The sequence below is a fragment of the Phyllostomus hastatus genome, unplaced genomic scaffold (genome assembly GCF_019186645.2).
Source record: "Phyllostomus hastatus isolate PE091 unplaced genomic scaffold, TTU_PhHast_1.1 phas_contig_40, whole genome shotgun sequence".
In the NCBI taxonomy this organism is placed as follows: domain Eukaryota; kingdom Metazoa; phylum Chordata; class Mammalia; order Chiroptera; family Phyllostomidae; genus Phyllostomus; species Phyllostomus hastatus.
In genome coordinates this window covers 56052454-56105009 of record NW_025333872.1, presented here as the reverse complement: position 1 = coordinate 56105009, position 52556 = coordinate 56052454, and the positions used below count along the sequence as shown (strand labels likewise).

At 48.5% G+C, this 52556-nt stretch overlaps 1 protein-coding gene across 2 annotated transcripts; it reads left to right on the top strand.

Annotated features, from left to right (window-relative positions):
• Nucleotides 1-8887: 8887 nt before the first annotated feature.
• Nucleotides 8888-50278, top strand: BEND3 (BEN domain containing 3). 2 transcript variants are annotated; one of them, XM_045842693.1, is made up of 5 exons: nucleotides 8888-9155; nucleotides 19779-19875; nucleotides 23523-23571; nucleotides 24042-24244; nucleotides 44511-50278. In XM_045842693.1, the coding sequence occupies exons 3-5, from the start codon at nucleotides 23535-23537 to the stop codon at nucleotides 46755-46757; spliced, it is 2487 nt and encodes an 828-aa protein (XP_045698649.1). In that variant the 5' UTR covers nucleotides 8888-9155; nucleotides 19779-19875; nucleotides 23523-23534; the 3' UTR covers nucleotides 46758-50278. The 2 variants fall into 2 exon arrangements, with proteins under 2 accessions (XP_045698649.1, XP_045698648.1); XM_045842692.1 differs by lacking the exon at nucleotides 19779-19875.
• Nucleotides 50279-52556: the final 2278 nt, after the last annotated feature.

Sequence of the window (52556 nt, the reverse complement as noted above, 5' to 3'; positions counted from 1 at the left end):
AAAAACTTGAACAGCTTCCTAAGATCTGGTGCTTAATCCAGGCTGAAGCCTGGATTCCAGTCCAGGTCTGTCAGGCTCATAAGGCCTGCACTCTCCAGTCAGCAGGCCCAACGGCACTTATCACCTCCTGCTGCCTGCAGGACGACGACGGCAGGTGGATGGGGGGTGGGGGGAGCCTGAATGCAATAGGCCGAATCCCCAAAGAGCAGCAAAATCAAATGAGACACGTTTTTTAGGAAAACAGGAAAGGCAGATTCCTGCAGTGACAGCGGCTTTTGCAAGCGTCCTTGGAGTTGCTCTGGACTACAAGGAGCCACCCCTGCAGCGGACCACCCCTCGGGGACCCAGTGTTTCTGGGGTACCAGGGTGGAGTCCAAGGGAGCGTGAGACTCTTTTTCCCAACTACTGCAATGAGTTGAATTGTGTGTCCCCCCACCCAAACCACATGGAAGACCTCGCCCCAGACCCTGGGAATGTGACATTATTTGGAAACAGATTCTTTGCAGGTGATTATGTTAAGATGAGGTCATCTTAGAGGATTAGACGGCCATCTGAGAGGATCATAGAGGATTAGAACACCCTCTGATCCCACGTGACTGGTGCCCTTATAAAAAAGGAGAAATTTGGACACAGAAACAGACGTGTACAGAGGACATATGATGGGAAGACGCAGGGAGAGTGCCATCTATGAGCCAGCGAACACCGCAGCCACCAGTAGCTACGAGAAAGGTCTGGGACAGATCCTCCCTCACAGCCCTCAGAAGGAGCCAACCCAGGCAAAACACCTTCATCTTGCGTTTGTAGCCTCCAGAACTGTGAGACAATTAAGCTCTGATATTCTAAGCCACCCAATTTGTGGTGCTTTGCTACAGAAACCGCAGGAAAGGCAAATACCACCCAACAGGCACACTTCTCTGTTTTAAGAGAAGACTTGGCTGTGCGGGTTTGCCAGCACCCACCTCAGAGTCTTCCCACGGAGCAGGGCCGGCACCACCAGTGCAGGCGTGAACCACCACCCACGTTCCAAGCCCCCACCCCCAGGTTAGTCCGCTGGAGGGCCCAGTGCACGCGCCACAGGCACAGCAGGGAAGAGCCCCCTGAGAAACTGCAGAAGGCCACAGGGGGGACGGTGCACGCTGAGGCTTTGGGGAGCCCAGTGCGAGCGCACCTGGAAGGCACAAATGAACAGCACGACCTAGTGATGCTTGTTAGGCCGAGAGAAGGTGTCCCTGTCATGGAGATGTGAGTAGAGCGTGTGGGAACGACATAGACCTGGGTGCTGTGACCTCTGGTGGGGAGGGGCATGGTAAACAGCTCACAACAGAGACTGGGCTTTGAAGGATGAATAGGAGTGACAAGGGGACTATAGCCACATCGCGAGCAAAGGTGGGGAAGTCGACATGCCCCGCCTGAGCAGGAAGGGGTGTGTGAGTGCCCCTCCGCATCTTGAAGTACAGTTGAATTTTATGAAACGAAAAGATTCAATTCCATTCTGGTCAACACGGCTGATGTTTCAAACAATTAAACTGGGCAACCATTAGACTTAATTGGGAAGCAGCAGAAGAATTCAGACCTGGGGGCAACGTAGGTCATGGCGATTGCCAGTCACGTGCCTGGAGCCTGGCACATGTTCGCCCGGCAGCACTTACTTGTTAAGTGAAGGTGTGAATTACAAACCACGTAGTGACTCCGGACATGATCTTCATCAGTTTAAAAAGGGGTTGGTTTGGTGTGGGGAGGTCCCACCTCTCTCAGATCTGTGATCCAGGGCAAACGGGATAATGGAATATGAAAACCCTATTGTTCTGGACTAAATGTCTATGTTCCGCCCAAATTCACAGGTTGAAGCCCTGACCTGAGATGTAATGGTATCTGGAGGTGGGGCCTCTGGGAGGCAATTCAGGTTGGAGAGGTCAGGACAGTGGGACCCTCACAATGGGATTAGCACTCTCCTAAGCAGCGGTACCTCGAGCTCTCTCCGCTGCGCAAGGACACCGCAACAGGTGGCTGCAAACCAGGAAGACAGCTGTCGCCAGAACCCAGCTATGCTGGCACCCTGATCTTGGACTTCCAGCCTCCAGAAAAGTGAGAAAATAACTTTCTGTTGTTTAAGCCACCCAGTCTATGGTATTTTGTTATGGCAGCCTGAGGTGACTAAGACAACTGAGGGAAGAACTTGATAGCTGGGCAATGTAATTTCGGAGTTGGGGCACTATGGTGGATGTAGCCCTAGGATGGGGGTGGGGGTTGGGGGGGGTTCTGGCCTGTAGCCCAGATCCCGCCATGGGTTAGCTGTCTTTGGGATATTCCTTCAGAACAGCGTAGGTGTTGCAGGGACGATCTAGGAGATACCATTCATACAGACTAGGGACAGTCCTGCTCCTCACCTTTGACCCTTTGTTTCTTCATCTGTAAAATGGAAGGGGAATGGAACATACAGTATCTGACAATGACTCATTTATTATTCCACCAAACATTTGTTGAGAATTGGCTCTGTCTCAGGTACTTGGAGACAGAGTGTTTGAAAACGGTCTTGTTCTCTAAGAGACGTTCTAGCTGGGGAGACAGACAAATACAAGGGCAGTCATCACTCTGCGTTAGCAGGGTCTTTGTGTTCGCCAGCTGGAGCAGCCACAGCAAAGTACCGCAGACTGGGTGGCTTCAACGACAGACATCTCTTTTCTCACAGCTCTGGAGGCTGGAAGTTCAAGATCAAGGTGCCAGCAGCAAGGGTGGTTGTCTGAGGCCTCTCCCGTCGGCTTGCAGACGGCCGCCCTGTCTCTGTGTCATTTTCTCTGTACCTGCAATCCCTGGTGTCTCCCCCTTTTCTTATAAGGACACCATTCACATTGGATTGAAGCCCATCTTATGACCTCACTTAACCTTAATTGCCTCCTGTCCCCAAATACTGTCACATTCTGAGGTACACTGAGGGCAGAACCTTCACACATGAATTTTTGGGGGCCACGATTCAGTCCATAACAGTTCCTATGACGGGAAAGAGCGAGGTGCCCCGGAAGCGCAGGGCGGGGGGCTCTGCCCGGCCAGGGACTCCGGAGGCCCCGGAGAAAGAGGTCTAAGCGGCTGGGGACTGAGAGAGGAGGCTGGAGGCAGGGCCGCCAATTGGAGCGAATACAACTCTGTGAGGCACGGACCTTCCATGCTTCAGTCTTCGATGAAATCTGATTTTCTATTTATTATTTTTTAATGTTTGGCCTTTGGCAGAAATAACACATAAAGAGGAGCCCCAAAACATTCCTTCCAAGGCCAGTGTGACTTGGGCAAGCCACTCCTCCTTTTGCCTCAGTTTCCTTGTGGTAGAATCAGGCAGTTGGCATCTGTAATCTCTCAGGCCCTAACGCATCCGTCATGATTCCAGGGAAATCCTCAAACTGGTTCACAGGTCCATCTCTGAATTACTGTGTTGGCACTTCAGCAGCTTTGGGAAAGGGAGCTGTGGATTCTGGAGCCAAATGCCATGTTTACTGTTGGAGCACTAATTACTAAGATTTCCTTCCTCCCTTCCTCCTTTCCTTCCTTCCTCCTTTCCTTTCCTTCCCCATCCCTCCCTCCCCCTCCCTCCACTGTTAAAACCATAGAATATGGAGACAAAGGGGGGACTGGTGACAGGACTAAGCCTAGGCTCTCACACCAGCTCGGCATGACTTAGCTACCCCGAGTAGCTACCACCTACTCGGGCCGTGGTGGTGACTCTGTTTTTCACCTGTGGGAGCAGGACAGGGTTACAAAAAGCAGTGGATGCCCATTGTGGAGAAAAAAGAAAATCAAGCACTACACAAAAGTATAGTCTGAAAGAGTGAAAGTCCCTTTACCATCTTATAGCTCAGTTGCCTCTGTTTCCCATACCTTTTCTATTCACACCCACATATATGTACATACTGTTTTTACCAAATGGGGTTACACTATATATAGATCTTAATAGTCCTCTTTTACTCAGTGTATCACAGATATTTTTCTCAATCTGTAAAAGAGTACCTTTCTCCCCCTTAAGCCTGCACAGCATACCGTAGCATATAGCATTCGTTTAACTAGTTCCCAAGTTCCTTCCAAGTTTCTTGCTATAGTGAACGACCCTGCAGGGAGCATCTCTGTAGACGCAGCCTTGGTTGGGTCTTTTTCGGGACACATTCCTAGAAATGGAACCACTGGATCTCGAGTTTATTTCAATGAGGTGTTTTATGTTACAGAAAGGATTTTAGGCAAGTCAAATAAGACCAAACATATATATATACACACACACTTATACATATATACACACACATATACACGTATACCCTTTCATTTACCATCTTTCGACTCACAGCATAACTTTTTTTAATACCAGACAATAACTAGAGCAGGATGTGCATCCTTTTCCTCTTTTTTAATGGGGTCTGGCTGGTTCGGGAACCAGCCTCCCCTGCCTCCCTGCTTCCCACCTGTCTCTGCAGCTTTGTGATCAGCGTGGAGACTCCTGACGGCAGGCCCTGGGCGCCCCTCTAGGCGAGGGGGCCCTGGTGGCTGCAGTGCCTCCAGTCAGCACGCAGGGCTCAGGATGAGCTACCGTTCAGGCTGAATTTTTTTTCTCAAGGGCTTGAAATGGAGAGTGGGACTGCTGTAGTTTCCCCTCTCCCCTTGTACCCTATTGTGCAAGCCAGATATTCGGCTAAAACCAGATCCTAATGGCTGTGCTGGGTGCTCCACATCTCAAGCCGCTATCAATTATTAAATAGCTCTACAGGTAAGGAAAACTGCCCAGCACAAATTCTCTCCCAAGTTCATTCAAAATCTACTTTTTTTCCACTTTGTGTCACGGTGTGTCACTTACCTGTTCCTGATCTCACTGAGGTACCTGTTCCCCGCAACCCCGCAGCGCACAGCAGGGTTAAATTCAACTCCTTGGGCCCAGCTCCCAACCAAGTCAGCTTTGCAAGTTATTTAGCAAGGTGTGTCTCTCTATAAGTTCTCTTTAATAAATTGAATGTGATCCTCTACCCCTTCTCTTTTTCCCACTCACTTTTCTGTTGTGAGTGTTCATAGAATCTGGATCTGCCCGATACTTCTGTTTGAAGTTGAAGACTTGGCAAAATCACACACCCAGCAGGCAAGAAGTAAAGTGGAAGTGTCTCAGAAGTAACAGTGAAATCTGTTGCGTTGTTTTAAGATTTAACTAATAAAAAAAAAGCCCTACTAAATATTGTCTTGGCAACTATAAATATATTTTAGCAATGACACAGCCTTTAGAGTAACAGCTAACAGACACCTGAAACCTAATATCTGTCTGTCTGCCACTCCTAATTACATGCATTCACATTATACGTATTTATCCCATTCTTCATTGAACACTGTGTAATTTTCCATTTGAATTTTACAGTTAGTGTTTTATGAGTCCTTTATATGGCCAAGCAGCCAATTTCCCCCCTGCTGAGTTTTACTTATAAAATTGGAAATGAGTTCATTAGATCACTTGCAGCAGCTCTAATTTGAAATCTTGAAAAATGCCTTTCTAATTTAAAAATTTCCCATCAAGCGGACTTCTACAGCTCGGGTTATTCTTCCAGGTGTTTGTGCGCATCCTTCCAGACCAGGAGCAGTCCTGAAGACTTCTGCGGGCTGGACTGGGCAGCAGTTGTGTTTTTCATCCCTCATTTCTCTCATCTTACTCCATATTTATTCATTTATTTTTATTTTTAGACAGAGGGGAAAGGAGGAAGAGAGGGAGAGAAACACTGATGTGTGGTTGCCTCTCACACGCCCCCCACTGGGGACCTGGCTAGCAGCCCAGGCCTGTGCCCTGACTGGGAATCAAACTGTGACCCTTCAGGTCACAGACTGGCACTCAACCCACTGAGCCACAACAGCCAGAGCTATTTTTTTTTTTTTCCCCATAAGGCATTACTTTTATCTGATAGCATTTTCAGAACTATAATTTTTTAAAGATTTTGAAAGAATTTATTTTTAGGGAGAGAGGAAAAGAGGAAGAGAGGGGGGAAACACTGACATGTTAGAGAAAGGTTGATCTGTTGCTCCCAACTGCTCCCAGCCCACTGGGCCCCACCAGTCAGGGCTGGGACTATTCTTTTTTAAGGGCTCCAACATACAACTGGATTACAACTATTCCAATGTAGTCGGTTTCACCTTTATGTACTATTTTCCCTTCTTCCTTTTAAAGAGAAAACTACAGGCCCAAAATGGTGTCCCTCATGCTAAAAGCCCATGATATTAAACCTAGATTTAATATCTGATCTAATTACAGTTTCAGCCAAACTCTCCCAGAAAAGTCAACTTAAACAACTAGCCGGGAGTTCTCCGGTCCAGCACCAGTAAGGTCGCCTGTCACGTGGGCCCTCTCATTCCCCACCCCCAATAGGAAGAAGAGGCAATCTGCATGATAAAAACCATGTCGTTTGCTTCCCTCCCCTAAGGAAGACGTCCCGGCCTACAGATAATCCTTTCTCTTTCTTTTTTTTTAATAGCTGCCTAACCCCATCCTTCTTTTAGGTGGGATGCTGCCTGATTCATGAATTGCTTAATAAGCAACTAGATCTTCAGTTTATTCAGTTGAATTTTTTATAACACATTAAAAAAACAAAACCTCATATAAATACACAAAACCATTTGAGGATAGTTTTCTTCCCTAGAGAGCAATGATTTTCATTTCTATTAATAACTTATTTGGAATAAACAGCTTACTTTGAGTAGGTTGATCCACATATGCAAATTAAGACACATATTTACAATAATTCCCAAGGTCACTTTGTAGATAAAGGGATATGCTTTGAAAAGTCAACTGTGTCAGTGAATTGTGTTGCTTATCTTAGATGCTATTTTTTTACTATTCTATTTGACAGTCTGTGGTTTCAAACAATATGAACAAAGAAATGTTAATTTCTATTTTACTTCTATTGTTTTGTGTTATGTATCTTTAAATACCTGACTTGATACAGTGAGTGACTAAAGATATATTCTTCATAACACACTCCATCTAATCCCCTTTGTAAAAATTTTACATTTTTAAACCACTTTGCAGGCCACTTAAAACTGCAAAGTGAACTTAAATGCTAGTCTTAAATCTTTCTAACTCTCCTACTGGGAAATCCTAGAAAATTGAACTAATGAAATACAGTTCATACTTTTAAAATTCTAATTATGACTGTCACATTAAACCGAAGGTGAGACTAAAACTGCTGCATCTGTTAACTAAGTCAAGCAATGTACTACGTCATATGTGTTACTTAGTACGAGTGTAAAAGTCAAGTCCTAGGCAGAAATCGAAGCACCTCCATTCTGTCTTCTGGGAACGTATAAATTAACTATTCTCCCCAACGGCCCTCCCCCCACCCTCCCTCCGCCCTATTTTACATGTAGATAGGGCGACTCAAGTCTTTTGAATTTGAAGGGCTGCTATCTCGACTCCATTCTTTTCATCATCCTGTTTTGAATGACACTGAGAACGTATGGATTCTTTTTTAAAACCACCCCCTGGATGCTGAGCTCCGTTCTCCTGGCAGCCAGCTAATTTTGCATAGCAATTAGTACCGACTTCTTAAAATGGGCCATCCAAATGTAGTTCGAGGATGTCTCTTGCAGTTCCTCAGTGGTCTCGGATAATCCTGTTGTTTTGTTTTTCCAAACCCGAAGAGGAGGAAATTACAGAATTACTAAATTCTCACTTGGAGTGGTGTGAAGAAGGATACCGTAATCGAAAACTATACGGTTAATTCAACCCCTTCCCGGGACAAGGCAGCAAGGATCCAGCATATGTCTTATTTTAAAATCTATTCTACCTATTCACTGACCGCGCCGGGCTGGGCCACATGGCCCTCCTCTCTAGCAGCCAGTCAGCTGGGAGCAGCAGATGGGCTCATTTGCATTTTCCTTCTTACACTTCGATAGGCAAATTAAAGGATTTTTTTTAAAATTTACATTTTCGCTGTTAGCCTGAAATGTAAACGTGGTTTAACTGTTGGATTGGGCTTCTCCGACCCTCACCCACCACACCCACCCCTTAAAGTCACTGAGACTTGAGAAAATACCCGAGTGGTAGGTTGTGTATTTATCAGGTTGAAATCTCCAGTTCGGAGTTACAGGAGTCTCAAGAATCAGCCTTTATTCAGATGGTGACACGTGTTTTTCTATTTTAAGCGCTGGGTGCAGCTATCCCGTGGGTTTGTGTGTGGTATGTGGGTCTGTGAGCCCGCGCACTTCTGAATCTCTCACTTTGCAGCCTCAAAACTTCGGATTACAAGTAGAAGGCAGATTTTTAGCTCTCGAGCTCACAACAGAGGGCGGCTACTGCGCTGGGGGAGTGGCCAGAGCCAGCGTTTCCCAGCGCTCCGGTCGCTCTCCAACAGCCCTCGACTTCATGCCGGCTCTCAGGGCCACTGGGGTCCCTGCGCCCCTATGTCTTTGTGCCCAGGCTCGGCGCGGGAACACCCGCCTGGGGGCCTAAGGAACCACGGAAATGCCAAGAATTCGGGAGAGGCGCGGGCGATAGGGGAGGAAACGCCCCCGCACAGTTGCCGTCCCGCGAAGAAAAAAAAGTAAAAAAAGAGGCTTTTCAAGTCAAACTCCTGGGGTCTGAGAAACCACGTTTTAGATAGATAACTCGCGGAGGAGAGAATACACTGTGTGCAGGGATCAGTCATTGTTAGCCAGCGCTGCCCTGGAGCGCCGTGGGTGCGCGGCCTCCGCCCCACGCCCGGGCAACCGGCGCGGGCCCACGTGGAGCAGCGCGGCACCCGCCAAGCGCGCGGGGCCGCCTGGGTCCCCGGATTGCGCGCCCCAGCTCCCCGCCGCGGCCGTTCACGCCCGAGCGCCGCCGCTGGTCCCGCGTGTGCCCCGCTGAGGGGGAGGGGCGGGCCAGGGGTGGGGGCGGAGGGGTTGTGGTTCCAATGCGGCGGGGGCTCCTGTGTCCTTGTGCGGAAATGACACACGGAGTCCCGTCACGTCACGCGAGAGCGCAGCGCACGGACACACACAAAGAGAGGGGAAAATACACGGCGCCCGCCCGCCGCCCCCAGGAACTCCCCGGGCCGCCCCGGCCAGGCCGTCGCGCGAGTCCCCAGCTCCCCGGACCTGCGCTACCCCGCACCCCACGTGGCGCCCAAACTCGGCGCGGGCCCGCTCTGCAAAGTACAGAACTCGTGTCCCAGGTAAGCGCGGGGCGGACCAAGCTGGCTGCGCGGCGGCGGCAGCTCCAGGGCAGACGGACTAGAGAGTGGTGCAACATCCATGCCGGGGTGGGGGCGGGAGCAGGGGAGGGGACGCAAAGGGGGGCTGCCCTGAGCGCGCCCGGCGGGAGGAGCGCCTACCCCCGCGCAGGGACGTGCGGCCGAGCAAACGCCCGGCGCCCACGGGCTCGCCGCGCCCATTGTGCTGCGCACCCCTTTGTGCCGCTCGGAACGCGGCAGCTCCATGGCGTCCCCGGGAGCACGCTCGCCGCGCGGGGGTGGGGGAGGCGCGGAGTGGAAGAGTCCGTGCTGCCGCCGCTGCTTACTCCACTCGCGCCGTGCGCCGGCCCCGCTCCCCTGCCTGGCGCCGCGATGCAGCAGCCGGGCCCGCCGGAAGGCTCTGCGGAGATCGCGGGGACTCGGTGCCCGCGCTCGGCCGGGCTGCGGCCGGGGACGTTTCGGCGTGAAGAAGGGGGTGTCTGAGCGGAACAGGGGGGCGGGGACTGTGGAGAGATGCCGAGCGGGGCGCGGGAGGCCAGAGGAGCCGGCGCTCGGAGGGACGCTACCTCCGGGGTCTGCAAATGGAGTGAGGCCGGCTCGCGGCGGTTGCCGCCGGGAGCGGACGGAGACGGGCCCCGCCGCCAGGGGGCGTAGCGCTCCCTCCCGGTCGTCCACGGCGCAGTTCGCGGTTCCCGCTGTCCGGGAGCTGGACGGGGCCCGGTTCCTTTGGGTGTGCACCCTGGCTGTCCACAGGCCTTCACGGGCGGCCGCGACTGGAGCTTGGGGCTTTCGCCGCTGCCCCTGACCTCTCACTTTTGCTATTTTTGCAAACGTGATTACCCACGCAGACTTTGCCCTCTCCTTATCGGTGAGTTGTGCAGCAAACCCTATGAAGACCTGTCTACCTAGACATACTTTTTTTTTTAACCAGGTGTTTTCACAGAGGTAAAACGATTCCTCAGGTGGCCTATCGGAAAGAATTTTACGCACCAAAGGTAACCAGACAAGGGTGCGTGGAATAGTGCTCAACGCTTCAGAGTCGGAAATGTTCAATTTCTCTTTTTTTAAAAAGTAACTTTGGAGTGTTTAACGCACACGGGGCAATGTGTAGGGTGTCACAAAGTTAATGTTGCAGGAAATGGAGCTCTGGGCCTGATTTGGTATATAAAGAGGGACAGAGGAAGCTCTTTTGCTTTCCACACCCCCAACCCTACTCCGCCCTTTTTTAAAAACAATGACCCCTACCTAGTTTGTGGGATTTTATCACCGTACAGGACCCTGTTAGTTCCCTCACTCTCAATAATGAGATTTGCTCAAGATTTTGTATTTTAAGTTTTCCACCCCTAGCCACCGCCTCAGGGTTTGATAACTTAGTAGGTGCTCAATAAACATTTGCTAAATGAATGAAGAGCTTCTTGGATTCCATTCCAAGATGGAAGGTGGGAGTCAGCGCAGCCTGTTACTGCTAGTGGGTTAACCTATCTGCACATGGCCCTTGAAGTGAAATTCATGGAGCCTTTAAAATTTGTCAGGTAAAAACTCCTGCCACTGAATGTGGATTTTACCAGAGGCACCATCTCCTTGTTGAAGTAATTTAAGAGAGAAGTTTTATGTCCTCACCACCACCACATACAAAGCACTAATAATAGCAATAGGCCAGTTAGGACCTAGCAGACAAGGTAGTCAACATGCCAATCTATTGAAGGGTATCACATCGACACACTTAATTAACACTTTCCCTTTTGGTGTCACTTCTAAGTTACTAAGCGGTTCCCGCTGTCCGGGAGCTGGAGGGGGCCCGGTTCCTTTGGGTTATCCCAAAGGAATAACAGAATTGTCTAATAATCAGGGAGAAGAAAATTGGAATCAACCATGGTAGAGGTTTGATTGGGTGATAATGTCCCACAGGAAAGAATGGCTTACCTGCCACTCTTCAGAGCTGTCCAGGAAGCCCCTGACGCACCGAGGAAAGAAACAACATGCATCTCAAATTTTATAATGTAGAAACACATGAAGGTTGCCGGCCAACAAAAACAGCATGGTGGCAGTGTACGAGAAGCTGGGGTGCAGTGTTTTGTTTCTGGCACTTAATTTTGATGACAAGTGGAGAATTATGGTTGCCACCCTTATTGTTCATTGTGCCCATTTTCTACTAACGTAAGTTTGGAGGAATTATTTGTAGAATTCATCTTTGGGGTGATGGAACTTTTTTGTGTCCTCTCATTGGTGCTTATAAGGAGGTATACCTGTGCCTTTTCACAGAACTGTACACCCTTCCCTCCAGAGAGTTAATTTGACTATATGGTAATTTTTTTAAAATCCCATTTAAAGTCGCATATAATGCATATGCCAGAAACAAGGGTGTTTTAATGCGCTTTACGCATAGCGAGTCGCTCCTGCTGTTTCCTGCTCCTCCAGACAGGATAGTTGCTCTTCTCGCCCTTCTGATGCTCCAGTATCTCCTGCAACATTATTCTTTAAGCCCAAAGCTCTTGTGGTTTCTGGAACTAGCTGCCACATGTGACCCGCTCATGCCAAGCTAAGAGAGCTCTCCATGCTGGCATCAGGCCTTCTGTGTGTCACAGAGGAGAGGTGCTTTTCACTCGGGGTGGCGGTTCTGTTCGTCACCCAACGGCCAGACTTTTACAAACTGTTGTTTCAGAGCTGAGTTGTTCTCAGCAGCTTACCTGGTAACATGCCTTTCCTCCACTTTAATCCGACTTGCAACACGTACAAAGTCAGCCCTCTTAGTAGTACAGTGTTTTGTTTAGAACCAATGGCCACTTTTCCTCTTCTCTGGCCTGATCTTCCATTACTATTGGCCAGTGAAGCACAGTTGCATCAGTATCTAAAGGGCATTGATTGCTCAGTTGAATAAATCACTTACTGATCTTATGTGCAGGGGGTTGATGGTTTGAGTATAAAGCTAGTAGATCAAAGGATGGAGGTTTGAGGGTGGGGTGGGCGTTAGTTTACACCACATTGTGCGCCGACTCTAATTAGCTTGTGTGGTCACAAGACAACAGACTTGAAAAAGTGGGAAGTACAGAGGAAACCCAGCTTACACCTCCTAGGAAAATTAGTCACCATTGTCCAGTCAGTCACATGGGTGGCTGCTGGGATGTGCTGGCCCTCTTTTCCTCCTTGACCCCCAGCTTCTGGGTGCCAAGGTTAAAGTTACAAGCAAAGTCTTATGCCTCCTACCATTGACACCTAAGGAGGTTGCCCTTCATGAGCCCAGGGAGTGCTTAAATTGAGTAGAATCCGTTTGCTGAGGCAGACATCAGATCTAGTCACTTTCCAAAGACACAGTGTCGGAAGGGTGAGACGCCAAGTCCCAGGCAGGCAGGGCTGTGTGGTTGCACTTTGCTGCCTGTGGAAAGATGAGGCTGTGCTCTGACTGAATAAGGAAGGCAGTGACAATTACAGCTTTGGAGAGACTCAGGGTAAATTGCCCTGGTTTTGTGAGGTCTGGCGTTTTTCAAACAGCATGTGCAGATGTGTCTAAAAATAAAAACAAATTGCGAACATGTCCTGCGAGTCCCATGGGCAGGGTGCCACTGCTGAGAGGGCCGGGCTCTGAGAGCCCCAAGGCTCCCGGCTGTTCCTGGAGACCCAGAGACCGGTGCGAGAGAGCGTGGCCTGGGAACATTCTTCCTGTCCTTGGGGAGAGCGTTCTATGTGATGTCATCCTTCAGTTTCTTTGTTTCTTTCATTCGAAAGACAAGTCATACAAACCTTTCCAAAAGCTTTAAGTCATTTAATTTTAAGTTTTAAAAAGTAGTCACTATTAAGATGCACTTCATACATCTTTTTTCTTTAAAAAAGGCTTTATAATATATAACATTTACTGAGTGCTGTGTGCCAAGGTACTTTCTCCTCGGTAGTTTTGACTAAAACTCTGAATGAGGTGGTGTGTGCAGCATCATTTTGCAGAAAAACCAAGGTTTGGGTGGGTAAGGAACTTACCCAGTGTTAGAAGTTAATTGGAGGTGGAACTAGGGTTTGAACCCTGTTCTGCCTGACCTTAAAGTTTAGTAGGGAATCCCATTTTCTGTGAGATCAGCCGCTCTAGCTTCTCCCTTGGTGGTCTGGGGCCCATGCGGCCAGTTGACTTCCTCCTGCATCGGAGCCCGGCCTCCAGTGGGTGCTCAGCAGGAAAGGGCGGCCATGCCCCGCTGTGCCCCAGCTCTTGGAAGGCTGGAACGAGCCCATCAGGCCGAAGGGCACCACACTGCTTTCCCTCTCCTAGCTTTCTGCGGCGCCCTCCTCCAAGGGAGGCCCAGATTGCTTGGCCCCTGGTTCTCTCTCCGCAGAATGAGTGGGCCCTCGTGAGGACTGTGTGGGCTAAAGTGTGAAACCGGTAGAGCGTGGGGCCAGTGTTCCATGCATGTCAGCTGCTGTCCTCCTTTTCTTTGTTTCATTTTCAAAAATCAGCATGACCTGCTGGAGACGGGTGTCAGGAAGTCACATCATGTGTGACCGTTGAGCCCTAGCTGACTGGCTCAGTTGGTTAGAGCGCCATCCCAATACGACAAGGCTGTGGGTTCAGTCCCCAGTCAGGGCACATACCAGAAGCAACCAACGAATGCATAAATCAATAGAACAAAGCAACCTTTCTCCCTCCCTTCCCTCCTTTCCCTCCCTTCCTCTCTCTGAAGTCAATTTTAAAAAATTACAAATCATGAAACAATTGAGCAAAGGATGAAGTAAGGTTTAATTAGTTCCTAGCGGGACTTTTAAATCCCTGAGTGTGTTGATAGTGACCTTTCAGATGGTTGGAGCATATTCTCTCTGCTGTACCTCTGTATGTGGCAGTGCTTCACAGCCACTATCCCCCTGGTCTCAGGTTCCAATCACATTCATCTTCTCGGGCTCACATTCCCAAAGAGACCTCCGTTCCCGGTGAGAGTTTGCTTCACTGTATATCTGGAAACGTGACTTGGAGGCGAGGATTTGCCGCCGAGTGTCCTGAGTTCAGGGCTGCCGGGCAGGGACCAGCGTTCCTGGACCTGCACCGCAGCCCAGCGGCAAGTCCCAAGTGCAGTGGACGTTTCTGATTTAATGGGGCGCAGTCCTGAGTCAGCTGGCTGGGATTTGAACCTTGGGGTTTCAGGAAGCCCAAGTACTTCCCATTTCTGGGCCTGCTGTTTGTCCTGTGTGACACTGGGCCAGCCACAAGCCTCTGGCGCCTCTGATTAGCCTGGTGCTGCTGCTTGCAGCGGAGGCCTGGTCTGGCTGATCCCCTGAGCGGCCGGCTCTACGAGAACTTGGGAGAGGGGCACCCCAGGGCAGTCCCACCCTTATGGGCAGTGCTAGGGAGCATTTTCCTTTGGAAACCTAAGGGACATTTAGGGAAGAGACCAGTGACCCTTTGCCAGGGAATCACCATGCCAGGTGTCCCCTGCTCACCTTGCTGTGGCCTTGCACCCAGCTTTTAACACGGAAAGTTACCCCACAGCCGACAACTGCGTGACTCCTTCCTACCCACTTTTAACCAGTGACCTCACTACGCCCCTTCCTTTTTCTGTGCCCTGGCCACTTCTCTGCTCCCCAGACCTCCTCACCTTCTCTCTGCCCCCACTGCTGCCTGCTGCTTCACCCTGGCTGGAGCCGGGGCCCCTGGAGCACACCTCCGATGGCCCAGTTTGGTCCACTTTCTAGGTGGCGTGGGAGGAGGGGGTCAGAACATCTCCCAGGGTGCTCAGTCACAAGAGAACCCTGAAGAGGGGACCGCATGTTACAGCCGTCTGCCGTCCAGAATGCAGAAACCCAGCAGGGCAGGCATCAGGCCCCGGTCAGCCATGGAGCTGCTCTCCACTCCACGCAGCCTCCGACGGCCTGGCTGTCGGCACCCAGCTAGGACCGTGTGCACACCTGGGTTCTCGATCCCCCTCTCCACACACTGAGGGGCTTCGTACACCTTCGGAGGCAGTCATTCAGGACCAGTTAGGGAGTGAAAGGTCTTCAGTAGTTTGTCAGTTGTCGAAATGTAATGATTTGATTTTATATTCTCGCTCATTCCTGTTTTGTGGGTGGAACTTAGAATGTGACCTGACAAATAAAGATTACTGTACTTCTTTTTTCATTTAAAAATTGCTTTTTTGCCCTGACTGGTGTGGCTCAGTGGGTTGGGCATCGTCCTGTGAAGCAGAAGGTCACCGGTTCCGTCCTGGTTGGTGCGCGTGTCTGGGTCGCAGCCAGGTCCCCACTGCGGGTGCGGGGAGACAGCTGGCCCAGGACGTTTCTCTTGCTCATCGATGTCTCTCTCCCTTTCTCCCTCCCTTCCGCTCTATCTAAAAATAAATACATAAAATCTTTAAAAATTAAAAAAGAAAAAATCATCCATAATCCTCCTAATTGGAAGTAATTAGCATTCTTTGGGCATATTTCCTTTCAGCTGCTTTATGCCATTTTTAATTATGTAGCTGAGACACCCCCATTGCTCTAGGACGTATGTTGTTATTGACTGGATAGCCCTGCAATGAACAATTGATTTTGAATCTTTACACATAATTTAATGCTCAGCTCTTTCTGTCAGAAGTTTCTGAGTCACGTGATGAGAAAATGTGTAGAGGTTGACTTCCTAACTTTTATAATAGAAACAGCAGGGGTGACCAATGGTGGTCTTGGTCCAGGTCACATTCAGTGCGCTGTCCCTTCCATTTTCTCTGCAACTTTTTGTGGAATTTGTCAGTCATCATGGCAGGTGGTTTGGAGGGCTCCCTCCGCACCAGGAGGAGTGTGACCCTGGACTTCCGCCCGTGCTTCACCTGAGAACAGCCGTGAGATGAAAGGCCTCCTGGCCCAGGCTCTTGGCTTTGCCCTTGTGGCCGTGGCTCATTATGGTGACAACATATCATATTTGTCAAGTGTGTGAGGCTGTGTAAGTGGCGGAAAGATTTGATCTTAGGTCTTTATAAACTGAAGGTTGTGAGGAAGATCAAGATGTGCCCAGTTGAACACTAAGAAAGTTATTTTTGAAGTAGACCTCTTCCCTAGAATTATCTTGGATTAACATTTCTCCCCTGCAAAGGAAAAAAGTCTTGTAGGTATCTGTTAAAGTTTAAAATTACTTGTATCTAGAGCACCACATCGGAAGCATGGGTGGTCTTCTGCACAGCTGTGGCACGCAGGCTGTGTTTACTAGATGTGAGTGCGTTGTTATAGAAACCCTGGTGTAGTGTCTTCTAACCTGGGGGTTCTGACTGCTCTTTCCTTCCTGTCACTTTTATCTTCTGGTATTTACGCGTCCTCCCCTCTGACAGAAGTTCCCAGAGACCCGTCTTCATCCTCCAGGTCCTCCCAGGTGTTGGCCGTGATCCCTGTAGATAAGTGGTACGTTCGGTGGATTCCCCGCCCTGCGGGGCTCGGGGCCACCAGAGCACCAGGCGGGAAGACAAGAAGCCATTCCTGACAGTGTGATTGTCAGCGTGTTCCTACCCTTCCTGAGCCCCCGGCCCCTTGCCTATAAAACAAGATGGTCTCTGAGGTCCCTTTGGCTCTAAAATTGTGCTTCAGTTTCCTCACTTGTAAGATGAGACAAACAAGAGTTTCTACCTTGCAGGATGATTAGGTTAAGTTCATGGTGAAGCTCGTAGCGCAGCACCTTGCGCCCGGTGTAGGATGCAGTGTGGTGAGCAGCTGGAAGGAAAGGCCACAGCAGGGCTTCTGCCTTCAGGAGCTTGCCCCCCCCCCCCCCCCCGGGGGCTGGGACAGCCCTGTGCTCCCGGAGCCCCTGCAGCCTTCAGCGCGGCCTGCAGCAGGGGCGTCCCCTGCCCCCACGAATGTGCCCCTTACAGGGTTTTAGCCCTGCTCTCTCTTCCCAAAGAAACGGCTCCAAATCCTTGTCTCAAAATTTGCCTCTAGGGGAACTCAAACTAAAAAAAGACATAAAATTTCCATGATACATTAAGTGGGGGGAAAAAAAGCAAGGAATGAGGATCTTAAACCTTTTATTCTCAGGATCGCTTTATACTCTTAAGATTTGTCGAGGACCCCAAAGAGCATTTATTAATATGAGTTATATCTGTCAGTATTTACTGTGTTAGAAATTAAAACAGAAATATTTATTAATTTGTTTAATAATAACCATAATAAATTCAGTACAAGTTAATGTCAGTAACATTTTTTATGAAAATTACGTATTGGCCCCCCCCCCAAATCTTAGTGAAATGAATGGTATCATTTACATTTTTGCTGATCTCTTTCATCTCTGACTTAATAGAAGACAGCTGAGTTTTCAGATCTGCCTTTGTGTTCAGTCTTCTGCAAACTTGTATATCATGTAGCTTCAGGAAAATTCTGCTAAACCTAGGTGAGAAAAGGGGCAATGGCACTTCAATGTTGTTATGAAAATAGTTTTGGCCCTGATTGGTGTGGGCCAGTTCTGCAAACTGAGAGGTCACCGGTTCCATTCCTGTGGGAGAGGCGACCGGTCGATATCTCTCACATCGACGTTTTTCTCTTTCTCCTCCCTCCCTTCCCCTCCCTCAAAATAAATAAATAAAATCTTTTTTTTTTAATTATTTGCCCACTTCCTTTTTTTAAAAGATTTTATTTATTTATTTTTAGAGAGGGAAGGGAGAGAGAGAGAGAGAGAGAGAGAGAGAGAGAGAGAGAGAGAAACATCAATGTGTGGTTGCTGGGGGCCATGGCCTGCAACCCAGGCATGTGCCCTGACTGGGAATCGAACCTGCGATGCCTGGTTCGCAGCCCACACTCAATCCACTGAGCTATGCCAGCCAGGGCAATCTCTTTTTTTTTTAATGAAAATAATTTTGATCTTGTGGACCTCTCTGAAAGGGTCTTGGATGTACTAGTAAACTTGCTCTCCAAAAAGAAAGAAAAAAATGCCCTGGTTGTAAAAGTGTCAATTTCCGTGGTGTAAAATACTCCCACTATGGCCACTTTCAAGCTACCAACTTGACCCTACTGGTGGCAGGGTTGGGGGGAGAGACTATGTAAACCGCCAGTGGTGAACCACGGTGCACGAGCACACTGTGAGAACCACGGACACAGAATGTCTTCGGCAGGACACGTGGGAAAAATAACATGGGCGCTTCCAAGAGAGTGGCCTGGTGACTGGAGGACAGTGGACTTCTTAACCAAATATTCTTTTATAGCTTTTGAATATTGTTTTCACGTGTGTGTGTCACCTAGCCAAAAAGGGAAAAAAAGATTTTGTGTCTTGTCTTCTCTTCCTAAATTAACTCTAGAAATATGAATATAAAAATATGACCTGTAATTGTCAATCTTTCCAGATTTTCCATTGCCTCATGGCATCTCTTAGAATTGGTCGTTTCTAAGCACCAGTAAATAGTTCTCACTTCTCTGCCTTCTCCTCTTCTTTCTTCTCAGATGTCTTCCCTCGTCAGCCCCACTTCCTGCCCCAAGCCAGGGGCACGCTGACGTTCTTGGGGATGTTCAGGGTTCAGATCTAGCCTCATCTCAGCATGAGGCCTGGGGGCAGCCCGGCCAGTTGTGGCATGTATGCAGCCAGTTTAAGCAACTTAGCCTTTGTAATTTGATATTTGAGTGGCTAAAGCATTTTACTTATGAACATTTGGGATTACTTTCTTACCTTCTCTTTTGTGCTTTTTGTAAACTGGAGACTTTTCTGGTGATGGTCTGATCACCCCTCAGCCACAAACAAGATTACACCCGTGCACGGAAGGCCAAATGTTGACGGTCTCACTCTTGCTGAAGGATAGCGACTGGGGAACATCATACATACTCCTGCAAGCTCTGCGCCCTTGAAAACCTTTCTGTAACTATGGCAGTCACTTCACCTGAGGCTTCCTGAGCTCTTTGTTTGTTGTTTAAAAGGATTTCACTGAGATTAGCCCTATTTGAGAGTTATCTTCCATAGGTCATTGATGTCTCGGAACCTGTGCTGGTTTAGCTGGCTGGAGGCAGCAGCAAGCCACACAGGTCTCATTGACCTGTGTTCCCGTCGTCCTTGGTTTTGGTCGGGGGTTTGGTCAGGGTTTCTTTTATAGCTTTTGAATATTGTTTTCATGTGCGTGTGTCACCTAGTCAAAAAGGGAAAAAAAAGATTTTGTGTCTTGTCTTCTTTTCCATGCAACAGCTGCCCCACAAAAGCTGATTTTCAGGAACCTGAAAACCTACATTTTTGCTAATCTCTGTAATCTCTGGTCGCACAGGTTGTCTCAGTCTGAGATGCGTGGCGAGAGGAGGAAGGTTTGGCAAAGGAGAGAATGTTAGAATGGGGAATTCTAGGAGGCCCGGCAGGCAGGGGGATTGCAGTGCTCCGGTCCTGGGAAGGCGGGGGCTGTGCTGGCTGGAGGCTCCCACGTAACCTGTAGTTAAGTAGCGGAAGGAATTTCTGAGGCATGCTTGGCATCCGGATCCTCGGTATCCACCCAGGAGAAGCAACCCTGCGACCTTCAGGGTGCAGATCACCAGGAAGTGGAGATAGCAGGCAGCACGTGGGTCCCCTTCCCACTCAGCCCTGACGTGGTTGGTGAGCTGTCGCTGCGCTGGCTCAGGATGCCTGGAAGGGACCCACACATCCCTCTGGTAGAAACTTCTGTACTCTGGGCTGGAATCTATTTATAAGCACGGGGCACACTGGTTTTCCAGGTAGCTCCATGGAGATAAAAGGAGATTTGGATGCTCCAGCTGCTGTTGGAATGAGAACTCCAAGGCTGAAGAACCTCAACGGAAGATGGAGGATTCTGTTAGTATTGCTCTCCTGGTGGCTGGTGGGAGGGGTTCGCAGACTCGGTTTCAGCCCTAGTCCTCCCTCTTACAGCTGTGTGACCCTGGCAAGTGACCTGCCCTCTGTCTCCCCTTCCAATATTCAAATATTTTATTTCCTTAGTCAAAATGTAATATTTTCCAGCTTCAAGGACATGTAAACATTGTGTATATTTAAGGTATATGTGCTCAGTTTCCTTGTTGGTAGAACTGGGATTAAAACAGTGCAGGGTGAGCTGGAGGCGCAGGCTAAGCGGCCAGTGGTGTCCGCTCCGGGGCTGCAGATGTTAGTGGGGTCCCTCCCCCACTCAGGCCCCACGGAGTAGTCGTGGGTTTTCCAGGCCTTGCAAATAGGAAATTCCCCAGTTTCCCAAAGAGCACGGCTTCTTGACTGGCTGGGAGGGAAGCGGCCCACCGTTCTGTGTTCTGGGTCACTCCTGGGCTGGTCTAACATCTGTCGCTGGTCTATAAATGAACACAGGAATGTTTTCTCAGGCAGATGCACCCTGGGCACCCTGAGGCCTGTAAAGCTGCCCCCACCCCGCCCCACTCCTCCTGAGAGCCTTCCCAGCTCCTCCTGCTTCTCCTCGCACCACAGGTGGCCCCGATGTGTGCTCCTCCGGGATTTTCTGATACAACAACCATAGGAGCTCAGAATTCTGGTGCTGAGTCGCTTGCCGTCGTGTCACATGTGGTTCAGAAAATACCCTTCCTGCTCACTGCGTCACACCCAGGCAGCGACCACGCCTGGCCCCGGACTGCAGCCCCACGCTGTCTGCCTCCTGGGCGGATGTAATGTTAGATGACCACACCGTCTTTGCTCAGCACTTGTGGTTCTCTCTCCTGTTTTTGCATCAACTCCTAGTTTATTTTCTTCTTGGATTCACTTTTTTATAATGCTTTTCTACTTAGCCAGAGTCTTTGTGGTTTTCTTTCACTATGACCCATTTCCCCCCCAAATAAATCATCCTCCACCTCTTCCCCTTCCCACCTTTTCTCTCCAGAATGTGCTGTTTCGTGCACTGCACCACTGTCTCCACCAGCTGTCTTCTCACGCTGCTGCTCTCACCTCTGCCCTGGATCTGAGGGGTAGGGTCATGTGACCCTGTGGCAGGTTTCCAAGGGGAGTTGCCACACTTGGGCCTTCGGGTGAGGCCTGAAGTGCCTCTGCTTGAGAGGTCCCTGACTGGGCTGGGAATCAGGACACCTGAATTTCTGGCAAAGGTCGGTCATCCCCCCACCTTCTGAAATGCAGTCGTGGGCTTGACCTGTAAATGAGAAAGTCCCACCTACCTACCTGTGCCCCCCACCCCAATCCCCCAGAGACACCCAGATCGGGGATGTCATCAAACGTGAGGTTTCTTTGCCCGGGACACAGTGGAAGCTGCATTTGCTAGAACTCGCCTCTGGTAAGACGGCTCTCGGACTGCGGACACTCACCTGTTTATCTTCCCTCAGCATCACCTTCCGTGTTACCTTTTCTGGGTAGGAGGTCGTTTACTAAGTAGGAATTATTTTTAGTGCTAATTTTGGTCTCAAATAAGTCTTACATTTTCTTATTCATTCCTCTGAAAATTAGTGACACAGGGATGAGAGAAATTGTACCTGTGCCAAAGTTAACGGGACACGCGGGGAACCGTGTGTCACGCCGTAAGGCCTGTGTAAGTGCTGCTGCTGTGAGTGCGTTCTGAAGTTACTCCGTGCCTGGGCCACCTGTGTGCACTCTCTCTGTCTTGCCCCGTCCCCAGCGTCCCTGTGCTCGCTGGCGCAAGCGGACCACAGACCAGTTCGAGGCTACTCCGCGAACAGTTTACTGAACTCTGTAGATGGCATCCCTCTTCCGTATTGAAATTTCTTTTTTGAACAAAATTTATGTATGTATGTATTTATTTTCTTAAGATAGAGAGAGGACGGGAGGGGGAGAGGGGAGGAGAGAAAGAGAGAGAAACGTTGATGTGTTGTTCCACTTACTGTGCATTCATTGGTTGATTCCTGTGTGTGCCTTGACTGGGGATGGGACCTGCAACCTTGGTGTATCAGGATGATGCTCTAACCAATTGAGCTACCTGGCCAGGGCTAGAAATTTCTTTCTTTTTTTCTAGAAACATTTTAAATTCTTATGACTGGGGGTGGGAGTGGGGTACCAATGGCCCCATGCATCAAGTAGCAGGATGCTGCTAAACACACAGGACAGGGACCCACAACAGAGGACTACCTGGCCCGAAGGTCAATAGCACTGAGGTTGAGAAACCTGACATAAGGGTTTGGTCTTCCTAAAACTGGCATCTTCGTGGCTGAAACGGTCCGGGGATGATAAGTTCTGCTGTTAGCACTGCCTTGTTATTTGAGTGGAAGGAACAGGGAAAAATTGGGGATGCAGCTTGGGGATCCAGAGTTCTAACTTCTGACCCTGAAACCTGGAACGAACATGGTTTACTGCTACAGGCAATAGAAATTTCTTAGTAGATGCTTCTTAGTCCTGCTCTCTTCTGATCCTTAACCAAAGTACCAGTGATACTTGCAGTCTGTGTGATCAGCTGTGGGAACCACACCCCTCAGGGTCAGCAGTGGAGGCTGTCACTTGTGTTTCTTCCCACTACCTCGTTAATACCTTGTAGTTTGTACGGACAAGCTGTTAAGTAACTGGGGGGAAAGAATCCCAGAGACTTACTGGTGCTGTCAGTCATGGCGCCTGTTCCATTCCAGCTGGGGCCGTGGGAGTCGGGGGCAGCTCTGCCCCGGACCCTGAGACCTGGACAGCGCACCTTCCCCGAACCCGTCTCATTCCCTCATCAATAAAAAGGAAGGGCTTGAACCAGATTGTGCGGCGCTTGGGAGCTTTAAAACCCCACAGTGCCTTTTTCTCTGAAAGAGAAAGTTGTTTTTGAAGGACCAGCGCCATCCAATAAAAATGTAACGCAAGCCACACGGGTCATTTTAAGTTTTCTAGTAGCCACATTACAAAAAGGTGAGATTGTTTTTAACAAAATATTTTAGTTAGCCCAACCCAAAATATTATCATTTCAACATGCAACCAGTATAAGAAATTATTGATGAGATAGTTTACATTCTTTTTTGCTGTGCTAAGTCTCAGGAATCCAGAATGCGTGTTTCCATTGGGACCAGCCATGCCTCCTGTCCTCAGTAGCTGTGTGACTGGGGGCTGCGCCCGTGGGCAGCACTGGTCTCTTTGGACCGTCTGGAGTTCTAAGACCTCAGCTCGGGTCCACAGCGCCCATAGCTTGCATCCTTGGTCAGCCTTTTCATTGTTGTGGCTGGAATGTGTAAAGCAGGGACTAACAGCTTGCTGAAACCGGAGTTCATGAAAAGACTTGATTTCCGTGAATAATGTCCCCCCAGCTATGTAAGTGCCCTTGGTCAATGCTGTGAGACACGTTCTGCCCACATAAAGCCTTGGAGAAGTGCTCCCAGCAGGCCTGGCTGCTTTGAGCGACTGCAAATGAGAATAAGATGTGATTTTCCATAATGCTGCAGAGCAGGGTGGACTCTACTTTCTACTCCATGGAGCCTTCAGGGTTGGGAGGGGAGAGAGTTTTTCACGGGAAGGGAAAGGTAAGAAATTAATCAAGCAGTAAATCAGGACTTTGTCTTTGTCTTTTCATGTAGTGGGACTAGAAGATGAACTCAACTGAATTCAATGAAGATGTAGAAGAAGGTAAAATCCCTTATTAAAAATTATCTTTAATGTTTTATTGGGTCATATATTCACACGGTACAGACATATTGATGTATAAAAAGATACAAATTGAAAAGTCTCCCACCACTGATTCCCCTCCCCCTCCCCCATGCACCTTATCTTATATGCCTTTCAAGAGCTACTTTCTTAAAAAGTATGTTGAAAATATAGTATTTGTCTCCCTGCATCTCCTCTCCCCCTAGCCCCTCAAAAAGACTTTAAAACGAGTTTGAATAAAACAGTCTTGGAACATGGTTTTATTGGATAGCACTAGTGCGGCGAGATGAAAATGGCAGGGTCGGAAGGTGCTGCCTCACTCTGGCTAGACTTGACTGTCTGAGCACAGTGTCAGAGGGCGGGCCGCAAACAGCCTGTCACTCGGGGACCCTGCTGGCCTCTGAGCAGCCCAGTGGTCTCTCCCGCTGAGCCCTGTCTCTTCTCTGCCACAGTTCTAAAAAATAACACTGTGAAAGTGGAGACAGAGGCTGAAGATGCTGCCCTGGACTGCTCAGTGAATTCCAGGTCTTTGGAGAAGCACCCTCTGGACAGCGTCTTCACCGCCCTGCAGGACTCCAGCAAGCGGAAGCAGCCGGGCAGCGAGGGCCAGCCAGACCCTGTCTCCAGCGTGAAGAGGCGGCGGCTGATTCCCGAGGTGAGGACCCGGCCCCTTCCGTGTCTGCTTGGGCTCTAACCCTCTGATGGGACACAGCCCCTACTCATGGGATCTGGGCAACTCCTAAGCCCCTGAGTGTGAGAAGGCTTTCATTTCAGCTGCCCCATCTCTGACTGAAGTGTCTAGAAAGTGTCCTTAACTGGAATCTTGTCTGTTTCTGGGTTCAGTAGTGGGGAAGGGAGTCTTCACAAGCATCTGCTTGTGAAGGCAAGAACTTATTGATTGCAAGCCTACATTCTACATAGTACACCCTTAACACAGATTCCTCTAAAAGGGCCGAGGGCTAGCAGGTCTTTTCCTAAATCAAAACCATCTTTTATGTCTGTCAGGGGAGTTTGTTACCTAAAGAAACTTTTCAGTGAATCTTTTTGTAAAGTGGAGAATTCTATATCATACCTCTTATTCTGAAGTTACCTCATTTATGAACTTGCTTTATTTCTTTTTTAAGATTTTATTTATTTACTTTTAGAGAGGAGGAAGGGAATGAGAAAGAGATGGAAAGAAACATAGATGTGCGAGTGATACATTGATCAGTTGCCGTGCAAAAAGGGGACCTGGCCTGCAACCCAGGCATGTGCCCTGACCAGGAATTGAACCAGTGACCTTTTGGTTCATGGGCCTGCACTCAATCCAAGGAGCTACTCCAGCCAGGGCAAACTTGCTTTATTTGTCAGTCACTTGCTGGTTATATTGAACTTTGCTAAATTCTGAGAGAGAAAATGGAGCCTATCTAGTGGCCCCGTCTAGCAGCCTGTAGTCCAGATGCAAGTACGACGTGTACGTAGAGGAGTGAAGGCCGCAGGGAGAGGCAGCACTGGGAGACGAGGAGGGGCCCGGCCGGGATGTCTCGTCCGCCAGCCTCCCCGTGGACCAGCAGATTACACCTCAAACTCTTAGGACATTTTCCCAAACTCTCCAACCCAACCCACCCCCCTACACACATACACACACTGTCTTTGGGGGACCCAGATAGTTATTTCAGCTTCTGCACGTCTGTCCAAAAGAGGCCCCCTTTTCAAGGCTCGTCATCATTAGCCAGAACACCATGGAGTATCAGCCCGGGACTCTGGGTCATTGCTGGTTTGCTTTAATTCTCCTCTGTTAGAGTCTAGGGCAGATCCACAATAAATTGGGGATTTACAGATTTTACAGACTGAGTCTTCAGTAAGTAAAAGGATCCTTTAAGTGGAAAAATGATGTGGTTAAGATTTTCACCAGGATTTAAATATGCATGTTCACATTACATTATAATGACGGCTGACCTGCGTTCCACATCATGGAACATGGATCGATTGTCTATCTGTCTAGGCGCTCTCCCTCAAACCGCTGTATTGACATATGATTCACATACTGTACAATCTACCATTTCAACTTGTACTGTCCAGTGGTTTTTCGTATGATGGTGGTTGTTCACAGAATTGAGCAACCACCACCATAGTTAATTTTAGAGCAGTTTCATCACCCCACAGGGAAGTCCTGTACCCATTAGCAATCACTCCCCATTCATCCCTCCTCCTGCTCCTAACAACACTGACCTATTTTTCATCTCCTTGGATTTGTCTCTTATCAACATTCGTTACAATTGGAATTATAGAATATGTGACCTTTTGTGTCTGGTTTCTTGTACTTAGCAAATGTTTATAAGGTTCATCCATGCTAGAGCACATATTAGTACTTCATTCCTTTTTGTGGCCGAATAATATTCCATTGTATGAATATACCAGATTTGGTTTATCCACTCATTAGTTGACGGACATTTGTGTTCCTTTCACTTTTTGATCATTATAGGCAGTACATTTTTTAAAATCTATAAAGCCCGGAAAAAAAAGTAGAGTTCTTTGTATTACATCTCTGAGGACTGATCAGAAACGTGCCACCCGTTCCCTGGCTGTACACCTCTGGTCCTGGGGCGTTGTCCCGTGTGAACGACAGTGTCCAGTGCAGTGAGTAGTGGCCGCAGGTTAAGTCTCAGATTTCTGTCTGCTGAGAGGTTTGTTGTGGCAAATGAAAGGTACAGGGTGGTTAGTAGAATAGGTTCTTTAAAAAACATTTAACCATTTGCTTTTTATTATTTTTTAAAAGTTTTTTAAAGATTTTCTTTATTTATTTTTAGAGAGGGAAGGGAGAGAGAGAGAGAGAGAGAGAGAGAGAGAGAGAGAGAGAGAGAGAAACATCAATGTGCGGTTGCTGGGGGTCATGGCCTGCAACCCAGGCATGTACCCTGACTGGGAATCGAACCTGTGACACTATTTTTTAAAAAATATATTTCATTGATTATGCTATTACAGTTGCCCCATTTTCCCCCCTTCACTCCCCTCCACCCTTGCACACACCTCCCACCCACATTCCTCTCCTATAGTTCATGTCCATGGGTCGTACATATAAGTTCTTTGGCTTCTACATTTCCCATACTGTTCTTACCCTGCCCCTGTCTATTTTCTACCTACCATCTATGCTACTTATTCTCTGTACCTTTCCCCCCTCTCTTCCCCTCCCACTCCCCTGTTGCTAACCCTCCATGTGATCTCCATTTTTGTGGTTCTATTCCTGTTCTACTTGTTTGCTTAGTTTGCTTTTGTTTTAGGTGTGGTTGTTCATAATTGTGAGTTTGCTGTCATTTTACTGTACATGTTTTTTATCTTCTTTTTCTTAGATAAGTCCCTTTAACATTTCATAAAGTAAGGGGTTGGTGAGTGATGAACTCCTTTAACTAGCGCTTACCTGAGAAGGACTTTATCTGCCCTTCCATTCTAAATGAAAGCTTTCCTGGATAGAGCAATCTTGGATGTAGGTCCTTGCCTTTCATGACTTCTTGGAATACTTCTTGGAATACTTGGAATACTTCTTTCTAGCCCCTTCTTGCCTGCAAGGTCTCTTTTGAGAAATCAGCTGACAGTCTGATGGGAACTCCTTTGTAGGTAACTGCCTCCTTATCTCTTGCTGCTTCTAGGATTCTCCCCTTCATTTTTACCTTGGCTAATGTAATTATGATGTGCCTTGGTGTGTTCCTCCTTGGGTCCAGCTTCTTTGGGACTCCCTGAGCTTCCTGGATTTCCTGGAAGTCTATTTCCTTTGCCAGATTGGGGAAGTTATCCTTTATTATTGTTCAAATAAGTTTTCCACTTGTTGCTCTTCCTCTTCCCCTTCTGGTACCCCTATAATTCGGATGTTGGAACGTTTAAAGATGTCCTGGAGGTTCCTAAGCTTCTCCTCATTTTTTTGAATTCTTATTTCTCCATTCTTTTCTGTTTGGTTGATTCTTTCTTCCTTCTGGTTCACTCTATTGTTTTTAGTCCCAGTTTCCTTCCCATCACTATTGGTTCCCTGTGCATTTTCCTTCATTTCTCTTATCATAGCCTCCATTTGTTCATCTAATTTGTGATGAAATTCAACCAATTCTGTGAGTATCCTGATCACCAGTGCTTTGAACGGTGCATCTGATAGGCTGGTATCTCTTGGTCGCTTAAAAGTATTAACTCTGGGGCTTTGATTTGTATTTCCATTTGAGCCATTTTTTGGGTGGGGGTCTGGTTGCGCCTGATGCGTAGTAAGGGACCGAGCCTTAGGTATCCTCCAGGGCGGGGCAACCTAGTCGCATGGGTGGTAACATTGTATGTGGGGGTGGGATCCAAGAGGAAACAATGGTGCTTGCTCCTCTCTCTGTCAGATTTCAGTCCCTTCCACCGCTTCTCCCAAGCAAACGGCCTTTCTGGTGCTGATTCCCGTGTGGGTGGGCTTGTGCATGTTCTAGGACCTGGTGGGTCTTTCCAGTGCACTCTCCTGTGAGTCTGGGAGTCTCTCTGCCCCTCAACCCCCAGAGGTGTTTTCAACCAGTGTCCCGAGGCTCTATTTACTGGCGCTGGGACCCTGGGTTGCACAGTCTGTCTCACTGCCCAATTTTGCCTGGTTTATCTGCACATGAACGTGGCCTGGGCCGCCAGGTGCCTTGTGAGCATTGTCTCGTTTCACAGTCGCTGCCTCGCTGGGTCTGCCAGCCGCCTGTGCGCCTGGGATGCGTTAGGCGTCTGGTGCCACTGCTTTTTGTGTCGAGACCCCTCTCCACCTGGCTGCCCATCTCCACCCCTCCTACCGGTCTGCATGAATGTGTATATTTTAACTCCTTGGTTGTCCGATTTCCATACAGTTCAATTTTCTGTCAGATCTTGTTGTTACCTTGTTTCTAAATTGTTGCTGACCTTCTTTTGGTTGTGCGAGGAGGCACAGTGTGTCTACCTACGCCTCCGTCTTGGCTGGAAGACTCTCCTCATTGTTTTTAATTCATGTTTCTTCATTCTTTTCTGATGGGATGTTTCTTCCTTCTGGTGCACACCATTGATTTGAGTCCCAGTTTCCTTCCCATCACTATTGGTTCCTTGTACATTTTCCTTCATTTCACTTAGCATAGCCCTCATTTTTTTTCATCTAATTTGTGACGAAATTCAACCAATTCTGTGAGCATCCTGATTACCAATGTTTTGAACTGTGCATCTGATAGGTTGGCTATCTCTTCGTCGCTTAGTTGTATTTGTTCTGGAGCTTTGATCTGTTCTTTCATTTGGGCCATTTTCTTTCCTGATGCACCTGTTATGCATGAGGGGCAGAGCCTTAGGTGTTCACCAGGGCGGGTAACTCAGTTGCTGGGTTGTGACACTGTATGTGGGGGCAGGTCCGAGAAGGAACAATGGTGCTTGCTCGGCTCTCTGCCGGATTTCAATCACTTCCCGCACTTCCCACAAGCAAAGTGGGCCCTTCTGGTGCTGATTCCCGAGTGGATGGGCCTGTGTATATTCTAGGACCCTGTGGGTCTCTCCAGTGAACTCTCCTGTGGGGCTGGGAGTCTCTCCTGCTGCTGCCTCAACCCCCACAGGTGTTTTCAGTCAGAGGTTTGAGGCTTTATTTCCCCGCACTGGGGCCCTGGGTGGCTCAGTCTGTTCCGCTCCCCAGTTGTTCCTCCGAGTTTAGCTGTGCTCAAATGTGGAACCGCCCAGTCTGCAATCACCACCTCTCGGGGTCCACCACCCGCTGCCTTGCCTCGAGTCCTCTCCACCCAGCTGCCCATCTCCACCCCCTCCTACCAGTCTGGATGAATGTTTCTTCTTTAACCCCTTGGTTGTCAGACTTCCATACAGTTTGATTTTCTGGTAGTTCTGGTGGTTTTTTGTTTTTAAATTGTTGTTGTCCTTCTTTTGGTTGTGTGAGGAGGCACAGTGTGTCTACCTACGCCTCCATCTTGGCCGGAAGTCTGCTTTTTTATGTTTCACTTTAAGGTATAACTTATCCTTTTCCATAATGATTGGTATTCAGGTGTTCTGTGCTTTTGTACTATTACAAATAGTGCCACAAGACCCTCTGTGTACACGTACCTCGTGCCCCTCCATGAGCGTTTCTGTGGGCTGCGTTCCTAGAGGTGATTCTGAGAGTGCTGAGGAGTTTGAGAAGCACTGTTAAGTTCCCAAAGGAACTTCTGGAAAACACTTTCTTCTGTTTGTCATCGGCTTGTGATCAGTGCTACAAAATCCTTCACATTTGTGAGCAAAGCCAGAGTTCAAGAAGTGGGACACAGAGTTGAATATGTGGATTCACTTTTGCTGTGTAACAACCGCCCCTTCCCCCCACAAAAAAACCCAACTTGAAACAGCCACAATTTTCTTCAAAATCATGTGGGTCACTGGAGGTTCCTCTGGTTCGGCCTGATGTGGGAGGGGTGAGGTGGTCCGGGACCTGCCCTGGGCTGGTGGGGATGACGGCAGCTTCCCCTGGGCACTCTCTCAACCCCCGGGACACCAGTCCAGGCTTGTTCCCAGGACACAGAACAGTTCCTGGGAGTCAGACCGGACAAGCTCCAGAGGGCAGACTCTTCAGGCCTCTACCTGCGTCACATTTGCTGATGTCCTGCTGGTCAAAGCAAGTCGTGCGGCCAAGCGTAGACAAACAGGATGGGAAAGTAGGCTCCCCCCTGACGGTAGGAGCACGAGGTCCCATTGCAAAGAAGCTTTCCCCCAGGGTGGGGGAACTGTTGCGGCCACTTTTATGAGCAATCCTCCGCAGTAAGAAATGACAACCTTCACACGGAGAAGGAATTCTGACCAAATGAATCCCAGGTTGTGGCCTTTGTGGACAGACCCAGGTGGTCCTACTGCCTCCCTCCTGCAAACGGTGTGACGCTTTATCCCTCCATTCAGTGCAATTTTGTTGTCATGGCCTCACAGAGAAGGGAGCATCTTCATATTCTTGGAGCAGAAAGGTAAAGAGAAGGTTCTCATGATGTGTGTTTTAGTTGAGTCCTTCAGTATTTGAAGCATGTCAGAAAAGATCCGGCACTGGGTTAGAACCCCAGCGAGGCTTCTGGGGGAGGGGTCGCCCGCACGTCACCTGAACGATGCGATGGGTTTCGAATGATGGGTTTCAAATGCTCCTGACCCTCTAGTGAGGCAGCCGGCTTTGTCAGGCCAGAGCTTCAGGCATCAGCCAGGATTTCTAGCTCGTTCAGAGAAAGGGGAACCAAAATATACTTGAATATTTCTAATATGACTGGTCCAGTTTACGTATTTAATTGGTCACATATGTTTGCTTTTCAGTGGATTTGCTGAAATTCTGACCCATTCATTATATTTTGGCAAGGAAATGAGAGGTTTAGTCCTGGATTTTATTTTGGGTGTTTTATTAGCTTTGTTCATTTTCCTTAGTGTATATTAAGTGAGGTTGGTATTTCTGCACACCTTCCTGTTCTATAAAAAGAATGTAAATAAAACCTTTGGAAATTCTTGAGCTCCTTGTAGAAAGGTGACATGTGCTTTCAAGGCAATATTTCCTTCTAAAGCTTGGGTATGTTGATTTATCAGTAAACCAGTAGCCTCAGAACCCTGGGAACTTCAGAACAATCCATCAGTTTTATGAAATATAGTATATGTTCATTTTTCAAGATGGTACTGGTTCTAATTCAGAGTGAATAGTCCTTTATCCTTCTCCCCCTGAATTTTCTCTGCTCCTTCTTATATATGTGGTGGGGGGTGGAGGTGGAGGTGAGTACGTGCAGCTTTAAGCACTTTCATCATAGGGTGGGACCAGAGGAGCCAGGGGGCAGAAACAAGCAATAATGAAAAAGGTAGAAGGGAAGTGCTTTAACAGTTTTGGGGTTGGGGGTGAGAGGGGGTACCGGGGGGCATAAATGGTGGAAGGAGGACACTTGACTTGGTGTGGTGAACACAATACAATATACAGATGATGTGTTATGGAATTGTACACCTGAAACCTATATAATTTTATTAACAATGTCAGCCCAATAGATTCATTAAAGATTTTTTTTAAAGTCCAAGAAAGCCCTGGCTGATGTGGCTCAATGGGTTGAGTGTCTGCTTGTGAACCAAAAGATCACCAGTACGATTGCCAGTCAGGGCACATGCCTGGGTCATGGGTCAGGTCCCTGGTTAGGGGCACACAAGAGACAACTGATTGACGTTTCTCTTGCACATCAAGGTTTCTCTGAATTTTCTTAAATTTTATTTTAATTATTGTTCAAGTACAATTTTCTATTTTTTACTCCCATCCCGGCCCGCCTACCCAGCCCTCCCCACCTCCCTTCCATTTCTACCCACCCCTAGTTTTTGTCCATGTGTCCTTTATACTTGTTTCTGTAGGTTTCTCTGAATTTCTTTCTCCCTCCCTTCCTTTCTCTCTAAAAAATGAATAAAATCTTAAAAAAAATTAAAGGTTAAAAAAAACTACATTGGAGAACATTATGCTAAGTGAAATAAGCCATTCAGAGAAAGACAAATAGTGTATGATTTCACTCATATGTGGAATCTAATGAACAACTGAACTGACAAGGAAAGTGGAGAGACTCATAGATGGAGAGCAGGATGACAGCTAAGGGGAGAGGAAGTCGGGGTGGAGGGACTGAGCAAAAAGGAAAAAAGACTCATGGACATGGACAACAGTGTGGTGATTACTAGGGGAGGGGAATATAATGGGAAAAAATATAGTAAAGATTTAATTTAATTTTTTAAAAGGATCTTATTTATTTTTTCGAGAGGAAAGGGAAAGAGAGAAACATCAATGTTCAGTTGCCTCTCACTCACCCCCTACTGGGGTCCTGGCCCGCAACCAGTCTTGTGCTATGACTGGGAATCGAACTGGTGACCCTTTGCTTCACAGGCTGATGCTCAATCCACTGAGCCACCAACTAGGGGTGGGTTAAATTAAAAAAAAAAACAAAAACAAAAACAAAACCCTGTTACTGTGTACCTACTCAGCAAATACCACCGTTCCTTATTTTATTTATCCATATAACAAATCAATGATGAAAGGATTAATATCTTCACCAGACAGATGATCAAACTCAGGCATGTAAGTTAAAATAAGGTTCCAGGAGGCCAGTGGGTCTGCCTTGTTCCTGGTGTGAAGTGATGGGGACACTCTGCTCCCTGCTCACCGTCTGGGGAACTGAGCCCCACCTTCTCCGATCCAACCCATAGAAACAGTAAATACCAGAAGGAGTCAAGATTCTGGAGTCAGATAAGGGGCAGTTCATCGTGGGGCCTTTGCCAGTGAGTGACGCCCTAGATTCAGGTTCCTCTACGGTGATGAGGGATGACTCTGCTCACTCATTAGTTTTCTTTTTTTTTTTTTTTAAGATTTTATTTATTTATTTTTAGAGAGGGAAGGGAGGGAGAAAGAGAGAGAGAGAGAAACATCAATGTGCGGTTGCTGGGGGTCATGGCCTGCAACCCAGGCATGTGCCCTGACTGGGAATTGAACCTGCGACACTTTGGTTCACAGCCCGCGCTCAATCCACTGAGCTACGCCAGCCAGGGCTGTTAGTTTTCTGTGTAGATCGTTGAGATACCCGTGCAAGCAACCCAGCACAGGGTGTGTGTGACCCAGGTCAGCCTTCAGTAATGTTTACTTATATCCAGCTCCACCTCTTGTGGTCAGTATTCAGCTGCCTCCCTCCAAGGGAAGCCATCTGGTGTGCTCTAGGGCACCCCAGGCCTTAGCACCCTTGATTCAGAACACCATTCAAGTCGGAGCATAGACCACCTTCCATCTTCTTCCCCCAAACCCAAAGGAAGAGGAGGAGGGCCGGGGAGGTACCATTTGAGTGGTATCTCCGGTGCCAAAAGTATGTCCCATGCAGACTCTATCAGGGATGATGACTTGTTTATGAGTGACATTTCATACAATACTAAGAAGAAAAATAAAATCTCCCTCAAAAATTTTAACAAAAGGCTATGTAAAGACTTACTTGGCATCTCCACTGGAAAAGGCTTCATAGCCAAACACAGCAGATGTGGAAGGTGAGTAGCCAACGTTTTTATTGGTAATCATCTTTTTGCTCATGGAAGCGGGGGGATATCAAGAGCTGTGTGCCAGGCAGACGTTAGCTTTGTTTTCCTGGAGGGTTTTGTTTCTGTGTTTGTTTTTAATCCTAAAGTGTCACTGTGGTTTGTTTTTCAATCAGAGGACAGCTGTGGTGTCTCGTTCATTCGGTGCAAATGTACTGAACACCTCCTCGGTGTCGGTTACCATGGCACCAGCCGGAGAGTTGTAAGTTTGCACAGCCACCACAGCAGATAGGTGTCACGGCCATTCCCATTTTCTTGAGGCTCAGGAGTCAGCCCTACCAAGCCCGCTCCGTTCCTAGCCGTGCCCTTACACGCCGTGGTGGCCCTGAAGGCTGCGGGGCATTTGTAAGTTGCTGTGAGAACAAGCCTGTGAAGGATGTCCTGCCCTGAAATTTGGTGGTCCGTTCTTTTTTCCCTCCCTTCCATTATAGTTGTTTTCTCTCTCCAGATTCTTTTTCAGGCATCATAGCACATTCTCGATCCTTATTGTATGCTTGTTGGCAGTATGAGGATGATCTGAATGGGAAAAGCCGTGAGGGCAGAGGTCACGTTTGCCTTGTTCCCTGTGTGCCCGTGGCCAGCACAGTGCCGGCTGTGTCCGGCACTCATTAATATTTGCTTACTGGTTCTGTGTGGTAGGGAGCTCCTCCATACCTAATTGCTAAACCATATCTGATCAATCGATGATTATGGTGGTGATGATATGAAGAAGGAGAGAAAAGTTCTGTTGAAAATGAAAAAGGTAAGCATCACTCTGCCTCAGTTTTTTGGAGGGGGGGTGATGCAAGCCCCCTAGGTGGCATGTCACATGGTCCCCCCTTGATGCCACATTAGTTCTCAGCCCCCTACTCTCTAGGAAGGCATGCTGCTTTCCTGGTGTTCCCATTAGCTGGCTCTCTGGGCAACATTTAGCAATTCATCATTTGTTGAACCGAGTTTAGTGACTGCTCTTAGAGGGTTTGGAGTCCTGAGACAGCTGTTTAATCCCAGGAGCAGGAGCATCTCCACGGTGACCCAGTCCCTGGGATGATTCTGAGCACGGACATGTGGAATCTCCCCTAAACTTGCCCCTCACTTGTAACCAACATCAATCTCTTTTTGTTTAAATTCTCCAGCTGAGAGATTTGGGCGTCCCCTCCTGGGTCTGAGGGTGCTGGTGGTGGGTGAAATGCCCTGATCCAATCCAGGACAGACGCTGGTACTGTGGAGCTGAGCGATGCCGCAGAGTTCCCATATGGTTGGAAGATGAGCCTTGGAGAACTGCGAAGGGTGTCAGCCAGACACCCAGTGCCAAGTAGCACAGATTTAAAGATTTCTTGATACTCTAGACAGCGGAGCAGAGATTTTATCAGCAGCCGCAAACGCAGCCAGCCCATCGTCGCCTTGTCAGCGTGTGTGGAATAGATTAGAGCGCTGAGTTGACAGGACACCCGTGTGGGGACACCTAACCTCCTCTTTGGTGCTTGTGTTGTGTTTCCTGGCGAACTGTGTATCCGAGGTCTCTGGGAGTGAGGAATGTTGCCCTCTACTGGGACTCTGAGTTTTTTATTCAAGCAAGTTAGCCAAAAATGTTTCAGCTGGTGGCAGTGTTTCTCATATGCTTGGTAGAAGCGGAAATATTTTTATTAATGAGGCAGAATATTGAGAATTATAGGGGGGATTTCCAGTTCCCACATACTCTGGCCTCCCGCCTGCTCCGGGGAGGTGGGGGCGCCAACAACTCCTGTTTGTTGTTGGTATTCAGACAATTCAGGCAGAAACTTTTCCCTCTGCTCACTGTCTGCGCTGCGGATTAATTAGGTCAGAGCTCCCTCTAGAACAGGTACCCCTGCTGCGTGGAGGTTGAGTTTCTGGTGATCTCTCTGCACAGAACCTTTTTAAAAGTGTTAATGAAGTCACTTGTCAAGCAAAGATGACCCCTGTTCTAAAGTCACTCCTAATGCAGTGATGGTTTCTTTGATGATGGGCATTACAGACTCCAATTTCTGTGCACGTGGGTAAAACCTCATGGCAGTCTCATGATTGGGACCTCCAGAACTATTTTGGTGGACTAGAATTTAATGGTGAATAAGTCTCTAAAGGTCTAACTTGCTTGCTAATTCCAGTCTGCAGGAATTAGCAAGCAAGGCACTTTTAACTTATGTGGACCGTGCTGCTTTTCCGCAGTGACCCAGAGCCATAAACCCACCTTCGAGAGAAGTACAGCTCTCATGTGTGGGTTTATATGTAATTATGTAGGTGCACACAAGGGACATGGAATAAAACTTTCCCGAATTTAATTACTGAGTGTGGTGCACTCTGGTATTTTCTGTTTTCTTTCTTCCTGCCCCTTTTTTCTCCACACTTCCTCCTGCCCTCCCTCTGTCTTCTCATGCTAGCCGTGATCCATCACGTCAGCGTCCCCACTTACAAATGGCTCACGACCCACTGCTCCAAACGCACTGCATTAGGAGTGAAGACTTTCAACCCCCTCTGTCCCTCCCTTTTTCCAGATTTCTGATGTGCGAGTCTGTGTGCCGGGGGAAGGGGGCTTCCTCCCTTCCTCCTTTTCTTCCTAATCCTTTGCTTTCTGCCAGAGAGTGGAACAAGAAAACATATGAAGAGCTTAAAACCCCACTGTCAGCTCAGCCGCCCTGCCCTCCCCCCTGGCAGACAGGCCTCTGAGATGTGCCTTCCCCGAGTGGCTTACCCTGCTCCTGGTGCTGCAGGGAAGTTCTCTTGTTTCCTGGATGAGAGTACCGGTAATTGTTGCAACTAGTTTTGTAAAAGGCTCACAGTATAACCTCTGCCCTGGCTTGGAAGTAACATTGTTTAATCATATTGTAATAATAAATATTAAGTACTTGCTGTGATCAGACACGGGCTCTTTGCTTTCCGTACATTATCTAACTAAGTCCCCATTCCCCTGTGAGACAGGGACCCTTACTTAACCCTGGGTCACACATAGGAAGCTGAGCCATGAAGGTCATGTGATGTGGCCAAGGTCACACAGAGGACAGCCTGGTGGTTGAGCTGAACTCTTATCCGCTCCTTTCAACCTGTCTACAGCCACATAATTCGTGAAGCAAGTGGCTTAAGGGACTGCTCCTTGGGTGGTAGACCCCAACTCTGCTTTAAACACCCACGCATGTGGTTGGCCAGCATTCACTGAGCTCTTTTGTGTCCCAGGCACTTTGCTAGGCACTGGGGGTAGACTCAGGAATGATCTGGTCCCGCCATGTAACCAACTACGCTGCAGTGGGATGAGGATGGGGACGGCTTGGTGAGGAGACCCCAGGAGGGACTGGGACGGGGAGCAGGCTCCCCAAACCCAGCACATCCCTGGTCTTGTGCTCTTGGGAAGTGTGGGAGTGGTGAGGCACAGGAGGGCCTGGTGCCTCTCACCCTTCATTAGCTTAGACAAGCAAACCCTGAGAAAGTACTGGGCAGCTCCGTGGGATAATTAAAACAGAAGAATTCCTATATCTTCAGGTTCCTAGGAGAGTAAAGTAGCCTTTCTTTTGCATGGTTATCAACAGAGATGTAAGAGAAAAATTAACCTTTCCGGAACATGAGCCAGATTATTTTGTTATCTAAGAGGGTCCAGAAAGTACTTAAGTAATTGATTAATTTTGAAATATAGGAGGTTCAGAAGGTCAAAGTTTGATTTTTTTTTTTAGTTTATTGGGGTGACATTGATTAATAGGATCAAAGTTTTATGTTTACGTGGCCTCGTGGTCTGTTATCACCCTGGGCCTACCTGTTCTCGGTACCATGTTGCTCACCTGCCATTGTAAATGTGGCCTCTTGAGATTGTCTCCTTGCCCCACAAGAGAAAAAACATCTCGTGTACTGGCTTATGCTGGCATTAGTTAGCTGAAGGCTTACAGATGACATTGAATCTGCCTGGATGAGAAAAACTGGGAGCAGACAATGTCTTCTAGGCCCTGGCACTCAGAGAGGACCCACAGCACAGCCAGGAGTTTGCTAGAAATGCAGGCCCAGGGATCAGAATCTGCATTCTATTAAGACCCCAGGTGACTCGAACTAGAGTTTCAGAAGCCCTGGGCCGGGCTGAGCCAACCACGTTTCCCAGGTGTGGAAGCATCCCCAGGAGGCACTTCCTGTCCGCAGTCTCCTGGGGCACTCGCATGCTGGTGGCAGCCGATGCTTTGTGCTGTGGCCCTGCATGCTCCCCTGACACCCGCAGCTCGCCAGTTAGCTCTTCTGCTTAAACAAACCTCCAGAAATATATCCCCGTACATCATGGGGTCAAATTCAACATTAGTCAAAAACAGCTTTATAAAGTTAGGACTGAAATACAACGAATGGCACATACTTAAAGTGTACCATTTGGTAAGTTTTGACGTGTGTATCAGTGAAGCCATCACCACGATAATAAACATCTGTCACAACTACCATTAAAGTTTTGTGCCCCTTTGCATCCTCCCTGCACCCCCACACACCCACTAATCTACTTTCTGTCACTAGAGATAAGTCTGCATTTTCTAGAAATTTATGTGAATGGAATCATACAATATGGCCTCTTCTGGTTGTCTGGCTTCTTGTAGCATGATTACTTTGAGATTGATCGTGACCACCATGTGTAACAGTCTTGTTCCGAGTAGTATTCCATTGTACAAATATAACAGTTTGCTTATAGACTTGTTAATGAAAATTTGGGTTGTTTCCTGTTTGGGGCTATTTACAAATAGGGCTGCCACGAACATTTGCTTTGAAGTATTTATATGATCTTGTGCTTTCATCTTGCTTGGTAAATAAATACCTAGGAATGGAATGCCTGGATCATATGGTCCATGTATGTTTAACTTTTGTGGAAAGTACCAAGGTTTTCCAAATGGTTATTCCGTTTTCTCTCCCCACCAGCCGTGCCTGCAGTTGCTGCTGCTTCACGTTGTCTCCAGTGCTCTGTGTTGTCTTTTTCATTGTGGTTTTGATTTGCATGTTAATAATAAGCATTTTTTAATGTGCTTATTGGCCATTTATGTATGTTCTTTGAAGTAGCTGTTGAAATAGTTGATTGGGTTGTATATTACTGTGTTTGAGAGTCCTTTTAGTACTCCAGGTTCAAGTCCTTTATCAAATAAATGATTTGTCAGTGTTTTCTTCCAATCTGGGCTTCTTTTCATTCTTTTCACAGTGTCCGTCAAAGAGCACAAGTTTTTGATTTTGATGAAATCCCGTATATCAATTTGTTCTCTTATGGCTTGTAGTGTTCTATTAGAATTTTAAGTTAGATTTTATATTTAGGTCCATGATCCATTTTGAATTCATTTTTGCATATGGAACATGGTAGGATGAACCAGCATCATTTGTGGGAAAGATTATCCTTTCTCCACTGACTTGTCTTTGAACCTTTCTTGAAAATCACCTGTCCAAGCCCTGGCTGGCATAGCTCAGTGGAATGAGCTCGGGCTGTGAACCAAAGTGTCACAGGTTCGATTCCCAGTCAGGGTACATACCTGGGTTGCAGGCCATGACCCCCAGCAACCACACATTGATGTTTCTCTCTCTCTCTCTCTCTTTCTCCCTCCCTTCCCTCTCTAAGAATAAATAAATAAAATCTTAAAAAAAAAAAAAGAAAAGAAAATCACCTGTCCATACATATGTAGATAAGCCTCTTAAAAAATGTTCGAGGCCTTGTCGATAGGGAAGATTCCTGATGAAAGCAGTGAGAACTCTGGGCTCTCAGTGGTCAGGATGACTGCTGTCCAGTGGTGGAGTTTGCAGTCCAGCTTTGGGGTCCCAATAGAGTGTTTTGGGCTTTGCTGGGAGTCCTACAGCAATGGACCTGCAGAGTGTACCATCCCTGGGATTTGAACCAGTCCCTCAAATCATTTTTGATAGGGCGTAAGTCTCTCACAGGCCTCTGTTGAGCAAGGCTAGAGGACATGTTGAAAGTACCCTTTTATTTTTTTAATTTTTTTAAATTACATTTTATTGATTGTGCTATTATAGTTGTCCTGATATTTCCCCCTTTGCCCTCCTCTACCCAGCATCCCCGACTCCCTCAGGCAGTCCCCACTCCATTGTTCATGTCCATGGGTCATGTGTATGAGTTTCTTGACTACTCCATTTCCTGTGCTGTACTTTACATCCCCGTGGCTATTCTGTAACTATCTACTTGTACTTCTGAACCCCCTCACCTCCTCACCCATCCACCCACACTCCCTCCATCTGTCAACCATTAAAACACTCTGTGTCCATGATTCTGTCTGTTCTTGTTTGCTTATTTTTTTTTTTAGATTCAATTGTTGATACATATGTATCTTTGCCATTTTATTCTTCATAGTTTTTATCTTCTTTTTCTTAACTAAGTACCTTTAACATTCCATGTAGTAACAGTTTGGTGATAATGAACTCCTTTAGTTTTTTTTCTTGTCTGGGAAGCTCTTTACCTGCCCTACGATTCTAAATGATGGCATTGCTGGGCAGAGCAATCTTGGCTGTAGGTCCCTGCTTCTCATGACTTTCAATATTTCTTGCCAGTCCCTTCTAGTCTGCAAAGTTTCTTTTGAGAAATCAGCTGACAGTCTTATGGGAACTCCTTTGTAGGTAACTAATTTCTTTTCCCTTGCTGCATTTAAGACACTCTCTTTATCTTTAACCTTTGGCATTATTATATAATGCGTCTTGGAGTGGGCCTCTTTGCATCCATCTTGTTTGAGACTCTACTTCCTGGATCACCATGGATCTCCATTGCTGTAGAAATAGACTTGCATGTCTATTTCTTTCACCAACTTAGGGAAGTTTTTGTTCATTATTTTTTCAAATAGATTTCCAGTTTCTTTCTCTCTCTCTTCTTCTGCCACCCATGTGATGGGAAGGTTGAACCTCTTGAAGTTGTCCCAGAAGCTGCTTATAGTATCCTCATTTTTTTACATTCTTTTTTCTTCTTCAGATTGGTAGTTTTTTTCTTACTTATGTTCCCAGTCATTGATTTGATTCTCAACTTCATCTGCTCTACTGTTGTTTCCCTGTCAATTGTCCTTTATTTCAATTAGTGTTTCCTTTGTTTCTGACTGGAGTTTTTTATGCTGTTGAGGTTCTCACTAAGTTCCTTGAGCATCCTTATAACCAGTGGTTTGAACTCTGCATCTGATAGACTGCTTATCTCCATTTTGTTTAGTTCTTTTTCTGGAGTTTTGATCTGTTCTTACATTTGTGGTCATGTTTGTCTCCTCATTTTGGCAGCCTCCCTATGTTTGTTTCTATGTACTAGGTAGAGCTGCTTTGACTCAGTGCCTTGGTAGTGTGGCCTAATGTACTAGGTGTCCTGTAGGGTCCAGTGGCACAGCCTCCCCTATCACCCAAGCTGTGTACTCAAGGTGCACCCTTCATGTGGGCTCAGTACACCCTCCTGTTGTAGTTGAGCCTTGGTTGCTGTTGGCAGGTCAATGGGAGGGATATACCCAGCCCCGTTAACTGTGAGGACTGGCTGTGACCACTGACTACCAATCTCCGCCCTGTGTGGAGGATCAGCTGCGCAAGGACAGGGTAGTGGTACTCCAATGTGGCCTATAGCTGCCCACGGGATGCACTGGCCCTGGGGTTTCCTGGGTGTGTAAGCCAAGGTCAGCCCCCACAGGTGTTTTGCCCAGGTCACACTGCCTAAACTATAAAGCAAACTGAGTTGGCTGCTACTTGTGCTGGGCTTGGTGATTCCCAGGCAAAGCCAAGCTGTGAATCTGGGCTGGCTGCTGCTAGTGCTGGGCCTGGGGCTCACTAAAGCCAGGTGTTGCTGTTGGAGAACTTTTGGGAAGTTGTGAAGCCTGAGCTAAGACCAGCCATTCATATGGAAAAGAAGGTTGGGTGGGCCCGTAAGTTGGGTGGGGTGGAATATCTGGTGATCTGCAAGGCTGGTCACAAAGTGATAGCCAGGTTGATGGAATCTCAGATACGGCATGAGTTTGCTAGCTCAGCTCAGTCTGGATAAATGTAGGTGTTTTTTTTTCTTTTCTTTTTTTTAATATTCTATTGATTATGCTATTACAGTTGTACCATTTCCCCCCTTCTCTCCCCTCCACCCTGCACACCCGCTCCCACCCACATTCCCCCCTTTAGTCATGTCCATGTGTCATACATATAAGTTCTTTGGCTTTTACATTTCCCATACTATTCTTGCCCTCCCCCTGTCTGTTTTCTACCTACCATCTGTGCTACTTATTCTCTGTACCTTTTCCCCCTCTCTTCCCCTCCCACTCCCCTGTTGATAACACTCCATGCCATCTCCATTGCTGTGGTTTTGTTCCTGTTCTGGTTGTTTGCTTAGTTTGCTTTTGTTTTTGTTTTAGGTGTGGTTGTTCATGATTGTGAGTTTGCTGTCATTTTACTGTTCATATTTTTTATTATTTTCTTTTTCTTAGATAAATCCCTTTAACATTTCACATAATACAGGCTTGGTGATGATGAACTCCTTTAACTTGACCTTATCTGAGAAGCACTTTATCTGCCCTTCCCTTCTAAATGAAAGCTTGGATAGAGCAATCTTGGTTGTAGGTCCTTGCCTTTCATGACTTCTTGGAATACTTCTTGGAATACTTGGAATACTTGGAATACTTCTTTTCAGCCCCTTCTTGCCTGCAAGGTCTCTTTTGAGAAATCAGCTGACAGTCTGATGGGAACTCCTTTGTAGGTAACTGCCTCCTTATCTTTTGCTGCTTCTAGGATTCTCTCCTTCATTTTTACCTTGGCTAATATAATTATGGTGTGTTCCTCCTTGGGTCCAGCTTCTTTGGGACTCTCTGAGCTTCCTGGACTTCCTGGAAGTCTATTTCCTTTGCCAGAGTTGGGGAAGTTCTCCTTTATTATTGTTCAAGTAAGTTTTCCACTTGTTGCTCTTCCTCTTCCCCTTCTGGTACTCCTATAATTTGGATGTTGGAACGTTTAAAGATATCCTGGAGGTTCCTAAGCTTCTCCTCATTTTTTTGAATTCTTATTTCTCCATTCTTTTCTGTTTGGTTGATTCTTTCTTCCTTCTGGTCCACTCTATTGTTTTGAGTCCCAGTTTCCTTCCCATCACTATTGGTTCCTTGTACATTTTCCTTCATTTCACTTAGCATAGCCCTCATGTTTTTTCATCTAATTTGTGATGAAATTCAACCAATTCTGTGAGCATCCTGATTACCAATGTTTTGAACTGTGCATCTGATAGGTCAGCTATCCCTTCGTCGCTTAGTTGTATTTGTTCTGGAGCTTTGATCTGTTCTTTCATTTGGGCCATTTTTTTTTTTTCTTGAAGCGCCTGTTATGTATGAGGGGCAGAGCCTTAGGTGTTCACCAGGGTGGGTAACTCAGTTGCTGGGTTGTGACACTGTATGTGGGGGAGGGTCCGAGAAGGAACAGTGGTGCTTGCTCGGCTCTCTGCCAGATTTCAATCACTTCCCGCACTTCCCACAAGCAAAGTGGGCCCTTCTGGTGCTGATTCCCGAGTGGATGGGCCTGTGTATATTCTAGGACCCTGTGGGTCTCTCCAGTGAACTCTCCTGTGGGGCTGGGAGTCTCTCCTGCTGCTGCCTCAACCCCCACAGGTGTTTTCAGTCAGAGGTTTGAGGCTTTATTTCCCCGCACTGGGGCCCTGGGTGGCTCAGTCTGTTCTGCTCCCCAGTTTTTCCTCCCGGTTTATCTGTGCTCGAATGTGGGACTACCTGGTCCATCAGCCGCTGTCTTGCCGGCCAGCTGCAGCCTTGCACACCCATTCCACAATCCAGCACCTCACTCGCCCCAGTCCTCTATCTGCCACCTTGCTGAGAGTCCTCTCTGCCCAGCTGCCCATCTCTGCCCCTCCTACCAGTCTGGGTGAATGTTTCTTCTTTAATTCTTTGGTTGTCACTTCCATACAGTTTGATATTCTGGCAGTTCTGGTTGTTTTTTTGTTTTTAAATTGTCCTTCTTTTGGTTGTGTGAGGAAGCACAGTGTGTCTACCTACACCTCCATCTTGGCTGGAAGTCCAGGATGTAGTTTTTTAATTCTGTTGTTGTCAGACTTCCATTCAGCTCAATTTCTGACAGTTCTGAGTGATGGTGGTTTTGTATTTTAGTTGTAATTTTGCTGTGGTTGTGAGAAGAGGAGAGCCTTGTCTGCCTACACTGCCATCTCGCAAGTACCCTTTTAGATGCATGAGCACACGGTAGTTCATTACATACAGTGGGTGACTTAGGACAGTGGGGCGTAGTTCTGTCCTGGAACACTGGTCAGGAAGGGCTGATGCACTGACAAGGAGACCAAGGCTTAGAAACCTGGGAGGCCCCATCATTTCATGGAGTCTCGCAGTTGCACGGGCTCTGGAGATTCCAGGCCCTTTTCTGGTCTGAAACAAGACATGATTTCAGGCGTGGTGGAGTTGGTGGCACAATGCCACTGTCCGGACCTTTTGTCCCTGCTCACCGCTATGCATCTCAGCTGTCCTGAGTGGTGACGTCTGTTCTCCTAGAGCTGCAGCCTGGAGGACATGCCACAGCTGCCGGGGGCAGGAGTGATTATAACACCCCTGCCTGAGAGCACTGGAGTCTGAGCTGATGAGGTGACCTGCCCGTCCGTGGCAGAGCTGCCACAGGAGCTTCTCGTGTTCCCATGGGTTCACTCCCGTCCTGAGCAGGTTCCTGCCTGGCCTCGCTAGCCCCTGTGCTCACCTCCTGTCAGGCCTTGTGAGCAACAAGCCCAGTGCCTGGGCCCTGCAGCAACCTGAAGCCTCCCCAGTCCCCTCTGAGTCTCTCAGGGTGGAGGAAGCGTGAGCAGGTTTTTGCGCTGGGATTCTGGGACAGGCCGGATGACTCCAGGGCAAGGCAAAGCATTTCTTCAGATGCTCCTGCGATTGACCTTGGTCCCTGTGTGTGTGTGACAGACCTCTGTCTAGTGTGGTAAATTAGAACACCCCCCTAACACAGCTTTTGTTTTCCAGGCACTTCTAGCAGGCATGAGGAACCGGGAAAACAGCTCGCCCTGCCAGGGCAATGGGGAGCAGACTGGCAGGGGCAAGAACTTGGTTTCTGTGTGGCCGGGCGAGGAGGAGCCCTGCGGTGACCTGAGCGCCCCCTCCTACAAGAAGCCCCTGTACGGCATCTCGCACAAGATCATGGAGAAGAAGAACCCTCCTGCAGGGGACATGCTCAGCACATATGAGCTCTTGGAGAAGGCAAACCCCAGCAACAGCCCCTCGCCACTGCGGCTCCTGAACGAGACACAGAAGCGGGACAGTGTCGGTGCGGCTGCAGCCACCGACAGCGACCCCAACATCTACTTTCTAATCCAGAAGATGTTCTACATGCTCAACACACTGTCCTCCAACATGTCGCAGCTGCACAGCAAGGTGGACCTGCTGTCCCTGGAGGTGAGCCGCATTAAGAAACAGGTGAGTCCTACAGAGATGGTGGCCAAGTTCCAGCCACCCCCTGAGTACCAGCTGACCGCCGCCGAACTCAAGCAGATCGTGGACCAGAGCCTGTCGGGCGGCGACCTGGCCTGTCGCCTGCTGGTGCAGCTCTTCCCCGAGCTCTTTAGCGACGTGGACTTCTCCCGGGGCTGCAGTGCCTGCGGCTTTGCAGCCAAGAGGAAGCTGGAGTCGCTGCACCTGCAGCTCATCCGCAACTATGTGGAGGTCTACTACCCCTCGGTGAAGGACACGGCCGTGTGGCAGGCCGAGTGCCTGCCCCAGCTGAACGACTTCTTCAGCCGCTTCTGGGCCCAGCGGGAAATGGAGGACAGCCAGCCGGGGAGCCAGGTCGCTGGCTTCTTCGAGGCTGAGCAGGTGGACCCCAGCCACTTCCTGGACAACAAAGACCAGGAGGAGGCCCTGTCCCTGGATCGGAGCAGCACCATAGCCTCCGACCATGTGGTGGACACACAGGACCTCACCGAGTTCCTGGACGAAGCCTCGTCGCCAGGAGAGTTCGCGGTCTTCCTCCTGCACCGGCTCTTCCCCGAGCTCTTTGACCACCGGAAGCTGGGCGAGCAGTACAGCTGCTATGGGGACGCCGGCAAGCAGGAGCTGGACCCGCAGAGGCTGCAGATCATCCGCAACTACACGGAGATCTACTTCCCCGACATGCAGGAGGAGGAGGCCTGGCTGCATCAGTGTGCCCAGCGTATCAACGATGAGCTGGAGGGGCTGGGGCTGGACGGGGGCAGCGAGGGGGATCCCCCTCGGGACGACTGCTACGACTCCTCCAGCCTGCCCGACGACATCTCAGTGGTCAAAGTGGAGGACAGCTTCGAGGGTGAGCGGCCAGGCCGGCGGTCCAAGAAGATCTGGCTGGTGCCCATTGACTTTGACAAGCTGGAGATCCCTCAGCCTGACTTCGAGGTGCCGGGTGCCGACTGCCTGCTCAGCAAGGAGCAGCTGCGCAGCATCTATGAGAGCAGCCTGTCCATCGGCAACTTTGCCTCACGCCTGCTGGTGCACCTCTTCCCCGAACTCTTCACGCACGAGAACCTGCGCAAGCAGTACAACTGCAGCGGCTCCCTGGGCAAAAAGCAGCTGGACCCTTCCCGCATCAAGCTCATTCGCCATTATGTGCAGCTGCTCTACCCCCGGGCCAAGAACGACCGGGTCTGGACGCTGGAGTTTGTGGGCAAACTGGACGAGCGCTGCCGGCGCCGGGACACGGAGCAGAGGCGCTCCTACCAGCAGCAGCGCAAAGTCCACGTGCCAGGCCCCGAGTGCAGAGACCTGGCGAGCTATGCAATCAACCCCGAGAGGTTCCGAGAGGAATTTGAAGGGCCCCCACTGCCCCCTGAGAGAAGCAGCAAGGACTTCTGCAAGATCCCTCTGGACGAGCTGGTGGTCCCGTCGCCCGACTTCCCGGTGCCTTCCCCGTACCTGCTGTCGGACAAGGAGGTGCGCGAGATCGTGCAGCAGAGCCTCTCGGTGGGCAACTTCGCTGCCCGGCTCCTCGTCAGGCTCTTCCCCGAACTCTTCACGGCCGAGAACCTCCGGCTGCAGTACAACCACTCTGGGGCCTGCAACAAGAAGCAGCTGGACCCCACACGGCTCCGGCTCATCCGCCACTATGTGGAGGCCGTGTACCCCGTGGAGAAGATGGAAGAGGTGTGGCACTACGAATGTATCCCCAGCATCGACGAACGGTGCCGCCGCCCCAACAGGAAAAAATGTGACATCCTGAAGAAAGCCAAGAAAGTGGAGAAGTGACGGGTAGCCAAGGGCCTGGGCCTTCTCGGGAGCATGTGTATGGTACCCACAGACTCGCACCTTACGTCGGTGGGAAGGGGCTCACTACTTTGCACATGTACACACCCACCCCACTACAAGAAAGAAGCCTTACGTTTGGTGTCTCCCACTTCTGACTTTGGCCCTGAGTCCCCGGCGGTGCAGCCAGTGTGGGGGTGGCTGGGCTGGGAGAGCAGAGGCCTCAGGAGCAGGGGTTCTCTCGCCTTGGCTCTGTCCCCCCCTTCTTCTCGATTTGAAATGCAAATTCAGCAACTCTCTTGTTCCTCTGCCCACATTTTACATCTTCCATTTTTATCAGTTCCTTTTGTAGCTGTTGTTGTTGTTGAAAGGAAATCCCTTTTTAAAAGATCATTGGGCTCTTCTTTAAAAGGAATCTTTTAAATATTCAAGGTGAACTACTGTTAGGTGGCTTCAGTTACTGGGATTTCTTTTCAAGGTAGTTTCAGATTTATGGAATTTTTAGAATGGCCACATTTGGGTGTGATGGCTGATAGTAACTTCAGGTGGTGCAGAGACCCACTCTACTGACCCTGCCTTTCACATCCGGTTTCGGAAGAGCCGAGATGCCCCTGGATGGCAGTAGATGGGGTGGAATAGTGTGGTGTCCTCTCTGCCCTGGGGTGCTCCTTCCCTTCCGCCACAGCGCGAAGGTCAGGGCTTCCTCACGGCCTGGCCTGTTCGGCATTGCCGGGTCAGTAGAATGTGGGGCTCACTCTCTGTAGACAAGAACACTGGATGATGATGATGATGATGATGATGATGATGATGATATGAATGTAGATAGACATGGAAACATGTTCACGGTGTCATGTGAGCTGTGTCCTTCCACTTGCCTCTTTTTTTCTCCACATGAGGATGCTGGTTGGAGGGGTAGACACATTTCCTTGGAGAACAGTGTGTGTGAATAATTGGCTTCTTGTTTGATTTAAGGATGGGTCTCTTTGGACTCGCCGAGAACTGTTTACTTTCTGTGTGTGTGTGTGTGTGTGCGCGCGCGCAGAACCGGGGTTCTGGGAGCTGTGTGTGTGTGTGTGTCCTTCCCCACAGTGCAGTGTCCGCTCCTCCGCTCAGTGTGTGTCCGTGGTCCTCAGGGTGGGCCCAGCCCCTCGGGCCTTCTCGGGGACGCCTGCTGTTGGGAGGACACGGTTGTCTGAGTGGGACACCCATGTCCGTTCCCAGGGTCCACTCAGAGCTCTCCCCTCAGACCCCCTAGAAGAGCCTGCTGTCCTCCATCCGGCTGGTCCCTTGGCCTTGGGGTGAGACATTTCTTCTCACTGGTTGAGAAGGTCAAACTGCTTCAGGCTAGTGGTGTGTTCTCCAAGAGTTCTAACCAGGAAACTTCTCAAATAGTTAAAGTCCTTAAAAACAATACTTTTATTTATCAGACTTTGGGGGCCAAATGCCTAGGAGGGAAGGGAAACAGTCTAACTCAAACTGAATACATCATACCAGAAGCCCGAAAAAATGAGTGAGTCACACAGGGTAGTCATAAAACCTTTGTGGCTTAATATTTTGCTACCTTAAAATGCAGAAATAATAGAAACAATCTGTGAATTGTCTTTATGCAGCTGATTAGGACTTCAGTTCTGCTGGCTGTATGACATAATTTTGCCTGTACCGAGCAGGCTTTGTTTTTTTTTTTTTAATATATATGACAGGATTCTGAGCAATGTAAACTTGCTGGTGTAACTTAAGTAAATTCGCTTTTAAATGTCACTTACAGATTATTTCTGTTGCAACTGCAGGCCTCAAATTTCTGAAATTTAGAAATGTGCAGGGATTTAATGACTCTCACCTACCCACACATGCGCGCATACTTTTCTTATTAAAAAACTGAAGGGAGATGAAGGGGACCTACATAAATACCAAGTTCAACCGCTTTGTGCCTGGAAAGAAGAAGGGACTGCAGCAGCCAGGAGGCTCACTCTCCCCCCATCACCTGGGCCTTTCTCAATGCCTTAGTTACCCACCCCCCCACACACACACACGTGCGTGCATGCACGCTCACACACGCACACGCACGCTCTACCCAAAGATGGCAGTGGCCCTCGCCCACCAGTCCTGCTGGTTGGAGGGTGTGCCGTGGAGTTTGTTCTGGTCTCGAGGATGCATCCAAGAGGATTCCAAGCCATGTGAAATTGTTCTGCTTCCAGGGGGTGGAACGTGACCCGCAACTTCAGAAGCACAATCATTTATTAATAATTTTTATAAAAACCTTACCCACCCACATTAAAGAAATCAACAGGTTCTAGGTTCTAAGAATGAATGCTGTTTCTCCATAACCTAGAGTATGTTCTGTTTTTTGGAAGCTGCATTTCCGTGGTTTCCTCAATACCTTTCCTGCTTAGGGCTTCTTCTCCCCAAACCTTAGACTCCCTTTCAGTGCAGAGAGGTGGACGCACTCGGGGAGCTGTTTGCTGTCCCCCTGGATGACCCCACAAGGGGATGCACGCAGGTCCTGTCTCTTTCTGTATGGCGTCCTCAGTCAGCCATACAGGTAGGCTCAGGGGCAGTTTTTTACACAAAGCAATAGAAGTACAAACTACTTTTTTCAAAATTTCATGTTTTCCATAAAATCTGTTGGTGAATCCCTTCCCCCTCTCCATCTAAATTCTTTTGTTTTTACTTGTTTTTGGATTTTTTGAGGGGGGGGGCCTCGTATCTGGAGAACAAAAGGATTAGCACACACACATTCTGACGTTAAGTAGCATGTCACCACAGGTGTTAGTGTCCCTCGTTTTCTGTGTTTGCAGGTTTTAAAAGAATGTATGAAGGGAGCCTCGAATGTACCGAGTGTTCTAATCCTGCTTCAGTTTGTTCTGGCGGTGTCGGCGCGACGGCAACCGTCTCACAGGGAGTACAGTTTCGTCTTGTGTCGTGGGGGATCGTCTGCCCCTCCCAGTTGGTGTCGGCCCTGCGCCCTCTTTTCTTTAAGTTGGAGGGAGGGCTGTCCCATCAACCAGCCAGTGGGATCTCCGTAGTGATAAGTGGATTCGCTGTTTTAAATGTTAAGAGTCACTGGCCCGACTGGACTACACAGTGTGGCCACTCGGATTCCTATAGAGGCGGCCTCTGTTTCCACCTCCTCCCCCAGATGTCTGCCTCTTGCCCGACTGAGAGGGGGCTGTTTCAAGACCCCTGATTGGGTCATTGGGCTTTGCCGCTGCCCATGTAGGTAGATGATGTGGAGTGGGGTGGGGGCCCAGGGGCTGCTGCCGCCCACTTGCCTTGCGTAGATCCAGCCTTAATGTTTTTTCTGACGTCCTAGTGATAGCAGACCCTGCACAAAGTGGATATCAGAGTTAATACTGTGAGGAGACAAAATAATGAGCATAGTTTTACCAAAGATAATGAAATACCACATAATGTCTGCATTTTACCATTGATTTGAGTGCATCCTTAGAAAACTGAATGTAACAAAAACCCAGGACATTTTTGGAAATTGTATGCTCTCTAGCAACTCTGTGTGAATTTTTATACAAGCACTGTTTTATGAGTTATATAAAATGTTATAAAAAGAAAAATATGGTCTTGTAACATCTTATTTCCTTAGAGAGGGGTCTCTCAGAGCGTGTCTGGGGTGTTTGCCCTTCTGTGCAGCCTCCTCGCCCACTCCCAGGGGAGGACATCGGTGCTCAGGGGCACCTCGGCCTCCGGGGCGCCCACCCTCTGCTGTCAGGGCTACAGTTCACTGGGGTTCGGTCTGTCACAGCTCAGCGACTGTGAAGTCACCAAATAAATGCTAGCCCATTTCTACACAAACCGCTTCCTGGCCACGCAGCGGGAGGGGCATTTGACCTTACCTCTCCTGGGTGGGTATTTGACCTTACCTTTCTGGGCGGGCTGGTGGCTCCCTGCCTGAGGCCAGGCTACTTCCACTCTTTCTCTTTGGTTAAATGGGATGCAGTTCTTCAAAGCTAACATATTATTAACTGGCAGCAAAAGGATACATGTTTTCCTCAACTCTTTGGCTAATTATAAGTCATTAAGTTTAAACAATATTTCATAGTGAAAATAATATCTCAAACTGTCAGAGGAACTTTTTTTTTTTGGTCCAAGGGTCACAATTTCTTATAAAGTGTGTTGTGATTTGGGATTGGAACGCTTCTCCTGCAGTGAGTATTTGCTCAGTTGTGAGCCCTGTGCAGGCTGGGGCTGGCCAGGGGCTGCAGCCCCAAAGGCTAAAAATGCAAGATCAAGTTTAAGCAAGACTTGAAGGAAGCCTTAGCTAAATTCTTTAAGCCCCTTCTAGCTATAAGTATCTTTGTTGTCTACCAAAAAGGAAATTCAGAGAGTTTTAACGTAGGGGAACTTACTTACAAAAACTAGTTCTCAGAGATAAGAGCGCCACACCCAGTTAGTTACCGTTATCGGTGGAATGGTGAGATGGGATGGACTCTTTCTGGAGCTTCCAGATGAATCCGAAATCCCCCGGCCAGAGGTAGGAGAGGGATGGACGTTTACTGAGCCTGCTCCTTCACGTGGCACCTAGCATCCGTTCACCATGTACCTGTGCCAGTCCCACTGAGAGCTGTACCTGGGTCCTCTCTCAGAATCCCCTCACAGACCCTGTGAGGTAGGTTCCGTAGCTATGCCTATTAAGACAAGAAAGCTCAGGCCCTGAATGATGTTGATGTCATCTCTTTTAACTCTCATAACAAGGCAGTGTTCGGGCACTGTTGTCTTTGTTTTGTGATAAGGAAGGAGAGAGAAGTCTGTTTGTTGCCCAAGTCGACATAACTTGCAAATCGCAGGGCTAGGATTTGAATCCACGTTTGCCTCGACCCTGTCACGTATCTCAGGAGCTCAGCGCCCCGAGCCACAGGGCATACGGGCTCAGATCCCGAGAGAGTCGCAGGTCGCTGCCTTGTCCCCCACATCCTCCACGCCTCCGGGGGGCTTAGGCATGGACATGCTGGTTTTAGAATCGCCCTGGGTGAAATGATCGTGGGAAATGTGGACAGACATGTGCTGGGAAGAGTACATCTGTTGTGACTGTGAAATGAACTGCTCTGGATCGCATTCCCTGGGGGTGGAGCCTGAGATGGGGGTTTTCGTGCACGAGCCGGAGCAAGAGGAAAGCAGGATGGGGCCAGGGAAGGTCATGAGCAGGAGTCTGGTTTTCACCGCCTCAGCTTCATTCCCATCCACGGAGCAGCCCCAGAACATGAACTGCCGGGTACTGATGTGTCTGACATAGTGCCCACAGGAACAGGATAGCCCGCCTGGCCGGGGGGCCCCCTTTGACTCCAGAAGAGCCACTGGCCCACAACAGCTACAAGATGGGTGCAGTGGCAAAGGGGACCTGGGCGGGAATCCATCAACACCCACGAGAACCACCAGAGGTTCTGATTCAGTAGGTTTCCAGCAGAACCACCAGAGGTTCTGATTCGGTAGGTTTGGGGTGGGGCCTAAGAATTTGCATTCCCAGGTGATGCTGTGCTAATGTTGGGGGGCTGCACTCTGAGAACTCCCGCACTACGGTGACCACAGAACTCACTGTGAGTTAATGTGCATATGCAGAAATGGGAGGCTTAGTACTTTCCTGGTTATTAGAAATAGATCTCAGCTAAAATAAGTGGTTTCCTGTTGTGTTAAAATAAAAGCGACTACTTAACTAGTGGCAAACCAAATCTCAGCTGTTGTCGGGTCAGTGGGAAGAGGCAGGTTTCCGTATGCTTCAGCATCAGGGTGTAGGAGCGCCGGCCAAATTGTGATGGCTTTGCCAGAACATTTCTGCATGGCTAAGCATGTCCGCTG

Coding starts and splice junctions, on each gene's coding strand:
- BEND3 (XM_045842692.1), top strand. CDS start 23,535: ATGAACTCAACTGAATTCAATGAAGATGTAGAAGAAG. Junction 23,572..24,041: donor CAATGAAGATGTAGAAGAAG/GTAAAATCCCTT, acceptor TCTCTGCCACAG/TTCTAAAAAATAACACTGTG. Junction 24,245..44,510: donor GGCGGCGGCTGATTCCCGAG/GTGAGGACCCGG, acceptor TTTGTTTTCCAG/GCACTTCTAGCAGGCATGAG.